Source organism: Miscanthus floridulus, chromosome 16, assembly GCF_019320115.1.
Source record: "Miscanthus floridulus cultivar M001 chromosome 16, ASM1932011v1, whole genome shotgun sequence".
Taxonomy (NCBI): Eukaryota; Viridiplantae; Streptophyta; class Magnoliopsida; order Poales; family Poaceae; genus Miscanthus; species Miscanthus floridulus.
The window spans coordinates 40,015,786-40,078,896 of NC_089595.1; the positions used below are offsets into that span (position 1 = coordinate 40,015,786).

The following is a 63,111-nucleotide window of genomic DNA, read 5'->3' on the forward strand; positions in this document are numbered from 1 at the left end:
ATTCAAGATAGAACTCGTTCCGGGTATGGCTCCTATTTCTCGAAGGCCCTATAGAATGCCGCCTAATAAGTTGGCTGAGCTGAAGAGTCAGTTGAATGAGCTATTAAAGAAAGGTTTGATTCGGCCTAGTTCATCTCCTTGGGGTTGTCCAGCCATCTTTGTGAAGAAGAAGGACGAATCATTGCACATGTGCGTGGATTATCGCCCCCTTAATGCTGTTACTATCAAGAACAAATACCCTCTTCCTCGCATTGATATTCTATTTGATCAGCTCTCCAAAGCTAAGGTATTCTCTAAGATCGATTTGAGGTCTGGCTACCATCAGATCAAAATTCGTCCTAAAGATATACCAAAGATACCTTTCTCTACTCGTTATGGCTTGTTCGAATACCTCGTCATGTCCTTTGGGTTGACCAATGCTCCGGCACACTTTATGTACCTGATGAATTCTGTATTCATGCCAGAATTGGACAAGTTTGTCGTCGTGTTCATTGATGATATCCTTGTATATTCTCAGAATGAAGAAGAGCATGCTGAACATCTGAGACTTGTTCTAACTCAGTTTTGTGACAACCAGCTTTATGCTAAGTTCAGTAAGTGCGAATTCTGGTTGAACAAGATACCTTTTCTAGGTCATGTGTTATCTGGTGATGGAATTTCGGTTGACCCTACTATGGTGCAAGAAGTCCTTGAGTGGAAGGCACCTACTACGGTCACAGAAGTCCGAAGTTTCCTGGGTTTGGCTGGCTATTATCGTCGCTTTATCCCGGATTTCTCAAAAATCGCCAAGCCCATGACTCGACTGCTTCAAAAAGATGAGAAGTTTGTGTGGACTCCGAAGTGTGAAGAGGCTTTCCACACTTTGCGGACCTTACTAACCTCTGCTCCTGTATTGGCACAACCTGACATCGAGAAGCCTTTTGATGTCTACTGTGACGCATGTGGCACCGGTTTGGGGTGTGTTCTTATGCAGGAGGGCCGAGTAATTGCTTATGCTTCGCGCCAACTTCGAAAGCATGAAGTCAACTATCCTACCCATGACTTAGAGCTAGCCGCAGTTGTTCATGCCCTGAAGATTTGGAGACATTACTTGCTGGGTAATGTGTGCAACATCTATACTGACCATAAAAGCCTCAAGTACATCTTTACTCAACCCGAGTTGAACATGCGTCAACGGCGATGGTTAGAATTAATCAAAGACTACAACCTTCAAGTGCACTACCATCCTGGTAAGGCAAATGTGGTTGCTGATGCCTTAAGCAGAAAGGCCCATTGCAATTCCTTAGTTAGTGAAGACTTTCATCTAGCACACCTCCTTCATCCTGTAGTACTCCACAATATCACTGTGGATTGCTCTCTTAGAAGTCGAATTATCGAACTCCAGAAGACTGATGTGGGTGTGTTTCACATCAAGCGGAAGATGAAAGAGAAAGAGACCAAGCACTTTAGGGTCGATGACAAAGGAATTCTCTGGTTTAATGATAGGCTTGTGGTACCCAAAGACAAAGAACTTAGAAATCAAATTATGGCTGAAGCCCATTCTTCTAAATTGTCCATCCATCCTGGTAGCAGTAAAATGTATCAAGATCTCAAGCTGTATTATTGGTGGACCAAGATGAAGAAAGAAATCGTAGCTTACGTGGCAAGGTGTGATAACTGCTGCAGAGTCAAGGCTATTCACATAAGGCCCGGATTATTGCAGCCACTCTCTATTCCTGGCTGGAAGTGGGAAGAAATTAGCATGGATTTTATTGTTGGATTACCCACTACCAAAAAGGGTTGTGATTCCATCTGGGTTATCGTAGATCGTCTAACTAAATCCGCTCACTTTATTCTGGTCAAGTCTACCTATCACCCTCACAATTATGCTGAGATTTATTTTCAACAAGTGGTACGTCTCCATGGTGTACCCAAATTTATTGTTTCAGATAGAGGACCGCAATTCACGGCTCGCTTTTGGGAGTGCTTACATCAGAATCTTGGCACTCATCTAATCCGTAGTTCTGCCTATCATCCACAAACATCAGGACAGACAGAGCGTGTTAATCAAATTCTTGAGGACATGCTTAGAGCTTGTCTTATCTCTTGCAAAGGCTCTTGGGAGGACTGGTTACCTCTCGCTGAATTCTCTTATAACAACAGTTATCAAGAGAGTATCAAAATGGCTCCTTTTGAAGCTCTTTATGGCCGCAAGTGTAGAACTCCTTTGAACTGGGTGGAACCCGGGGAAAGAAGATTCTATGGTATTGATTTTGTAAAAGAAGCCGAAGAGCAAGTCCGAACTATACAGAAGAATATGACTGCCGCTCAGGCTAGACAAAAGAGCTACGCTGATAAGAGAAGAAAACCTATTGAGTTTGAAGTAGGTGATCATGTTTATCTGAAGGTATCCCCTATGAAAGGAGTAAAGCATTTTGGAATTAAAAGGAAGCTTGAGCCTCGATATGTTGGACCTTACCGCATTATCGAGAAAAGTGGAAGAGTAGCCTATAAACTCGATCTACCCCGTGAGATGGGAGCTATATTCCCGGTTTTCCATGTGTCCCAGCTGAAGAAGTGTCTCCATATTCCCGAGGAAAGAATAGCAATAAGAAAAGTCAACATGAAATCTAATCTTTCTTATGAGGAGAAGCCCATGCAAGTTCTGGATACTCAAGAAAGAGTGACTCGTACACGAGTGGTTAAGTTATACAAGGTAGTTTGGAGTAATCATAGTGAACGGGATGCGACATGGGAGCGGGAAGATTATTTAAAAGAAAATCATCCAACTTTCTATACTAAATGGTACGCTTTCCAAATCTCGGGACGAGATTTTTCTAAGGGGGGAAGGCTGTAACACCCTAGGTGTTTGGCTTCCACTAATTGCATTTCATTTCATAAACATGTGCATCATCTATCTCATCATGCCTTTGTTACTGAAACATGCATATGCAACATTTTCCAATTGTGTATGTTTCATACTTGAGTGTTGTGAATAGTAATGGTGTAACATGTGAATGCAACCTGAGTTTCTTATACCATGAAACATGGCAACATGGTAGAAATGTGACACGTATAAAATAACCACGAGGTCATGAAACATGTGAAACATGGAATTGAAACATATGAATGAATTGCTTATTTTAATTTCTTTATCACATGTGATCTTTAGAAGTGGTATAACAATTTGGTAAAGTGGTTGATCATGGTCTATTACACCTTAACTATACTTAGGTTACTTGTTGGGACATTGTTCATGTAGATCAAAATGACCAAAATGCCCTCAAGTGGAGGTTTGACTTGAATTGACCCTTGGAGTGTCACTGTTTGACTGATTCAAAAGTCCAACTTAGAGACTTTGCATGGCTGTGCACTCTTTACAAAAGTTGTAGCTAATTTATCAAGGAACAAAAGTTGTTTTATGGCCAACTCATGAAAATGTGTGGAACATGGTCAAACATGGCCCACAAGTCAGATTTCCATACTGAATTCACACTTAGAATTTTTCTAAGTCTTTTTGGCGATTTTCAGTTTCTAGTATCCCTGTTTGGAGGCTTGTATCTCCCAATCCTAACCAAATTAGTCCAAGCTCCAATTAACAAAGTTGTTGTACTCACTTGGATCTTTAATTTTGTTAACTACACCATGAACCAGATCGCCACCATTTGGGAGTTATAGATCATCAAAAGTATGCTGTCAGTCGGTCGTTGGATCACTGAATTGATGTCTCAGGCGAGCTACAGTGATCTCCATTTCAGAAAACACCCGACGCGTGGGGGACGCGCGTCGCCGGTCGCCTGACCACGCAGGCCATGCGCCGTGGCTAGCCTGACGCCGCTGCCGGTGTCCTCCACTTGAAGCCGCGCACCGGCCTGACCTGCTCGCCCTCCCATTTTCATTTCTCCGCTCGCCACAGCAAGCGCAGCCGCAAGTAGCCGCTCCGCCATTGCCGCTCCTACTTCACCATCGCCGAGCTCGAGCGCTGCTAGGAAAACATGCGCTACGTCTTCACCGTAGCTCCGCGGTGTTCCTCGCGACCTTCTCCACCACTTAGCCGGGCCATTGGCGCTTGGGTAAGGTCGCTGTGACCATTCTGACACCACTGTGCCATGGCCGCGCGGGTGACCTCACTGTGGCCAGCATGGCATTGTTCCCCTCCTCCTTTCTTAGCTCGCGTTTAGTCTTCTCCATCACGTGTAGATGCTTGAGTGTAAAGGCTACCACCAATGCCGGTCCATCCGCGCCGGGACACGGCCGAGCGCCGCCGTGCGCCATGGCCGAGTCGCCGAGCTCCGTGGCTGGAGCACTTAAGGACCGCTAGATCTTCGGATTTGTAGGTCAATCGACGCGTGGGAACTTGGGGAGCACGCCGGTGCTGTCCAATTCGCCGGAGGAGTCACCGTCGGCGAGTTCCACCGTCGCCGAGGCCGCCTCCCCTGTTTCTCTCCCTAACGCGTGGGTCCCGGCTATCAGCCACCGAGGCTCAGGCGTGAGCCTGGCTGGGCTGCGCCGCGTCTTGGGCCACGCCAGTGCGCTTCACGGGGCGCCGTGTCCTCAGGCCGGCCCAACAAGAGTGAAATGATTTCTTGTTTTGTTTTGTTTATTTTGTTTTTCACAGAATTGTGTGCATGATTCAAAAATGTGTAACTCAAGATTGGTAGATCCAAATGCTATGGTTCTAATTTTGTTGAGTTCCTAGTATTGTCTAGTATTTAATAAAAATATTATATGAGCACATGTTTTAGAAATTCTGGATGAATTAAATAGGACTTTGAAATGTGTTTTTGGATACATGCAAACTTGTTTGAATTTTATCTTGAGTTTTGTGGTCTAAAAATGATGAAATTTTGTGGGTAATCTATTATTGCTTAGTAGAATCTCTGGTTAAAATTTCAGAGCTAGTGTATGCATAGTTTTTGAGTTATAGAATTTCCTATTATCAATGGATGGATCTTGTGTGAATTTTTATAATTTTTCTATAGATCCAGTATAGGTAAAATTTGGTGAGAAAGGTTCTTATGATAGAATGATGCTAGGAAAAATGTGAAATCTGTTGCTTGACACATTTCATTAGGGTTTCCTAATTATGCTAAAAATAGGCATGCCACCTGTTATTTTGGGTACAGCAAGTTCTGCTTGCCCAATGGCTTTGAAATTTTCATGGTAGTCTATGTGAAGCATGAGATAGCTACTGTAATTTTTGTAGATTTTTATGAACAATTTTACTATATATTGCTTTAATCACCTAATTAACTAAATAAATGTGAAACGGATAGTAAATAATTTATTTAGAAGTTGGCACTATACTTTCTAGTGTTTTTCTAGTATGCAAAACATGTTGGTTAACTTGGCTTGGTCAAATTATGCTTTTGCATCATCATTAAATAATTAAGTTAGTAACCCTGTCATTTCTGGACAGATTCTAGGTATACTGGAATTCGATTTGATTAACGTAAGAATCATGCCTTAATGTTTACAAATGATTTGTAGAGAATTTCATAAGCTTTCTAGAATGTCCTCATGCAAGTCATTTGGATTTGTATAACTCTTGTCGTGATTGAATTAAGGGGACTACTTGTATGCATATGAAACTTTAAATGTTAAATTATGTATACCTTTACTATTTCTAAGTTTGTGGTAATGTTCCTAGGTATTAGGCCTTTAACTGAAGATGAGCATCTTTATCTTAGGTTATGCAAGTTAGGTAAGTTGATCTTGTTCTTTAAGTTAAGTTAGATACATGCTTAAAGTGATTTGAATAGGGCTAGTCTTACCCGGTAAATGAGTGTCCAGTAATGCGTTCGTAAACACTTACTGTGATCCATTCATCATGAGCATCATGTCATTCCTTATGCATCCATGATATTTATCTCGTGCATCGGCATGCAATAGGTGTACCGGAGGGAGTAACACTGCTGGAATTCGAGGAACCGAGCGAGCAGCAGCAGCCGACACCGGAGATTCAGGAGGAGCAGCCTTCAGGAGAAGTGCCAGACGAGGTCGCCGTTGAGTGCCCGGATCACCGTCCTTGCAACTTTGTGAAAGGCAAGCCCCGGAGCATATTAAGCCTCCTAATTTCCGAAATGCAGTTACAGTATTATTATTACATATATATTGTTGCATTAAGTTTAGGTGTTGGATGCAAACACTTGCTGCATTGGTTATCCAATCCTTGTCCAGATATTGTTACCCTGAATCCTATGTAGCTCAGGCTCATGTAGTGCTTAGCCCTGCTTTAACACGGTAGAAGTTAGGTGATTTCCTGTCACCTGCGAGATATAGGAAGATACATATGGCACGATTGGCTATATTTGCTATCGTGGAAAAGAACCAGTCTTAAATTGAAATGAAGACCGGACGGAGGCTTGCCGGTTTGCAGTGACTCCGTCTGTGTTGATTAAGGACTGAATCTTGGAGCCTTTCCTGTTCATGTTGAACGCATGCCTCTCTCTTAGTTGGCCGGGTCTGGAGACCGACCATGAAGCCGAGTAGCTCACCTCAGGCCGGGAGTCGATAAGTATAAAGTGCGCCTCGGAAGGAAGCCGTAGGCGTGAGTCCAAGGGCAGGTGATTTAAAGGTCCTGATCATCCTGGCAGAAGGGTAATCCCTGAGAGTGCTGGCGCTGATCGAACCCGCGAATTTGGTTCCTGAGATGTTCCAAAGGTGACCCACGGCTACCCTTGCTAAGTATGCCAGGGTGAGAGTTAGGAATACCCCCTCAGCTGAGTTGTAATTCGATTCGAGTCGCCGTCTCTCCCGGTTAGTGAGAACTTGACGGGCTTATCTCCAATGTAGATACACTTAATAACATAATGGTTTGGAAATGATGATATGATGATGACAGCCTTATTATACCTGCTATGGTTAATATTGTTTGCTCCTAATAAGTGAGTGCTCTAGTACAGGTGCTAATCTAGTGGACAGGTAAATGATGATAAGCTTGATGCTAAGTTTAAATTGGTTACTATGATCATAAGCTCTTTTATGCAACTGTGTCAAGCTAGCCCACCTGAAAAGCCTTGCATGACCCTTAATGTCTTTTATTTCTGGTTTTGATGGGTAAGTCTAGCTGAGTACCTTCTCGTACTCAGGGTTTATCTCCCACCTGTTGCAGATGACCAGTTCTACTTTGGTTGCTGCAAGTACTGCCTTCTCCCTGCTGGGGATGAAGACTAGACCGTTGGGCGTGGTCTCTACTAGTTCTCGCACCTGATAATGCTTTTGTGGGACATGACCCAGACTTGGCAATGTAATTGAAAACTATGATGTTTTGTACCAAACTATGTTGCTTCCGCACACTCAAACTTGGTTTGTAATATTCTATTTAAACTCTGATGGATGTATCCGAATGCTTATTATGAAATGTTGTAACGGATGATGTGTTGTGTTGAATCACTACGATCTTGGTTTGTATGTCGAGAGTTGGTTGAAATCCTTCGTGATTTCCGGACTACCGGGATTATGGGAGCTTAAGTACAGGAATTTGATCGCTTCGGTGATTGTTTTTGTACTTACGTTCTTATGATTTGGTCGGTTTTGTTATAGGGGACCCCTCTAAAAAACATCTCTCATCAACATACAGCAATACAATCTGGCTCCGACCACGCCTGCATCATCTTCGACCACGCCGACAACCCATCATCCGCTTCCCCGCTACAAAGGGAAGCAGATCGACAACACCGACCTGCTCGACTCCATCGATCGGGTCGGCACCAAACTCGCTGAAACCCTAGGTCTAGTAAGTACAATTCAAAGTCAACCTAATGAGCAGGTAACTGCTCCCCACAATAGATCTACCCGACCAGCTCAGGCCAGTCGTCCTGCACAACTTGGTACAGATCACGTGGTCATATCTACTCCTGAAGGGCGCTCCGCTCGTCGCCGGCTAGCCTCCGTGACAGGTCTCTAGCTCTCTGAGTATGAAGCCTCGATGGAGAACTACCAGGCCCAACCCTACGGCCTATGAAACACTGCCTCCAACTACGCATATAACATACAACGCTGCTTGGATCTGTGTTTTGTACATCAGCCTCGACTGAGGCCAAGCAACTTTGTCAACATGATCCGGATTGAGGATTATCAAGAAGGATCCGTCCACAAGGTCCAAGAGGGTGACTCCAGCTCCTCGTTTGGCATCGTATCTAATGCCTCTGTCCACACCGAGCTCTAGCATCACGACAATGAAGGCGTCAAATACGATCTGGATATCCCAGACCATGCCTCGGGGTTCCCGCAATTCCCGTCTTTCCCGCCAAGGCGAGGGGGTTTGATCAATGTTGTCAGCAATGACGAACCACCGGCAGTTGGCGAAACAGAATAAGAAATTATTGCACGCGAGGCACGCAATATTGACCGGTTTAATCACCGGCAAATCGAAGCTGAAGAAGAAGAGGAGGCACGACGCATAAGGGTCCAGCCACGCGACCTCAACAATGCTTTCGACAGGGTGGGGGACAAACAGGTCTTCAGGACTCCAAGCGCCAACATAGCCGTCGCTATGGCGACAATGCAACAGCTACCCAACACCCTCGAAACCCAGGTAGTTCGCGATGATATACAAGCTTATCTAACGGCTGCTATGGCTCAGACCGCGGAGATGGTGAATCAAACCCGGGCTCCATCCGTTTCAGTCGAATCAAGCCACAGCCACCAATACTCAAGTTGCTCACAGCCACTCAACCAACGTGGCTCGCGCAACAACGACCCATTAGACAACCGTCAAGGCAGAAACGGTGGTCCTGATGGTGGTCGGGACGACAACCGCCGTCGGGAGGACAACCGCCGCGATGTTCGGGATGACAACCTCCGAGATAATCGCGATAATCATTATGGCCACAGGGTTAATCAGGATGGCAACCAGGATCACCGTGATGGTAATAACGATCTAAGCCGCTACCTCAAGGAACGAGATCTATGCGATCGCATCAACCAGAGAGCCAACGATCGAGCATCCCGCAAAAGTTATCGCCGTATGGAATATGACACTGCCCACGGCCCGCCGGGTTTTGAAGCAGTTTACTCTGCACCTTCGCCAAGTCATATGGCCCAAAAACTTCAAGCTCGAGAAACTTCAGAAGTACGACGGCAAGGAAAACCCCGAATTATGGGTCATGCTCTATGAAACTGCGTGCAGATCAGCCATGGCCAACAAGCACGTCATGTCTAACTACTTCCCAGTCGCTGTTGGCCATGCAGGTCACCAATGGCTGGTTAGCTTGCCGGTGAACTACTTCGATTCTTGGCAAGAGCTCAAGCAAGCCTTCATCGACAACTTCATTGCTACTTGCGAACAACCCGACAACAAATATGATCTGCAACGGATTCGAGATCTAAAAGATGAGCCACTGCGCGAGTATGTCCGGCGTTTCTCAGGGATGCGCATCAAGGTCCCATCAATCTCTGACAACGAGGCAATCGAGGCTTTCATCACTGGCCTCCGCTTCCACGACGCCCTAAGGGACAAGCTCCTGCATAAGAGGCCTGAATCGGTCACGGCGCTCCTAGCCACCGCTAAGAAATATGTGGACGCCGATGACGCTAAAAAGATAATTATCAAAGAAGCAGCAAGGGTTCCACGCTCCGACCACCCCCCACACCGCGATGACTACCGCAGCAACCGTGGTCGGAACGACAATTTTGACCGCCGCAACCAGCGCAATGACTCCCGTGACCACCACAACCAACGTAATCAGCGGCGTAACTGCCATGACGATTACAGGGGCAAGTGTGCTCGGGAAGACAACGGCGAGGTCAATACCGTTAAAAAAGGGGGCGGACGTCGTAACTACGAAGATGACTACGCCAAAGCATTGAAAGGGCCCTGCCAGCTCCATCCCAAGTCAAACCATACTATGGAGAATTGCCGCATTCTCAAGTCTATCTACACGCGTCAACAGGCTCCGGACACATCCGACAAGCCTAACGACGCAGGGGAATAGCGCAACGAGGACAACGACGATGAAGACGCAGATCCCCGTCACAAGTACGTCAAGCCAACCGATCGCATGCACACCATCATCGGAGGCAAAGTGTCCATCGAGACCAAACGAGAACGCAAGCTGCTCGCCCGCGCTTGCTTGAATGTGGCCAACACCGATAACCTCCTCGCCGATCCATGGCTCCCTCCATGGTCTCACCGCGAGATCTCCTTTAGTAGAAAGGACCAATGGGCCGCAATACCTAAGCCAAGACATTTTCCCCTAGTCCTCGATCCTTGCATCAACAAGGTTCAGTTCGATAGAGTGCTGATCGACGGCGGCAGCTCCATCGATATACTATTCAAGAATAGTCTACCCGCCCTGAAGATAACCCAGGCGAATCTCAAGCCATACGAGGCACAGTTCTGGGGTGTTCTCCCTGGATAGAGCTCTACACCTACCATGCTATTCTTGGTCGACCGTCACTCACCAAGTTCATGGCCATACCTCATTATAGGTATCTAGTGCTCAAGATGCCTACTGAGAAAGGAGTTCTAACCCTTAGGGGCAACATATACGCAGCTTATACTTGTGAGGACGACAGCTTCAAAATAGCAGAGGCTCACAACCTCTCTATTCACATGGCCGAGACCATGCTCGACGCCAAGAAGACCTCCCCCGACCACCTGGAGATCCCAGAGCTCGAGGCTCCACGCAAGAACATCAAGTCCAAGGAGCACAATGTGATCCAGCTAGTCGACGACGATCCCAGCAAAACGGCCCTTATCGGGGCTAATCTAGATCCCAAATAGGAAGACGCGCTCGTCAGGTTCTTGAGGAGCAACGTGGATGTGTTCGCATGGAAACCTGCTGACATGCCCGGTGTACCTCGGAACTTGATCGAGCACTCCTTGAATGTCAACGGCAAGGCCAAACCTATCAAGCAGAAGCTACGACGGTTCGCTCGTGACAAAAAGGAGGCGATTAGGGTAGAAGTTACATGGCTTTTGGCAGCCGGATTTATCAAAGAAGTGTATCACCCGGAGTGGTTAGCCAACCCGGTTCTTGTACGCAAAAAGAATAATGAATGGAGAATGTGCGTTGATTACACTGATCTCAACAAACACTGCCCTAAGGACCCCTTCGGTTTACCTCGCATAGATGAGGTCGTAGATTCAACCACCGGTTGCGAGCTGCTTTCCTTTCTTGATTGCTACTCTGGTTATCACCAGATCGCTCTCAAAAAGGACAACCAGATCAAGACATCTTTTATTACGTCTTTCGGTGCCTACTGCTACATGGCCATGTCGTTTGGGCTCAAGAACGCCGAGGCTACCTACCAACACGCTATACAGGCCTGCCTCAAAGAAGAGATAAAAGACGACCTCATCGAGGCTTATGTTGATGATATAGTTGTCAAAACCAAGGAAGCACATACCCTTGTTGACAACCTAGAATGCACCTTTGCAGCCCTTAACACATTCCAGTGGAAATTAAACCCAAAAAAGTGCATCTTCGGTGTTCCTTCTGGCATACTACTTGGCAAGGTCATCAGTCACGACGGCATATGCCCTAACCCAGAGAAAGTCAAAGTTGTCTTGGACATGAAGCCGCCCAAAAAGGTAAAGGATGTTCAGAAGCTTACCGGATGCATGGCCGCCCTCAGCCGTTTCATATCAAGATTAGGCGAAAAAGGATTACCATTCTTTAAACTGCTCAAAGCATCTGAAAAGTTTGAGTGGTCGGAGGAAGCAGACGTTGCCTTCACACAGCTAAAACAATACCTTACATCACCTCTGGTCCTCACTGCTCCCAGAGAAGACAAAACACTCCTACTTTACATTGCGGCTACTAATCGAGTGGTCTCCACGGCCATGGTGGTCGAGCACGACGAGCCCAGCCATGTCTATAAGGTACAGCGGCTAATCTATTTCATCAGTGAGGTACTCAATGAGTCCAAGACTAGGTACCCACAGATTCAGAAGTTGATCTACGCTATACTGATAACATCTCGAAAGTTGAAACATTACTTCGACGGATATCGCATGGTGGTCATGACTGAGTACCATCTGCGAGACATCATTAGCAACAAGGATGCAAACGGGCACATCGTTAAATGGGCAATGGAGCTATGCCCCTTCTCCTTGGAATTTGCAAGCAGTACTACAATCAAGTCTCAGGCACTCGTCGATTTCATCGTCGAGTGGACAGACTTAAGCACGCCTGCCTCTCTAGGGTCCGACGAGTATTAGATGATGTACTTTGACGGTTCTCTCAACATTGACGGTGCGGGGGCAGGAGTCCTTTTCGTGTCACCATCCAAGGAGCAGCTCCGGTACATCCTCAGGATTTATTTTCCAGCATCTAATAATGCCGCCGAGTACGAAGCATGCCTACATGGTCTGCGCATTGCGGTTGAGCTCGGCGTTAAACGTCTCTATGTCTACGGAGACTCTGCTCTAGTCATCAACCAACTCAACAAGGACTAGGACACGACCAACGAAAAGATGGATGCATACTGCAAATCGATCAGAAAGCTGGAAGGCAGGTTCTATGGCATCGAGTACATACACATGGTCTGGGACAAGAATCAAGCAGCGGATGTGCTGTCAAAGTTAGGATCATCCCGAGCCAAAATCCCACATGGCGTATTCGTCCAAGACCTGCTCATGCCTTCCATCGAAGAGGAAGATTCCACGGCAGACAAGCCTCCAGACCAGCAATTGGTGGCTACGGTTCCGGCGTCGAGCACCACCGAAACGCCTCCGACCACTCATGAGCCCGACTAGAGAATACCTTTCATCAAGTACCTAACAGATGGCAACGATTACACTGATCGGATAGAAAATGAGCGCCTGATGCGTCACAGTAAGCAATACCTGCTCGTCGATGGCAAGTTATGGCGCAAGAATGCAAAGGAAGAAATCTTGATGAAGTGTATAACCTAGGAGGATGGCGAACATCTCCTAGACCAAATCCACTCTGGCTCCTGCAGCAACCACGCGGCCTCAAGAACGCTGGTCGGTAAGGCTTTCCGAGCAGGATTCTATTGGCCGTCAGTAGTAGCCGACGCAGAGAAGCTAGTCCGCCACTGTGAGGGTTGTTAGTTCTTCGCCAAGAGAATCCACGTACCAGCACATGAGATCCAGACAATACCAGCCTCTTGGCCCTTCGCATGCTGGGGACTGGATATGATCGGGCCCTTCAAACCGGCTCCTGGGAAATTTACATGCGTCTTTGTGCTGATCGACAAATTTTCTAAGTGGATAGAATACATGCCTTTGGTACAGGCATCTTTAGAAAAGGCTGTCACGTTCCTTCGCCAGGTCATCCACCATTTCGGCATACCCAACAGCATCATCACTGATCTGGGTACTTAGTTCACCGGGAACGCTTTTTGGGACTTCTACGATGAAAGGAGCATAGTAGTAAAATACATCTCGGTGGCGCACCCTAGAGCTAATGGACAAGTCGAGCGGGCAAATGGCATGATCTTGGACGCATTGAAGAAGAGGATGTATAGAGAAAATGACAAAGCTCCTGGAAGATGGCTCAAAGAGTTACCAGCCGTGGTCTGGGGCCTCAGAACTCAGCCTAGTCGTAACACCGGTGTCTCACCATACTTTAAGGTTTACGGCGCCGAGGCAGTCCTCCCAGCAGATATAGCTTTCAGATCAGCACGGGTAGAGAATTTCGACGAAGGCAAGGTCAATGAAGTACGGGAGCTAGAAGTGAATAGCGTAGAAGAGAAGCGGCTCGATTCTTGGTATACGTACGGCCAAATACCTTGCTGTTTTGTGCAGGTACTACAACAAGAACGTTAAAGAGCGGTTCTTCATGGTTAGGGACCTAGTCCTGAAATGGAAGATGAACCAGGCTGGTGTCCATAAACTCACAACCCCATGGGAGGGGCCCTTCATGATCAAGGAAGTCACACGACCAACATCTTATAGGTTAGCTCACCTGGATGGTACAGACGTACCAAACTCATGGCACATCAACAAGCTTAGACGTTTCTATGCTTAACCACTGAGATATGTACTCCTTTTGTACTTTCGATTTACTTCAATAAAGCTATTATGATTTCTCCGACCACTCTAATATGTAACTTTGAATTTTATGGTTATTCTAACTTAGCCAGTAAAAGCCGACCACCATTCCTTCTACGGTTTTCGGAGCAGGCCCTGTCTCCGGTTCCTCCCAACGCGTGCATGGGATCCGCTCTCTACATTACGGGTGATCGGCAGGTCCCCCTTGGTTTGACTTGTCCACGTCTACGTGTGCACAGGTCACGCACCTCACACTCCGACCACATGGCAAACTAGGGCCGCACAAACTTTTTGGGATGACGTGTCGAGCAAAATGGTACAACTAAACAGAACGTTAACATGTTCTCACTTAGTTACACCAACATGAGTTTCAAGCTTAAATATGTTTTATACAAAGCAAACAAGCTTATGATGATATACAGTTATGTTATTACAAGCTTGTCTGAAGAGGCCCAAGTTTACAATAACACAACTATGTCCTTCTTCTACAGCTCTAAGCCTATTCCATTGGCTGGTTGGGGCGCGCGGCACCTACTGCTCACTGCTTCCGATATCCTACTCGAGTCTCGGGGACTCTTGTGCTGGTCGACCTGAAGAGGATGGCCCCGCCGATGCCTGGCTAGTCGAGACCGCAGGCTTCATCGGTTGGCTTGCAACTGATGGCGTTTCCAGCTGACTTGTCAATGGCGTACCCTATACAGGTGTTGTCCCACCTCCACACAGGTTAATGTCGCCAATTATCTTTGATGATAGGTCCAGCTAGGCCATCCGAAGCTCCTCAGCCTTGTCTGGGTCTACCTCCTTCGGGTACCCAGCCTCCAGGTGCTTGAGATCGATCAGGGGGTAGTGGGCACGCACCATGCTTAGCACATGTGCACCCGTGTACTCACCTGCCTCCTTCACGAACTCTTGGAACCATCCCCATGCCTTTCGGCATCTCTCGACCAGTCCGAGTTGTGGCGTACTTGGCACTTCCTCTATGAGCGCCGGGTCGATAAGGTCGAGGACGGGCAAAATGCCAGTTGCCACTTCCTGGCACTGGTTCTTCCATGTGTCCCGATCCTCGGTGGTCTCTAGGCATCGCGCCTTCCATCCGTCACGATCTTTAATCACATCTTCTAGATGTTTCTTGGCATTGACTTTTAAAACTGCAAACCATACAAGACATCAGAATGTAATGGCATGACAAGATAAGGCGGGCAACAGAATGAGCAAGGTGGTCTGGAACACTTACTTTTTAGTTCCTCCTTCATCTTAGTGGTGCGGTCCCGGAGTTGAGACTGGTCGCGCGCCAGTTTCTCGTTGTCCTCCTTCAGGCGACCACACTCTGCGGTCACACGGCTATTCTCCTCTTGGAGGTGGGTTACTTCAGCTTCCAAGCCTGCACTACAGCTGTCACTACCAACAATGCAACAACACGTGTCATGCACTTGCTATGATAAAATGACAACTTACTTGTTTTTTCCTGCTCTTTGTTACTGAGCTGGATGACCAGGTTCTGGTTTTTTGCATCTTGTTCCGTCCTCTCCTGGTCGGCGGCTTCAAGTTGGCAGCGCAAGCGTTCCACCTCGGCCACCAGTTCTCTATTGTTTGCCGTGATTCCCTCAATCTGGTCGAAGCACCTCTTTCGGTACTTTGCGGTCTTCATCAAGTCCTGCATATAAACAAGCTAAGTCAGACAGTTCGACTAAATAGCAGGATCAAGTGGTCAAGCCAAACATACCTGGACTTCTGTCACTAGACGTTTTGCCGCTTGTTCAACTTTTAGGGTCTCTTCGACCTCTGGGATTTCCTCATGCATAACCCACTCATCGTTCCGCCAGCGCGACACATATACATGTTGTCGTTTGTCTTGGGGATGGCCCAGGACCTCTTCTACTTCGTCCTCTTCGGCCGCTTGTCCACGTGCTACTTCGACCGTGCTTGCTCCACGTGCTCGGCGGGTTCCACCGGGTCTTTTTCCACGACCAGTACCGGCGTCGGGGATTGGTGCTTGGCCCCTTTGTCGCTTGTCCTCTATGTTGTAGTAGTCGGTGATGCGATCCCTCCTGGCACAGAGGAGCCACCCTCCTCCGTCGACTCCAGTTGTCTCCTCCTCTTTCGAGGGACGAGTCGGAAGATGTCTGCATCCTCTGTTTCATCATCTGACAGTGGGAAGATGGCCTGATGACGTTTGTTGGCCACCGGCCGCTTGCCAGCAGCCCTGGTCGTTGCCTCCTCCCCAACCCCGAGTACAGCCTAGTTGATGTCTTCAGCCCTGGTGCTGGTCTGGGCGGTTGGGCTGGCAACTTGTGGCCAATCCATACCAAGGGGTGGAGACACGAACACTGCTGCCCTATCATGACCATTACTCTGGGAGACATAAGGCAACAACACAATCAATTTTTGTTACAACATAACTCTACAGGTGCAAGGAAGCATAATTTACCTTTGGGGGAGGTCGGGCCAGCTTGAAGGTGTGCTCGATGTCGTTTAACCTGACATAATTGGGATTCGCTAAGTTGAATAGCTCCCCAATCCTGGCCTTGACTTCGATCTTGTCAAGCGCCTCTTTTCTGGTCCTCATTGGATCTGTGCTCCCCTAGTATTCGTAGCCAGGATGTACCCTCCTCTGGTAGGGCTGGATCCTTCGGCTGATGAAGTTTCTGACCACGCTTAGACCATCTAGCTTCCCCCATGGGATCATCCCGAGCAGTTCTGCAATCTATTCTAAGTGCTCGGGCTTCTCCGACCAGCTGTTCTTCTTCTCCAGAATGAACCCCACGTCGCATAGGGTGATCGTGTTCGGCTCTTCGCGGATGTAGAACCACTTCTTATACCAGTCGTCTAGTGATGTGTTCCAAGGGAAGTGCAGGTACTAGGCCTTCATCCTGTCATGCAGATTGAGGTATACGCCTCCGGCTATCTTCGAGCCGCCACTCCCTTTCTTCCACAGATAGAACAGATGGCGAAAGAGGTCGAAATGGGGCTAGAAGCCACCATAGGCTTCGCAAAGATGGATGAAGGTGGAGACAAGAAGAATCGAGTTGGGATGTGGATTGCAAATCCCAATCTCGTAATACAAACAGAGCCCCTAAAGGAAAGGGTGCACTGGAACCCCAAAACCTCGCTTGAAGAAATCCTCGAAAACCACAATCTCACCTGGTTGTGGATCGGGAAAGCTTTCTCCTTCCGGCGCGCGCCATCCCGCGAGTGCCTTGTTGTGGAGCACTCCCATGGTGACGAGGTCTTCGATGGTTTGCTCGTTGCTCCTTGACTTCCACCACTCCTTCGCCATGACTCCGGTTTTCTTCTGGGTGTCTCTCTTCGCCATTAATCCGTCCTTGCTAAAGGGGTGGATGCGGTGGAGGGGGGATTGGTGATGATTTCAGAGGTATAGGGTTCGGCAAGAGGAAGAAGAAGGCTGCGGCGGCGAATGATAATGGGGATCGGTAAAAAGTAACTTACCAGTTCTATATTATAAATAACCAAGAGCTCCGTCGATTCATCCGCCTGAGATTCTTGGGAGACGTGCACACGCGCCGCAGACGGTTGTTTTCACAACCCCGAGATCTATGCCAATAAATGCGCCCCTTCGTTACCAGTGTATGCGCCTCTTCGTTGCTAGTGTGAGAGGGCCCACACTGACGCACCTCTTTACAGGTGCCAAGTGACTATTTGCTAGAAAGGGCAAGAAGATAGTATGACGTGCTATACCTATCTACTTTTTTTACCAGACATGTACGATTGGACTTGACAGAATACGAAAATAAATAAATACACCAAATAATAGTACAAGCGGCGTTTGTTTTTTTGCTGCATGTCTTGTGCTCAAGGATGGTCCAGACCACTGCCGTGCTCGGGGACTGCTCTGACCACTACCGTGCTCGGGGACTGCCCAGACCAATGCTGTGCTCGGGGACTGCTCCGACAACTACCGTGCTCGGGGACTGCTACGACCACTACCGTGCTCGGGGACTGTCCCGACCACTGCTCGGAGATCGTTCTCCTCGGCTACATGTGATTTGTACTCACATACAGCTGAGAAACATTTATTTAGACCTTGATACAAGGCTCATACTTCGCCTTCCAGCAAGTCCGGGGACTACATCGGTACGATGCACCTGCCGGTGCATCTCGTATCGCCTGTACGATGATTGGATTCTCAACTTAACTGGGAATTCTTTTTAGACCCTGGCACCACGTGCCTATGTCACCTACTACTAGGCTCGGGGACTAAGTGGGCACACTTCACCTTGTGGTGAATGTGTTTATTTAATTGACCCTTATGCTTTGACCGATTAAACGAATTAATATCATACTCGGTAACTGTACCGACCACTGCTCGGAGATCATTCTCCTCGGCTACATGTGATTTGTACTCACATACAGTTGAGAGACATTTATTTAGACCTTGCTACAAGGCTCATACTTCACCTTCCAGCAAGCCCGGGGACTACATCGGTACGATGCACCTGCTGGTGCATTTCGTATCGCTTGTACGACGATTGGGTTCTCAACTTAACTGGGAATTCTTTTTAGACCCTGGCACCACGTGCCTACATCACCTACTACCAGGCTCGGGGACTAAGTGGGCACACTTCACCTTGCGATGCATGTGTTTGTTTGTTTTTCGACCCCTATGCCTCTGATGATCAAGGATGCTACGCTTGAAGATTCACTTACATTTCTTTTCAGAAATACAAGTGAGCACACTTCACAGGATGGAAATCTTTTTCTTTTTTCTTAAGAGCACCATACATTCTTTGGACAACCTACTTCTCCGGCGACAATGGTGGTCAGAGATGTCAAGGACTCAAGCTTTACTTGTCGGAGAAGGTTAAAATGGCATGTCGCAGCATAATACATGGTGCTCGAGGACTAGCTGTGGGGGTATTAACCCCTATACCCTTACGGCTAGGCTTGGGCCAGCCCAGATCAGAGGGTCCAGTCCATCAAAAGACGATGCGTGGCCCGGCCAACCTATTTGGAGTCCCACGCAAGGAGTTAAGGCAGGTTTGGCGATCAAGCAAGATCCTGGTCGGTTAGAATAGGAATCCTTATCCGGCCACCTATGGCAATTGTAACTGGCTAGGATTAGTTTCCAGATCTGTAACCCTGCCCTCGGACTATATAAGGCGGGTAGGGGACCCCTCTAAAAAACATCTCTCATTGACATACAGCAATACAATCAGACGGAGGACGTAGGTATTATGCCTTCTTGGCGGCTGAACCTGGATAAAACTTCGTGTCTGTCTTGCATCACCATCTTGTTTGTAGCTTGCGCATCTATCTGCCGACAATCTACTACCTTGGGCATACCCCTAGGTAGACTGCCGACCATATTTCGTCGATAAGGGGCTATCAGGAAATGCCTCCATTTGGGGCGAACGTACCCCTACCTATCATTCAAGAGGGTGATGAACCTGCTTACGTATGGCTTAATCACAATGAGGCCCTCATTGTTGCACCTAAAGATAGTTAGATTATTGTTAACTATGTAATCATTATGCACATAACCATGAAGGATGTTTGATCCTAATGAAACTCTCATCTCCTCTCTCCTCCTCGTTAATACTCTGCCAACTCAGCAAATATGCTGACATATCATTTCTAAACTTTACTCTCTGAATTTAAACACCAGCTAAATGTAAATATAAATATATATGTCTAGACTTCCAATAGAAGGACATTGGGGTGGCCATTCTCTTCTAAGCTACTACTAGTAGTGATGGATCCACAGCTCCTCGGCGCCACTGGTCCCCAACCAGTTTGTAGTCCCTGCTCGCAATACTCAAAGGAGCCTAGCCCGGCGCCGAGGAGCTATGGATCCCTCACTACTAGTAGTAGCTCGGAAGAGAATGGCCACCCCAATGTCCTTCTATCAGAAGTCTAGACATATATATTATAAAATTGAAACAAAAAATTTAAAATTTAGGCCGCCTAGGACTCAAACACGGGTCTCGGGGATTAAGTTGTGGAGTCTTAACCATTGAGGCAGTCAGAGGAATTTGAAAGGAAGGGAAAAGTTATACTACTTAACCCCTAACTAGTACAGCCACATCACTGCTAGTTTGAGGAATGGCAGTGTTGTCGTAACCATCACCACCGGTTATCAACAAACTGATAGTGTTGTCTTGCTCAACACTGCCGGCTTGAGCCATGAACTGACAGTGTTGGCTTGCTCAACACTGCCGGCTTGAGCCATGAACCGACAGTGTTGGCTTGCCCAACATTGCCGGCTTGAGCCATGAACCGATAGTGTAGGCTTGCTCAACACTGTTGGCTTAAGCCAAGAACCGACACTCTTGATGCAACCATCACTATCGGTTGGGACTACAAACCGGCAGTGTTGTTCAACTAGACACAATTGGGTGGAGCCAGGAACCGACACTATTGCCTATAGATCAGTGTCAGTTTTTAAGAACTGACAGGGATGTCAACCCCCCATCACTGTCGGTATGCCATTGTCGGTTCAAAATCCGGCAGTGAAGGGGATTTTTGAACCGACAGTGATGTCCAGATCTAGGGTAGTGAGGGTAGGAGACTTCAGCGGAAAGTGGCTCTCGTGAACACGCCTCCTGCCTATTTAAGTTGCGCTACAGTGCCCGGCTCACTACACCAGAACAACTCTTCCTGCATTCATCTTGGTGAGCGAGCAAGAGGCCTAGACTTACCGGCGGGTCAAGAAGAGTTTGTGCATGTATGTATGCTTCATTGTTTTTTAGTACTATCTGTGAATTATTCCTTGCTTCTTGATATGATTGTTGGTGCTTCCCGGATCTAACCTCAGTTAAGGAGCAAGAGAACCATGGTAGACCAGCAGCAGCCATAGCTGAAGGAGATGAACATTGTCCATACAGGTGGCCTCAACCTGCCTCTAGGGTTCTGCTTCCATCATGACTTTGAGATTGTCAATGACTACCTCATGAACAAGGTGCGCAATAGGGACTTCATTTGCGCCCTTGGGGAGGTCGACCAAAATAAGACTGAGTGTGGGGTGTACGACCCCGGATACCCACGGCAGACCACATTGGTTGCGCCCCTAGGGGTGGCCCAGCCCACAAGAAGAAGCCTTGCAGGGCACGACTCTACTTGGCGCCTTCCGCAAGACATCGAGAAGATATCCTGAAGATACTACGAGATCTATTAGGATATGTATGATCCCAAGATTCCTATAATCAGTTATTACTTTCTGGTTATCTCTCAGATCTAACCGACTTGTAACCCTGCCTCCCAGACTATATAAGGTGGGCAGGGACCCCCTCTAAAATCATGGCATATCATACAATAGCTAATACAAACCAACAGACCACAGGAGTAGGGTATTATGTCATACTAACGGCCTAAACCTGTCTAACTCATGTGTCTCTATTGCCTTCTTGTTCTTGATCTCATGCTCCTCTGCCAATCAATCTACCTTCGTGGGATACCCCTCGGAGGACTGCCGACAATATTCTGTCGACAGTTGGCGCGCTAGGTAGGGGTGTGCGTGCTATTTCCTTATCGAACAAGATGGCTTTTTCCACAGGCTCTTCGTCCCTTCCACAGCCCAGCCAGATCTTCACGGTCGGATCCATCTCGTGGGTCATCAACGTTGACGGAGTCGGAGAGCTCCTCGAGCTGGGGCAGGTCGGTTCTACATCGGCCACCCACGTACTTGCAACTGCAGATCCGATCTTAGAGCCGATTCTGAGGTCACCTTCGGCGATGACTCGCCATCCGCTTCCTCGCTACCAGAGGAGGCAGATTGTAACAGAACCGACCAATTATACAAGATTAAGTAAGAAAATCTTCTGCCAAAGCAGATAATTTAGTGAACTTAAGCCCGTATAACCCGGTAGTCCGTGAAACCACGAAGGATTTCAAACCAATCGACATACAAACCAAGATCGCACAAGTTTAGCAAGTACCGTCACACGTTACGTAAAGTTTACAACGACAGTGGATACATTAGAGTTTAGAACATAAAGTTATTACAAACCAAGTTCAAATACATTATAGGTGGTTACTAGAAGAAATTGGCTATGGAAAGAATGATATCCTGGAATTAACCATATGTGATGGAAAACTGGAGACCGGGCAGAAAAGTTGGAGGCAACCAGACAGGGTTCTGGGGTGCTATTAGTTTTTGTCTATGTCGATTAAGGACCGATCGTTGCTCGTCCCTCTTGTCATGTTGAACGCATGCCTCACATTTAGCTGGCCGAATAAAGTACCTTTCGACCGCGAAGCTAGTGGCACATTTCGGGCCGGGATCTACACGAGTGCGTGTATTGGTGCTGATGGGGGTATGACAGGGGCGCGAAGAGTGAGCCCAAGGGCAGGTGTGGCCTGATTCCTGGCAGTCGGGCGGTCCCTGGGTACTGCAGCTCCAGATTGTCCCGCGGCTACCTGAAAAGTGTCATTGGTGATCTATAGCTCAATTGATCGGTGGGTGTGGTTTGTGTGAGGAATAAATCACCAGCTGGTTAGGAATCGATTCGAATCGCCATCGCTCCTAGATAGTGAGCACTTGACTTGAGCTACGACATCGTAGTAATTATTATGGAACAATGATGATTATCTAGATGGTATGGACATGCCAAAGCTAAATTGGTAACTAGATGTTAATGGTTAATCATGTGATTGCTATAGTATAGGTGCTTACCTAGATGAATAGGTTATACTAAAGAGGTTGCAAAGTATTTAAAATGATGTTTTCAGGATAGCTTATGCTTTTCGCAAACAAGTCAGCTAGTCCACTAAAGAAAGCCTTGCATAATCCTTGGTGTCGCTTTATTTTGGTTTAAGACGGGTAAGTCTAGCTGAGTACCTTCTCGTACTCAGGGCGTTGTTCCCATTGTTGTTGCAGATGGTCAAATGTACTACGGCTATTGCATTAACTGCCTGTACCCGGCGATGGGTGACAACTAGGACCAAGGGCAATTGGTCACTCCGTATCTCTCATCTAATGCTTTTGTTGGAGATGACTACCTACTGGCACTGTATCTGAACTAAAAGTGTGTGTGTGGCTTTAAAACTATTTACTTCTGCTATTTGATCGGGTATCACCGATCGCTACCGGTCTAAGCAAGGCTAAGCAGTTATTCGATCCTGACCTAACAGGAAAAAGGTAATAAGGTAGGCAACGATAGTAATAAATGCATCAACGGTTTCAATCAACTCCTACAACTTAATGCAACAATATATAACTCATATATATATATAAAGAATTGTTTTTATAAAGTAGGAGACTTATAATGCTCCGAGGCTTGCCTCGTTCGAACGAACTAGGTTGGTGATCCACGCACTCCGGCAAGTCCTCTCCTTGCTCTTCTTCCTCAGGCACCTCCTGTGCCTGGACTTCTTGTGGATCGGTCCCGGTCTGCTCTTCCTGAACTGCTACTAGCAACTCCTCCTGTGATCCTATATGATGCAGATGTATAAGTGCTAATGTAGAGGTGCATCGGAGAGATGACATGTAATGATTATGATGCATGAAATGTAGATGAACATGTATAGGTCGTAGCAAAGCTCTTCTACAAGGTAGTCAACATCATCCAAGAACATGTACTATTATCTACTAAGACAACCACTGTACTAACATGCCAAATCACCACAGCAAATTAAGATGCTTCAAAGATACACCAAAGCGAACATTATTAACTAACTCGCATTAAAGAGGATTATTTTATTTCACTTTAAACTAGGGCTACAACAGCACATATATTTTTGTTGCTTATACAAATCTAAGAAAATTACAGTAGCATAGTACTACTCTAAGTAGACTACCATAAAATTTTCATGGCATTTGGATAAGCAAAATAGCCTACACAAAAATGACAAGGCATAGGTGCTTAAAAAGGCATAAATCGAAAACCTTAGTTAAAAGTGTCAAGCAATAGATTTCACATTTTTCCTAGTATCATTCTAGCATAAGAATAGCACTCACCAAATTTTACCTTTACTGGATCTATAGAAAAATTATGAAAATTCACACAAGTATTAATCAATGATAAAAGGAAAATCTATAACTCAAAAACTACACATGCACTAGCTCTAAAATTTTAACCAGAGCTTCTACTAAGCAAAAATAGATTACCCACAAAATTTCATAATTTTTGGATCACAGAAACTAAAGATAAAATTCCAACAAGTTTGCATGCATCTAAAAACACATTTCAAAGTCCTATTTAATTCATCCAAAATTTCTAAAACCTGTGCTCATATAATATTTTTATTAAATACTAGACATTACCAAGAACTCAACAAAATTGGAACCATAACATTTGGATCGACCAAACTTGAGTTACACATTTTTGAATCATGCACACAAATCTGTGAAAAACAAAATAAACAAAACAAAAAGGAAAACCTAACCAGCTACTGGGCCAGCCAGAACAGATCCGGCGGCCCACGACTTGCGTGCGTACACAGCCCAGAAACGGCGCAGCCCAGGTCTGGTTCCCTCTCAGCAGCGGCGACTGACAATAGGGACCCGCGCGTCAGCGACCATAAAACAGAGCACGGTGAGGAATGGCGCGGAAATGACGCCATCTCGCCGGCGGCGATTTCTCCGGTGGAACCAAGGGCAACGGTGTGTCCACCTCGACCACCCGCATCCATAGAACTCCTAAAACTAGACTCTATCGGCCTCTAGGTGTGTTGGCCATGGCGACGGCGGCTCGGCCATGACGCACGACGGAGCGCGACCGTGCTCCGGCTCGGCCGAACCGGCATTGTCGGAGAAAAACTGCACTCGAGCAACTACACATGATGGCGAAGACGTCGTAGAAGAAAAGGGACATGGAGGAGTGCTGGTCAGCAAGTTCCATGGCGAGCTCGCACTCCGGCGAGGTACCGGTCATGGTGGAGGTTGCAGGATCAGCCAATGGGTCCTCACCTGGGCTCGATTGACGCAGAAAGCTGGCGCAGCAGGTGTGGCTAAGCAAGGTGGAGCCATGCGCTAACTGGAGGTGGCGATTTCGCGGCGGCGAGCGAGCTGGGCGATGGTGGCTTGCTCGGCGGCAATGGCGGAGGCGCACGCTCGGCTTTGAGTGGACTGACGAGGCGAGGGGACGCGGGCGAAACAAATAAGCGAGCTAACGGGCGCATGGCGTCTTCGTGGCGGCGATGGCCTGACCGGTGGGGGCAGCGCCGACGTACGGCTTCCACTTGGCACGCTCGGCCAGACGGCGGTCGGCCATGACGGCCTAAACCCGAAACACTGTAGCGCGATTCAGTCGAGTCCTCAACATCTGACAGCAAGTTTTCAAAGACCAAAAACTCGTAAATGGTGATGATCTAGCTCTAGGTTAAGTTGACAAAGTTGGAGAATGAAGTGAGAGCTACAACATTTCCAATTGGCACTCGAACTGATTCGGTCAGGTTAGGGAGATACATGGCTCCAAACACTGGTAAAAGAACTGAAAATCAACATCGAAACTTAGAAAATTCTAAGTGTTGAATCCAACTCCAAATTCTAACTTGTGGGACCATTTAGAGCATGTTGTGCACATTTTCATGAGTTGGTCATAAAACAACTTTTGTTCCTTATAAAATTTGCTACATCTTTGTTTTAGGTTGCTCAGACATGCAAACATTCTAAGCTATACTTTTTAAATAGTCAAACCAAAAAGTCCTAGGGTCAAAACAAGTCAAACCATGACTTGGAAACTTAATTAGGCAAAATGATCAACATGAACATTGTTCCTAATGACCTTCTAAGTATAGCTAAGTTGTTTAACAATATATTTAGCCATACCACACATTGGTCACACAAGAATCAAGCACTGAATGTACTGAAACGATGAAAAACAATTGAAATGTTGCTTTTGTTTCATAGTCATGTTTCACATGTTTCATGATCTTGTTGCATTACAATAACTACCTAGGTTCTACTAAAGTGAGTTGCACATGTTGCACTTGGGTGTTGCACACTTTTTAATTCACAAAAACAACACTCATGAAATATACAGTACGTTGCAATGTTTCGATAACATGTTTCATGTGATATATGCTCATGAATGGATGAATGATGCTCATGTTCATGAAATGTAAGTGCAATTAGGCAAGCCTAACACCAGGGGTGTTACAGCCCTCCCCCCTTATAAGAATCTCATCCCGAGATTTAGAGTTACGAACCATTTGTTATAAAAATCCTTATAAGCGTTTTGAAGATACTCTCCTGTTTCCCACGTCGCATCACCATCGTCGTGATGACTCCACTATATCTTAAATGTTCTTACCACTTTATTTCAAGTGACTCTGTCCTTGGTGTCCAAAACTTGAAATGGTTGCTCATGGTATTCCAAGTCTGATTTGAGCTGAATACTCTGAGGTTCTATTCTCTCTTCCGGAATATGCAAGCACTTCTTAAATTGTGATACATGGAAGACTGGGAAGATCGAACCCATCGCTTCTGGTAACTATAACTTATAAGCCATGGGACCCTTCTTCTCTAGGATCTTGTACGGTCCTACAAACCTAGGAGCAAGTTTTCTCTTTACTCCAAACCTTTGCACTTTCTTCATTGGAGTGACCTTCAGATAAACGTAGTCCCCCACTTGAAATTCTAGCGGTCTCCTTCTCTTATCGGCATAGCTCTTCTGGCGTGACTGTGCCGCTTTCATGTTTTGTTGGATAATATGGACCTTTTTCTCAGCCTCGTCAACAAAATCGACTCCGTAAAACCTTCTTTCTCCCGGCTCGACCCAATTCAATGGTGTCCTACATTTCCTGCCATACAATGCTTCAAATGGAGCCATCTTTATACTCTCTTGGTAGCTGTTGTTGTAAGCAAACTCTGCCAAAGGTAACCATGATTCCCATGAACCCTTAGACGACAACACACAAGCTCTAAGCATATCTTCAAGAACCGCATTAACTCACTCTGTCTGCCCATCTGTCTGTGGGTGGTAAGTTGTACTCCGAATCAAGCTAGTACCCAAACATTTATGAAGATGCTCCCAAAAATGAGCGGTAAACTATGACTCATGGTCAGACACGATAGTCTTTGGTATACCATGTAATCGGACAATCTCTGCAATATACTTCTCAGCATACTGAGGTGGTCGAAGTGTTGTTTTGACTGGTAAAAAGTGAGATGATTTGGTAAGGCGATCTACAATTACCCAAATCGAATCATTCCCCTTTGGTGTGGTGGGGAAACCGGTGATAAAATCCATACTTATATCATCCCATTTCCAATCTGGTATTGACAAAGGTTGCAACATTCCTGCGGGTCTCATGTGAAGAGCTTTCACTCTACAACATGTGTCACAACGAGCAACATATGCTGCAATCTCCTTCTTCATCTTAGTCCACCAATAACGAGGTCTCAATTCTTGGTACATTTTGTTGCTTTCAGGGTGGATAGACAACTTAGAGTGATGAGCTTCATCCATCAATTTGTTTTTGAGCTCTCGATCTTTTGGTACAACCAAACGGTCCTTAAACCATAACACTCCTTGTTCATCCACTCTAAAGTGCTTAGTTGGTTCTTTCTTTATTTTCTCCTTGATATGGAATATTCCCCTATCTGTTTTCTGACCCTCAATGATCTTGCTCTCCAAGGTACAGCTGACCTAGATATTATGCAATACAGCAGGATGCAACAAATTGAACCCATCCTCAAACAATGGTTGCACAGCAAGAGAATGTGACTTCCTACTTAAGGCATCTGCTACTACATTTGCCTTTCCCGGATGATAGTGTACATTCAGATTATAATCCTTTATCAGCTCCAACCATCTTCTCTGTCGCATATTCAACTCAGATTGAGTAAATATGTACTTGAGACTCTTATGATCTATAAAGATATTGCACACATTTCCAAGCAGGTAGTGTCTCCAAATCTTTAGAGCATGCACAACAGCCGCAAGCTCTAAATCGTGCGTAGGATAGTTAACCTCATGCTTCTTCAACTGACGTGAGGCATAAGCAATGACTCTCCCACCTTGCATCAGGACACATCCTAAACCATTCTTTGATGCATCGCAAAACACATCAAACGGCTTCTCTATGTCTAGTTGTGCCAGAACAAGAGCAGTGGTTAGCAATTTTCACAAGGTGTAGAAAGCAGCCTCACACTCCTCTGTCCAAGCGAACTTATGGTCCTTTTGTAGCAAACTTGTCATCGGCTTGGCAATCTTTGAGAAGTCCGGGATAAAACGGTGATAGTATCTGGCTAATCCGAGAAAACTTTGAACCTCATGAACTGTGCTTGGTGCCTTCTAGTCCATAACCTCTTGTACTTTGCTCGGATCTACTGAGATTCCATTCTCGGATAACACGTGACCGAGAAAAGGAACTGTCTTTAGCCAGAACTCACATTTACTAAACTTAGCAAACAACTGGTGATCTCTGAGTCTAGTCAAGACAATTCTTAGGTGCTCGGCATGATCCTATTCGTTCTCAGAGTATATCAGAATGTCATCAATGAACACAATCACGAACTGATCCAATTCTGGCATAAAGACTGAATTCATCAGATACATAAAGTATGTAGGAGCATTTGTCAAACCAAAGGACATGATAAGATACTCGTACAAACCATATCTGGTGGAGAACGCGGTTTTAGGTATATCTTATGGTCTAATCTTGATTTGATGGTACCCTGGTCTCAAATCTATCTTGGAGAACACCTTGGCTTTTGACAATTGATCAAACAAGATATCGATCTGAGGCAGAGGATACTTGTTTTTAATTGTTACCGCATTTAATGGCCGGTAGTCCACGCACATCCGTAAGGAGTTATCCTTCTTCTTCTTCACAAACAGTGCGGGACATCCCCATTCTGATGAACTAGGGCGAATCAAACCCTTAGTCAACAGATCTTGGAGTTGTTTCTTCAACTCGGCTAATTCATTTGGAGGCATCCGATAAGGCCTTCTTGAGATCGGTGGTGTTCTAGGGATAAACTCAATGGCAAATTCAACATCTCTATCCGGTGGAAGACCAGGTAACTCATCTGGAAACATGTCCGAAAACTCGCACACTACTAGAATCTTGGCTAGAAGAGTAGTTTGGACTGCACAAGTTGTACTGGCCAGATCTATTTTTGGGGTAACGTTACTTGAAATATACCTTCTCCAATAGGTTCCTTTAGAGAAATACTTCTTCCCCCAACATCAATTACTACACCCATCTTATTCATCCAGTTCATTCCCAGGATTATGTCCAGAACTAGCCCTGGCATAACTATCAAGTTAAGCTTATACTGCCTGTTCGCTATACACAGGGTTATCCCCTGGATTATCTAATTAGTTAATAGATCAGCCCCAGCTGAACTGATCCGATAAGCACATTCCAATTCAACTATCTTTTGCTCATACTTTCTTGCAAATGCTTGACTTATGAATGAATGAGATGATCCAGAATCAAACAAAATGACTGCAGGATGATTGTTGATAGAAAACATACCGGCTATCATGGGCTCTCCTTCTGGGATGTCACCAATGGTGGTGTGGTGCACACGAGCTTGGTACTGATTCTGCGGCTTCTTAGGATATGAGCAAAACTTCGCAAAGTGCCCAGATTGATTGCAGTTGTAACACGGTCCTCTTACTTGAGTAGCAGCTCCAGAAGAACCGCCTTGTCCAGTCTTGGCTTGTGGCACCGCCATCTTGAATGGCTTCTGATTCCTCTGAGGTTGCTGGGCATTCTGATTCCTCCGTTGGGGTGGCCTGAACCTCGCACCAGGGGCAGGTGAACAATATGCAGAACGGTTTGCCATCGGGGCCCTTGGCTGGGATGGACCCAACTCAAAAGCTCTCTTGCGAGTCTTGGAAGTAGCATACACATTGTTGTTCTTCTCTTGCTTTAAGCAGTCACTAACAAAGTCATTGAAACCCGTTCTTGTGTTAGTACCCACGTACTTCATCATCTTGGGATTCAGACCTCTCTTGAAACTAGCAATCTTTTTGGCATCGGTATTCACCATGTTAGAGGCATAGCGACTCAGATTATTGAATGCATGTAGATACTGGGTCATAGTCTTGGTGCCTTGGGTCAGTGCGAGAAATTCTCCAAACTTTATTTCTGTCAGACCAGGTGGAATGTAAACTCCATGAAAAGCCTCCGTGAATTCCCTCCAAGTAATGTGGGCATTAGGTGGAAAAGTGGTGCGGTGATGCTTCCACCACATTCCTGCAGGGCCTTGCAGCTGATGAGCTGCATACTCAGTTTTCAATACTTCGGTCATCCTGAGAACACGAAACTTATCTTCCATGGTGTTTATCCACTCTTCTGCATCCAACGGCTCTGCAGCTTCTTTGAAAATTGGTGGTCTGGTGTCCATAAAGTCCTTGAAACTGCTATGCTAATTCACTTCATGCCCACCTGGGTTTAACCCACGGCGGGTGTTGTCAGCAATATGGCGCAATGCAGCTTCCATGTTCTGCTGCATGCCCTCCATGTTGCGTTGACTTCCAAGGAACTGTGCGAAGAACTGTTCCGTGGTGTACGGTGGAGGAGGAGGTGGTGGTGGGTCACGGTTCTCATTTCCAGCAGCACAACCACCTGCTTCAGCAGCGTCAAACATGGTGCGGCGAGTGTTTGGCATCTGCATATTTCAGCAACAGTAATCATTAGGCGATGTTGTAGAAATTGTAGGTGAATGGAAAGAAATTATGCCGTACTAAATTCACTGGAGAGAATAAATTCGTACAATAAAACAGGGGCACAATAATTCATTCCAATTAACACAACATCACTAATGAGATTACTTAAGCACACACATCGCGTCCATTACAACCAGGTTGCCAGCATACATACACTAGACTTTTATGCGTTCAGATATCGTAGTACTAGCCAAGTTCCAATCACATGCCCAGTCTCATAAGTTCAAAACAAGATACATTAGGTTACAAGTGACAAAAGAAAAGTCATCGCGATAGGACCTACACACTAGCACAAGGCCACTAGACTACTCCTCGGGGCCGTCATTGGGGTCGGAGACGTCACCATCGCCCCTAGGTGAAACTACAGGCTCGTCCTCATCGTCGATGTCCATGCCAGCGGTGTCTAGAGGAGCATATGGGCCAACCCCATTATAGAGCGCGTGAAACTCCTCATGCAGGTTGACGTTGTACTCCTCTAGCTCATCGACCCTCTGTCGCAGAAGGTTCCTTGCGTTCCAGGCTTCATTCCTTTCCTGAACCAACTGTCCAATCATGCGGTCTGCATTGTTGTTGGCCTGAGTCAACGTATGCACCCGCTGTATAGCTCTATTACCTCTCTCTGCTGCCTGGTCCCGTTGTAAGCTCATATCAGCCAACTGCTCCTGCAAACTAGCTATAGCACGTGCCTGCTCCTTCTTCTGCTTTCATGCCTTGAGCTTATCATCACCACGCAAACCAGTCAAAGTCCAGTAGGTACACTCAAGACCTTGATATGCTCTGATAGCGGCAAACATAGCACTCATAGCATGGTTATCGCTAGCCTGTCCCTCAGCTAGACCTCTGACCAAAGCACTTCCCTGAGGCTGAACCCAAATAGCATCACAAGGATCATCCCTAGGAAAGGTGCCAGCTAAAGCTACTGCAAGCTCGCTGGGAAATCTGCTCATCATGTCCCTGATGACACGGAAAGCTGCTCCCTCTGCACCCTCAATAGGAGTGCAACCCTCAAACTCCAAGTGCCAACCATCCCACTATGGAGCATCACCAAGAGCAGGAACGATGATCTCTACCACTGCGAGTCCATCCTCTACTAACTGGCTCTCATTCCAAGAGTACACCGGCTCTTGACCCTCTGGGTACCCCACATCATGGTGCGGTGCTCCCTCAAGGCCAACCGACGTCGAGGTGCTCTTCCTCCAGTGGACTTACAGGCGGTTTGCTTCGTGCGAGCCATCTGTAGCAAATTGTTGTTTTAACACCCACGTGAGAACAAAGTTAAGTTGTCATTTTTATCCAAATGAGATAATCAACTTATAAGGGAAGGAACAATGCCATGAATGATATGTAACAACATGATGCATGCACGTTTCGTACGTTCTCGCAAACTAAGGAAAATAAAAATGGCTAGCGGCATAGACGGTGGCATACAACGATCTCTCATAAACGTAGCTAATACGTACTACACGATAGCGCTGTTATGTACCTACAAAAGATCCACTTCAGCCCAACCCTGACATTATGAAAATTATGCATGAAAGCAGTAAAGTAATCTACTCGCTCTACACGCATCCCCAGATACGCGTACAACGGTAGCAACTACCCGAACCATCGTACTATCGACGGCATCGTCACCATCGGACGGAATTCCCCACACATTGGATACCTTCATACAAACACGCGTATGGCATGTAAATAATCCGGCATCATATAAACACTTCCCTAGGTCGGCAGTGTGTCCGACCATGCTCTCACAACTCTCACTTACCGAGGCGTAGAGGCAATGGATCCATGCATTACCATTCAAGTGAATGGCACTCATACAATAGCACGCCGTATGAGCGACGAAATAGAAAGATGATGCAAAGACCCCCAAGTCAGTACTTAAATAAGCCACCTAAAGTCCTTAACTGGGCATACAGGATATGACCACTGGCACACTCTTAAGTTTTAAATTAAAGGTTGAAACACCTATACACTATAAGTTCGTAATTAGTTTTGTAACACAAAACCCTTTTGTTTTAAATACACGCATGAATAGTAACCTGCTAAACCTTGCTCTGATGCCAGCTGTAACAGAACCGACCAATTATACGAGATTAAGTAAGAAAATCTTCCGCCGAAGCAGATAATTTAGCGAACTTAAGCCCGTATAACCCGGTAGTCCGTGAAACCACGAAGGATTTCAAACCAATCGACATACAAACCAAGATCGCACAAGTTTAGCAAGTACCGTCACACGTTACGTAAACTTTACAACGACAGTGGATACATCAGAGTTTAGAACATAAAGTTATTACAAACCAAGTTCAACTGAAATAGCGGAAGTAAATAGTTTTAAAGACACACACACACTTTTAGTTCAGATACAGTGCCAGTAGGTAGTCATCTCCAACAAAAGCATTAGATGAGAGATACGGAGTGACCAATTGCCCTTGGTCCTAGTTGTCACCCATCGCTGGGTACAGGCAGTTAATGCAATAGCCGTAGTACATTTGACCATCTGCAACAACAATGGGAACAACGCCCTGAGTACGAGAAGGTACTCAGCTAGACTTACCCGTCTTAAACCAAAATAAAGCGACACCAAGGATTATGCAAGGCTTTCTTTAGTGGACTAGCTGACTTGTTTGCGAAAAGCATAAGCTATCCTGAAAACATCATTTTAAATACTTTGCATCCTCTTTAGTATAACCTATTCATCTAGGTAAGCACCTGTACTATAGCAATCACATGATTAACCATTAACATCCAGTTACCAATTTAGCTTTGGCATGTCCATACCATCCAGATAACCATCATTGTTCCATAATAATTACTATGATGCCGTAGCTCGAGTCAAGTGCTCACTATCCAGGAGCGATGGCAATTCGAATCGATTCCTAACCAGCTGGTGATTTATTCCTCACACAAACCACACCCACCGATCAAGTGAGCTACAGATCACCAATGACACTTTTCAGGTAGCCGCGGAACAATATGGAGCCGCAGTACCCAGGGACCGCCCGACTGCCAGGAATCAGGCCACACCTGCCCTTGGGCTCACTCTTCGCGCCCCTGTCATACCCCCATCAGCACCAATACGCGCACTCATGTAGATCCCGGCCCGAAATGTGCCACTAGCTTCGCGGTCGAAAGGTACTTTATTCGGCCAGCTAAATGTGAGGCATGCGTTCAACATGACAAGAGGGACAAGCAACGATCGGTCCTTAATCGACACAGACAGAAACTAACAGCACCCCAGAACCCTGTCTGGTTGCCTCCAACTTTTCCGCCCGGTCTCCAGTTTTCCATCACATATGGTTAATTCTAGGATATCATTCTTTCCATAGCCAATTTCTTCCAGTAACCACCTATAATGTAGGTGATCGGGTATCACCGATCGCTACCGGTCTAAGCAAGGCTAAGCAGTTATTCGATCCTGACCTAACAGGAAAAAGGTAATAAGGTAGGCAACGATAGTAATAAATGCATCAACGGTTTCAATCAACTCCTACAACTTAATGCAACAATATATAACTCATATATATATATAAAGAATTGCTTTTATAAAGTAGGAGACTTATAATGCTCCGAGGCTTGCCTCGTTCGAACGAACTAGGTTGGTGATCCACGCACTCCGGTAAGTCCTCTCCTTGCTCTTCTTCCTCGGGCACCTCCTGTGCCTGGACTTCTTGTGGATCGGTCCCGGTCTACTCTTCCTGAACTGCTACTAGCAACTCCTCCTGCGATCCTATATGATGTAGATGTATAAGTGCTAATGTAGAGGTGCATCGGAGAGATGACATGTAATGATTATGATGCATGAAATGTAGATGAACATGTATAGGTCGTAGCAAAGCTCTTCTACAAGGTAGTCAACATCATCCAAGAACATGTACTATTATCTACTACGACAACCACTGTACTAACATGCCAAATCACCACAACAAATTAAGATGCTTCAAAGATACACCAAAGCGAACATTATTAACTAACTCGCATTAAAGAGGATTATTTTATTTCACTTTAAACTAGGGCTACAACAGCACATATATTTTTGTTGCTTATACAAATCTAAGAAAATTACAGTAGCATAGTACTACTCTAAGTAGACTACCATAAAATTTTCATGGCATTTGGATAAGCAAAATAGCCTACACAAAAATGACAAGGCATAGGTGCTTAAAAAGGCATAAATCGAAAACCTTAGTTAAAAGTGTCAAGCAACAGATTTCACATTTTTCCTAGTATCATTCTAGCATAAGAATAGCACTCACCAAATTTTACCTTTACTGGATCTATAGAAAAATTATGAAAATTCACACAAGTATTAATCAATGATAAAAGGAAAATCTATAACTCAAAAACTACACATGCACTAGCTCTAAAATTTTAACCAGAGCTTCTACTAAGCAATAATAGATTACCCACAAAATTTCATAATTTTTGGATCACAGAAACTAAAGATAAAATTCCAACAAGTTTGCATGCATCTAAAAATACATTTCAAAGTCCTATTTAATTCATCCAAAATTTCTAAAACCTATGCTCATATAATATTTTTATTAAATACTAGACATTACCAAGAACACAACAAAATTGGAACCATAACATTTGGATCAACCAAACTTGAGTTACACATTTTTGAATCATGCACACAAATCTGTGAAAAACAAAATAAACAAAACAAAAAGGAAAACCTAACCAGCTACTGGGCCAGCCCGAACAGATCTGGCGGCCCACGACTTGCGCGCGTACACAGCCCAGAAATGGCGCAGCCCAGGTCTGGTTCCCTCTCAGTAGCGGCGACTAACAATAGGGACCCGCGCGTCAGTGACCGTAAAACAGAGCATGGCGAGGAATGGCGCGGAAATGATGCCATCTCGCCGGCGGCGATTTCTCCGGCGGAACCAAGGGCAACGGCGTGTCCACCTCGACCACCCGCATCCATAGAACTCCTAAAACTAGACTCTATCAGCCTCTAGGTGTGTTGGCCATGGCGACGGCGGCTCGGCCATGACGCACGACGGAGCGCGACCGTGCTCCGGCTCGGCCAGACCGGCATTGTCGGAGAAAAACTGCACCCGAGCAACTACACATGATGGCGAAGACGTCGTAGAAGAAAAGGGACACGAAGGAGCGCTGGTCAGCAAGTTCCACGGTGAGCTTGCACTCCGGCGAGGCGCCGGTCATGGCGGAGGTTGCAGGATCAGCCAATGGGTCCTCACCTGGGCTCGATTGACGTAGAAAGCTAGCGCAGCAGGTGTGGCTAAGCAAGGCGGAGCCACGCGCTAACTGGAGGCGGCGATTTCACGGCGGCGAGCGAGCTGGGCCATGGTGGCTTGCTCGGCGGCAATGGTGGAGGCGCGCGCTCGGCTCTGAGTGGACTGACGAGGTGAGGGGACGTGGGCAAAACAAATAAGCGAGCTAATGGGCGTGCGGCGTCTTCGTGGCGGCGATGGCCTGACCGATGGGGGCAGCGCCGACGTACGGCTTCCACTTGGCATGCTCGGCCAGACGGCAGTCGGCCACGACAGCCTGAACCCGAAACACTGTAGCACGATTCAGTCGAGTCCTCAATGTCTGACAGCAAGTTTTCAACGACCAAAAACTCGTAAACGGTGACGATCTAGCTCTAGGTTAAGTTGACAAAGTTGGAGACTAAAGTGAGAGCTACAACATTTCCAATTGGCACTCGAACTGATTCGGTCAGGCTAGGGAGATACAAGGCTCCAAACACTGGTAAAAGAACTGAAAATCAACATCCAGACTTAGAAAATTCTAAGTGTTGAATCCAACTCCAAATTCTGACTTGTGGGACCATTTAGAGCATGTTGTGCACATTTTCATGAGTTGGTCATAAAACAACTTTTGTTCCTTATAAAATTTGCTACATCTTTGTTTTAGGTTGCTCAGACATGCAAATATTCTAAGCTGTACTTTTTAAACAGTCAAACCAAAAAGTCCTAGGGTCAAAACAAGTCAAACCATGACTTGGAAACTTAATTAGGCAAAATGATCAACATGAACATTGTTCCTAATGACCTTCTAAGTATAGCTAAGTTGTTTAACAATATATTTAGCCATACCACACATTGGTCACACAAGAATCAAGCAATGAATGTACTGAAATGATGAAAAATAATTGAAATGTTGCTTTTGTTTCATAGTCATGTTTCACATGTTTCATGATCTTGTTGCATTACAATAACTAGCTAGGTTCTACTAAAGTGAGTTGCACATGTTGCACTTGTGTGTTGCACACTTTTTAATTCACAAAAACAACACTCATGAAATATACAGTACGTTGCAATGTTTCGATAACATGTTTCATGTGATATATGCTCATGAATGGATGAATGATGCTCATGTTCATGAAATGTAAGTGCAATTAGGCAAGCCTAACACCAGGGGTGTTACACAGATCAACAATGACGATCTGATCGAATCCATTGATCGGGTCAGACTGAAGCTCGCCGATTGTCTCTCCATCGCCAAATTGGCATTAGACACTCTAGTTCAGTGCCGACCACCCTCCAATCCAGATCTATCGGAGGCTGCTCGAGAAACTGTAGGGGTTACGGCCCTACCCTTTGGATTCACCAATGTTGCCGCCGCTTACCAACAAGCCCTGAGGGGCAAACTCACTGATTAGGTGGACTACGCCCGTCTACTCGCCGACTAGGTCACCATCCAGCTTCCGCCAGCCGTCAACACGCTACACTTAGGCCCGAGCCCTAGGGTGCCCCTCTAGACAATCCTAGAAGAAACTCCGGACTCTGAGTCTTAGGGCTCTATGGAGACCCTTGCCAAAACCTTCTCCGATCAATTTCTCCTTCCACCCTTCTGGGGTGGTGCGATCTTCAACGTCAACATCGACAGCCCACCTCAAAATGGCAAAACCGAGGAGGAGCGCGTTGCTCGGGAGAACCGGAACATCAACCACGTGCAGCGGCGAGAAAACGAGGTAGCCATCGCAAGGGCCGAGGCTGCTCGAAATAATTGGCTCGATTCTCAAGGAAGACCTCTCCCGCTCCACCGCGACCTCGACGAAGGCTTTCTCCACGTCGACGGCCATGACGTCTTCAAGACTCCAAGCGCCAATTTGGCAGTAGCCACCAACGAGCTCGCTCGTTTCCCTCAAACACCCGAGCTCGCCAAGATCGCCACCATGCTTAAAGCGGCTCACTGCCAGGTCAATGAAATTCACGAGGATCAGAGACCTTCGTGCTCTACGAGCACGATTCACTGATCAGCTGCGCTGAGATCTAATCGCCGCCCTAGTCAAAGCCGCTTCACCGACCAGTCGCTACCTCTCCAGGGGGGACCTAGGGGGCATCGTGCCGAACACCATTGCTAGCATGACCAGGAGGTTGAATAGGATGCTAGAGTGCATCTCAGCAACCTTCGGGATGCACGATGGCATATCGAGCAACGTCGCTTCGATCGCCATGAAGACGAAGTGCATCACCGCTAGGATTACAAAAAGGAATACGACAACCCGGACTCAGCCCTCGAGCCTATCCCTGATCGCAATGCCACAGATGACAGTGTCGACAACCCTGAGGGGCCTCCAGCTTTCACAAGGGCACTCCAAATGCTTCAGTGGCCCCATGGTTTTAAGATCACCAGGGTCGAGCCCTACGAAGGAAGAATGAACCCGACTCAGTGGCTGTAGGCATACGCCACTGCTGTCTGCACTACCAGAGGAGACACTAGCATCATGGTGAATTATCTCCCTGTCATGCTCACGCCACCCTCCATGAGCTAGTTTACCAGCCTTACGCTGGACTCCATCGGGTCATGGGAAGAGCTGAAGAAATTCTTCACCGACAACTATATGGCCACGTGTACTCGACCCGGCATGAAGCATGATCTAAGCCGCATCAACCAGAACCCATCTGAGCTCCTCCGCAGCTACATCCAGCATTTCTCTAAGATGAGGAACTCTATTCCCAACATCATGGAAGCTGAAGTCATCACCACCTTTATCTGAGGACTCCACCATCGCGAGCTTTGCTCCAAATTCAACCGGAAGCCGCCCATCGGTATCGATGAAATGATAACTACCGCCAACCAGTATGCTGACACTGAGGAAGCCAAGGTGCGCTTCAACGAGGATGCAGGCACTCAGCGCCTGCCTCACCGTTACAACAATCGCCTTGACGACCAATGTCACAGTGACCACCGCCACAACAACCGCAACTACCATCGCGATAGCGGTCGTGATCAAACAGGAGGACATAGGCCTAGCCAAAATCGCTGACGTCGGCCAGAACACATCATCGCCGTCGTCAATCAACCTCACGCCAAGCGCAACTACGACAAATAGTACCAAAAGATCCTCGATGGCCCGTGCCCTCTTCACAAGAACACCAAACACAAGATGAAGGACTGCATTGGTCTAGCTAGGGAGTTCTAGGACAAGAGGCTCGATGACGATGCCAATGATGGAGCTAGAGGTCACCGACCACCTGGGAGCAACAACAATGCCTTTCAGAACCACGATAAGGTGGTCACCACCATCTTTGGGGGCCTCGCCTCCACTGAGAGTAGAAGGGAACGGAAGCTCGCCACCCGACGAGTGCTCGTCGTCACTTCAAAGGAAACCACCGCTGACCCCAGCTATCGCCCATGGTCCGAGGTCCCCATCACATTCAGCAAGGCTAACCAGTGGGCAGACATACCCTACATAGGGTGTTTCCCTCTCATCTTCGACACAACCGTCTAGAAGGTGATCTTCGGAAAAGTCCTTGTTGACGGTGGCAGTGCTCTGAACCTACTCTTCGCTGGGGCCCTAAGGGAGTTGGGCCTCGTGATATCAGATCTCACACCCTTAGACTCCTCCTTCTGGGGTGTGGTACCTAGAAGGGCATCCAGACCACTTGGAGAGATCACCCTACCAGTACAGTTCGGCACGGCAAGCAACTACCGCATCAAGCATATCAACTTCTACGTCGCTGACTTCGACACCGCCTACCACGCCATACTTGGTCGGCTAGCTCTGGCCAAGTTCATGGCCGTACTTCACTACGCGTATCTGGTGTTGAAGATGCCTTCACCTGTAGGAGTCCTAGCTCTACAGGCCAACCTCTCCGTTGCCTACGCCTACGAGACAGAGAGGCTCGCTCTCGCCGAAGCCACCGACCTCTCCATCCAGATGGCCAGCATGGTCACCGAAGCCAAGGCAACGCCCGCCGATGACATGGAGATTCTAGAGCTAGAGCTTCCCCACGCCTCCGCCAAGTCTAAGGAAATCAAGGAGGTCAGCCTCGGCCTCGACGATGTCTCCAAGACCATGAAGATAGGGGCTCACCTTAACCCCAAATAGGAAAGCGTGCTCGTCTCCTTCCTATGTGCCAATGCCGATGTGTTTGCTTGGAAACCTACAGGCATGTCGGGGGTACCACGGGAGAAGATCGAGCACTCCTTGAATGTCTCGCCGACCGCCAAACCAATCAAGCAGAAACTCCGCCGATTCGCGCCAGACAAGAAGGAGGCTATTAGGGTAGAAATAAAACGGCTCTTAGCTATCGGGTTTATAAAAGAAGTGTATCATCCAGATTGGTTAGAAAACTCTGTTCTTGTTCAAAAAAGAATAAAGAATGGAGAATGTGCGTTGATTATACTGATCTTAACAAACACTGCCCTAAAGACCCCTTTAGCTCGCCTCGGATAGACGAGGTTGTAGACTCTACCACCAGCTGTGAACTACTCTCCTTCCTTGACTGTTACTCCGGCTATCATCAGATCTCCCTCAAGGATGAAGACCAGATCAAGACATCATTCATTACGCCTTTCGGTGCATACTGCTACAAAGCTATGTCCTTCGGACTCAAGAATGCTAGGGCTACCTATCAAAGGGCCATCCAGATGTGCCTCGACCAACAGATCGGTCGCAACATCAAAGCCTACATCGATGACATGGTCGTCAAGACCAAGATAGCCGACAACCTTATCACCGACCTTGAAGAAACCTTCGCCAACCGGAACAAGTACCGATGGAAGCTAAACCCTTCAAAATGCATCTTTGGAGTTCCATCTGGTATACTGCTGGGCTACATCGTCAGTGCTCGAGGCATCGAGCCTAACCCTAACAAGGTCTCCGCCATCACCAATATGAAATGGCCAACATGCATCAAGGATATACAGAAGCTTACAGGTTGCATGGCTGCTTTAAGCCACTTCATATCATGCCTTGGTGAAAAAGGGCTACCTTTCTTCAAGCTCCTCAAGGCCTCCGAGCGCTTTTCCTGTTCAGAGGAGGTAGACTCAGCTTTTGAGCAGCTCAAGGTGTTCTTAACAAAGCCGCCGATCATGACAGTGCCATGACCAGATGAGACTCTACTAATATACATCGCTGCCACTTCTCGCATCATGAGCATAGCTATTGTCGTCGAACACGAAGAGGCCGGGCACGCTTATAAAGTACAACGTTCGGTTTACTTCATCAGCGAGGTACTTAATGAGCCCAAAACTCGTTATCCTCAGGTACAAAAGCTGTTATATGCCATTCTTATTATGTCGCGCAAATTCTAACACTACTTCAAATACTACAAGATCACCGTGGTCACTGAGTTCCCTCTGGGGGACATTCTCCGCAACAAAGAGGCCAATGGCCACATCATTAAATGGGTTGTTGAGCTCGGCACCTATTCCATTGAATTTAGAAGCAGACCTACTATTAAGTCATAGGCGCTTGCTGACTTCATCGCTAAATGGACCGAGATCCAAGAGCCCATCGCCGTTGCTTGCCCTGAACACTGGGTGATGTACTTCAACGACGCCCTTAACATCAATGGTGCTGGTGCGGGCATTCTGTTTATTACGCCGACCTAGATAAGCTACGTTATGTTCTTCGGATACACTTTCCGGCCTCCAACAACGCCGTGGAATACGAAGCGTGTCTCCATGGTCTTGGTATAGCCGTCGAGCTCGGCGTCAAACTCCTCATGGTGTATGGGGACTCCATGCTGGTTATCAACCAGCTCAACAAGGACTGGTCCTGTTCCAGGGAGAAGATGGATGCTTACTGCGCTGAAATCAGGAAGCTTGAAGGAAAATTCTACGGCATCGAGTATCACCATGTGGTACGTGACCAAAATCCACTCGCCGACCACTTATCCAAGATGGGTTCTTCTCGCACCGCAATCCCGCTGGGGGTCTTCGTTCAAGATCTCTCGGTGCCATCCATCAAAGAAGATAAGGAAGTCAAAGAGGTTCCCCCTGCCGAGCAGTTGGTACTCCTAGTACCTTCGCCGGTCGCCGATTGGAGGGAGCAATTCATCAAGTACCTCACCAGTGCCGAGGTACCTGTAGACAAGACTGAAACTAAACGCCTAGTTTGTCGAAGCAAGCTTTACATGCTGGTGGATGGCAGCTTGATGAGGAAAAGTGCTAAGGAAGGGATACTGTAGAAATGCATCACCTAAGAGGAGGGAGTAAAGCTACTTCTCAAAATTCACTCTGGTTCCTGCGGCAACCACGCGGCCTCGAGAACATTGGTCGACAAGCCTTTCCAAGCTAGTTTTTATTGGCCCACAGCCATCACTGATGCAGAAGACCTCGTCCGACGTTGTGAAGGATGCCAATTCGACGCTAAGCAAATACACGTGTCGGCGCAAGAGCTGCAAACCATCCCAGCTTCCTAGCCCTTCGCATGCTGGGGACTGGACATGATCAGGCCTTTCAAGTCAGCACCAGGTGGTTTCCGGTACGTATACATCGCCATTGACAAGTTTTCCAAGTGGATTGAATATAAACCGCTCGTCTCGGCTACTGCAAAGAAGGCAGTTGAGCTCTTTGAAGATATCATCCATAGATTTGGTCTACCAAACAGCATCATCACTGAACTCAGAACTACATTTACTGGTCATCACTTCTAGGACTTCTGAGAAGACCATTGCATCTCCATCAAATATGTCTCCATTGCCCATCCAAGAGCCAACGGCCAGGTCGAACGGGCGAAAGGTATGATCCTTGATGCCCTCAAAAAGCGACTGTATCAGAAAGAAGAAAAGCACCCGGGTAGATGGCTCAATGAGCTTCCAGCTGTAGTCTGGGGACTATGGACTCAAGCTAGTCGCAGCATCGGCGTGACTCCATACTTTTTGGTCTATGGCTCAGAAGCCATACTACCAGCGGACGTTACTTTCCGAGCACCTAGAGTGGAAAACTATGATGAAGAGCAGGCCAAGGCTATTCGGTCTGAGGACGTCGATAGGGCTGAGGAAGAAAGCCTAATCACCTGCGTCCGTACAGCTAAACATCTGGAAGGCTTGTGGAGGTACTACAACCGAAATGTCAAAGGTCATTCATTTGCTGCTGGCGATCTCGTTCTCCACAGAAAACAAAAAACTAAAGGGTTGCACAAGCTCTCTTCCCCATGGGAAGGGCCTTATGTCGTCAAAGAGATTACTCGACCAGGTTTTTATCGCCTAAGTGACTTAGAAGGAGTCGATGTTCCCAACTCGTGGCACATCGAACACCTTATACGTTTCTATCCTTGAAACACTCTAGATATGTATTCTCCAATTTTATATTCAATAAAGTTTTGGTCTCCATAACTTGTCTCCGTTTTGTTTCTATTGTGGTTTAACATCCACTTGCGGTCGCCGAGCTCCATGCTACTTCATAATGAAGTCCAAGACGTAATCACCATAACTACGTCAAACATGATTTCTCCAAATCGCCAAACATGTTTTCTCCAAAATCGCCGAACACGATTTCTCCAACTCGCCGAACATGTTTTCTCCAAAACCGCCGAACACAAATACTCCAACTCTCCGAACACGTTTTCTCCAAAATCACTGAACATGATTTCTCCAACTTGCCGAACACGTTTTCTCCAAAATCGCCGAACACGATTTCTCCAACTCGCTGAACACGTTTTCTCGAAAATCGCTAAACACGATTTCTCCAAATCGCCGAACACGATTTCTCCAACTCGCCGAACATGTTTTCTCCAAATCGCTGAACACGTTTTCTCCAAATCGCCAAACACTTTTCTCGATTGGAGAGCAACATCCTTTCTTTTTTGTTCTCTTCGGAGATGACCCAGTCTCCGATCTCTCCCTACACGTGCTACGGGCTCCATGCTCTATGTTATGGGTGGTTAGCTACGGTCCCTTGGTCACACCTATTTGTCCTACATGTCTACGGGCTCCGTGCTCGATGTTATGGACTATGGGCCAGCCAAGGCCGAGAGTTCAACATAGAATACATTGCTCGGATGCCACTTATGCTGCCTTTATCTCCAAGTTCATACAACAACTGCTGAGCAGCACACGTTCCGCGTTGTTTTCTTTATGGAGAAGACCCAGTCACCGATCTTTCCCTACATGTGCCACGGGCTCTGCGCTCTGTGTCATGGGTGGTCGGCTACGGTTCCTGGGTCATGTCTGTTACTCCTACATGTGCACGGGCTCTGCGCTTGACGTTATGGATTATGAGCTGGCCAAGGCCATAGGGATTAGTAGCAGACCAATTGTTCGGACATTATTTAGACTACGCATAATCGCGTCAGGATTGAAACTGTGAAGATTTTTTTCGCCGAACTACACGCAAACTGCATATATTGCATATACATGCACCTTATAACATTTATTCGATGAATAATTGTTTCTTGTGCTTTTGCGCGTTCTAATTACACTGTCAAGCTTTTATAGATTATAATCTATGAGCAGATTACTGAGCTTCGCCATTACCATCCGTCTCACCAAACAGGTCTATATCGCTGGCCAGCATCTTCGCTGCATCCTCCACTTCGTCCTCCAGCTGCTGTGTCCCCGCGTCATCCAGTCCTTCGGCGAACCCACCCCCTATCGACTGAACGTCGATGGTCGGGTAATGGGACCAAACAACCAAGAGGACATGAGTAGCGACAGTCGTAATGGCATCGCGGTTAAAGGTCTTGAAGTTCTCCCATGCTGCCATGCACCTCTAGATTATGGTGTCAGGACGTTGTCGCCTGCCGTCATGCTGAGCGGTCGGTTCTAGGTTGACATAGTCAAGCACCGGCTTAATTACGGTGATTACAGCGTCGAAGTTCTCCTTTTGGACCTTGGCCTCCTGCACCAGCACGTCGAACTGTGCTTTGGCTTTATGACGATAGCCTGCAAGCGTTACAATGATCCATTATACAAGGAAGCTACTTCAATAGTAATTTCAACAAGGAGGAATTCACCTTTCGGCTCCTCAACAAGTTTGTTCGCCCGCTCTGCTTCCTTTGCCTTCTCCTAGCGAAGTTGATCGACGGCCTAGCGCATCTGGCCGAGCTCAGCATCTTGCTCTACAAACACAACAGTTGTCAATGAAAATGTGGTTGTTCGGCAATACAAGACTACATTCATTGATGTACCATACCTACTTTCTGTTTGGATACACTGTTGAGTTGTTCGGTTTTCCTCTCTAGCTGCTTGGAAGCACTTTTTAGTTGGTCGAAGATAGCGGCGAGCTGCTCGGACTGGCTTCGCACCTGCTTGGACACAGCCACCAGCTTTTTGGTCAGGACCCCCTTCTGGTATTCTAGGTCCCATGCGTTCGACTCCGCAAGGTCTCGTTCGTGTTGGGCCCTCTGGATATTCTTCTCCGAGAGGTTCCAGACCTCTTTGAGTTTTTCGTTCTCCTCAGCAAGGGGCTCCATTTGCTTTATCAGCTGGCGGCGCTGCTCGGCAACTCGAGATATTTCCTGCAAAATGCTCGATGATAGTATCATTAACCAATTCCAATAGACAACCCGGACCTTTCCAGACGAAGTATTCACCTTGATCTGTTTCATCACACCGGTAAGGGCAGTCTCTAGTCTCTTGAACTCCTTGGTGGTGTCCTCCTCTTCGACAATCACTATTTCATCGCCAAGCTTTCGGAGGATCCGAACTGCTTGGGGTCGAGGTTCATCACGCATGATCTCCTCCACCTTGTCCTCCTCCGTTGCAGCCAGGGACACCACCTGGGGCTCGGTGGTCGAATAGCAGGTCCGACCATGCCCTCCGAAGCATCAGGGATAGTCGTCTACTCCTTCGGCGCTGAAAGCTTTTCCGCTCCTGATTCCACTGTTGCCGAAGGTGCTGTCGCTGACTCACTCACCATTGTAGACAGTCGCTCACCGCCATCAAGCACACCAGGGGCAGCAATTGGCTCCCCCGTGTGCTCGTAAGCACTCGGGGACTCCAGCATGTGGTCTACTGGCATCTCCACCACTCCAGGGCTAGTTTCTAGTTGCTGCTCAGTCTAAGCGGGTGGGGCTGGATCTGTTGTTCGCCTTGCACTATATCAAATCAGTTATTCAGTCACAATAAAAGTAAGGAAGATACAGCAAAGTAACATCAGCACAAGGACACTCACGGTTTGGTCTGACGGTTCAATTTCTTGAACCGGCGGTGCCGGCCTGAGCCTCCGGGCGCAGCCACGGGGTCGACTCCCGTGTTCGGTGGGGGAATTCTCGGCTCTTCCTCGGTCAGCCTCGGTTCCGCCTGCTGCTCCGGGTCTGCTTCCGTTTGTTGCTCGGGGACTTCCGTTGTCTGCCCCGTGGGGACTTCCATCGTCTGCTGTGCAGAAATTCCCTCCGCTTGTTGCTTGAGGACTCTCCTTGTCGGAGCTTCACGGACTTCTTTGCCTACCCTAGTTTGTTCCTCTATGCATGGGTTGCGTGGAGGATTTTTTGTGCTTGGGGGAGGGTTTGCGATAATCTCATCGTCATCAGACCAATCGAACACCGTGATCCTTCGTGTTTGATTAGTCTGATCATTGTCAAGTAAGGTGCCGCCAAGTTTGTGGGGAGCGGTAGCCGCTGTTTTCCTCTTTTTTTGGGCCGACTCATCTACCGTCGGCCTCTTCCCCTGGATTTTTGCCGACACCGGGGGAGGATTCTCCATCCGACCAGTATCCATACCTCCAGACTCTAAGGAGACGACAACGGAGCTTTCTTTAGGTTGAACTGGTCGTCGTGCATCCACTGACGGCGGCCAATCATTTCTTGGCACACCCGAGAAATACACTGCCCTGTCCTGTAAATGGATCTTCACATGAGTAGGATCAGTTTATTGCTCGGCAAATGACAACATATAAAAAAACTTCTCGGAAACACATAGTCGGGATATTCACCTGAGGAGGCAGATTCTTGCAATTGAAGGGTTTTGTGTACCCTGACAACCTGAAGGAGGATAGCGGAGCGAACAACTTGGTAGTCCGCTCTTCGATGACATTCCTGGATAGTATTTCTAGCCTCTCTCGGGTGCCATCGGTCTCTCCTTTGAATTCAAAGCCTGGGCGCGCCCTCTCTTTACAGGGCTGTATGCGGCGCATTATGAAACTTGCCGCCACCAATCCGCCATTGGTCTTCACGCCCTTTATCAAGCCGAGGAGTTCATTCACTTGCTCCATGTCATCGTTGCTCGGCAGCTCTGACCAACTCCTCTGGCTTTTTGGAATGTGGTCGGCGTTACAACGAACTGTTGGGTGGCTTTGTTTCATGCAGAACCATCTGGTGTTCCACCCCTTCAGTGACGTGTTCAGCGGTACGGTAAGGTATTCACTCACCATTCCATCCCGAAGCTAGAGATACACCCCGCCAACCACCTTGGAACCAGCGTCGCCTCTCTTCTTCAGCCAAAATAAGTGATGGAAAAGATTGAAGTGGGGTAGGATTCTGAGGTATGCCTCACAAAAGTGGATGAAGATTGAGATGTGCAAAATGGTATTGGGGTGGAGATTGCACAGAGTAACCCCCTAGAGCTCCAATAGATCCCTCAGAAATGGGTGAACAGGAAACCCTAACCCGCGCCAGAAATAGTCTTCGAATACCACTGCTTCGTCAGTATGAGGCATGGGAAAGGACTCACCGAGGGCTGGCCGCCATCTGGCGGTAGCACGGTCGAGGAGAACCTCGGCTTCCACCAATCGGTTCAGCTCAGCTTCTCCTATTCGTGACGGCACCCACTCCTCGTTGTGTCAGGCCACGGTGTCCATCTTCTTGGGACTCGTCTTCTTCGATTTCGTAGCTCTTCTCTTCAGCGCCATCTCTTAGATCTGGTTAGGGTTTGGTGGCGGAGGCAAATGTGGTTGCGGATTCGACGGCGCGAGAGATGAGGAGGAAGATGAAGTGGAAAAGGTGGGAACGGGTGTGGCAGAACCTCCTAAGAAATCAGGCCCACATGCACCTATCATTGTCTTAACAGACCTCGGATAGCGTACACGAGTTCCCAACAACTCAACAGGTCTGTCGGGTGTCCTCAGGAAACCCAAATCATCCACGATTCTCTTTTCAAACAGGATCCCAATCACAGACATTGCAGATTACAACAGTTTATTCAAATATATACATCAGAGTAAAAGATAGCGGAAGTCTTAAGGTAACATAGGTTACAAACCAGTTGTTTTCAAACTTACAACACCATAAGTGTTATACAACCATAGTAGCGGGATAATATTACATTAACATTATTTATCATACAAACTAGTGCCTTGTCCAAAGGCCATTCATCACTCCTCATCGTCATTGACTTCAAACACAGACATGTAGCAGGGACCAAAACAAGCATGCGCATGCGACTCACCTGCAACAAAGGTTAACAAACCCTGAGTACAAAAGTACTCAACAAGACTAACCCGACGTAAAGGGGTGTAAGACTTTTAGAGATGCGGGGTTTGGGACAAGGTAAGGATGTAGCAAAATTCAAAGTCCTTTGCCAAAAGCTTACTATTCTTATCCTATTTTCAAGTTTTACCCCTAAGTCCTTTTAGTTCATTATCTCAACTAAATGTACATTTCCCATATTCCATTCCTTCTCATTCCATTCTTTTCTCATATTTTAGTAATTCACCAGTCCTGCATTGCTTCTATAATGAATCGAGTCTCCATATCCACAGAGCACTGGCAATTCGAATTGATTTAAGTCCCAGCTGGGGATTCCTTATCACACAACATATGTAGAACTTAATCTTGCATATACCATCCTTGCTACCGGATCCTCCTATACTAAGTTGTCTCCACGCCACCCGAGAGCATAGCACACCTCAAATCCGGCCACATTCCAGCCACGAGGGTACACGCTACTCCTGCCATCTCTCCACTCCCAGTGCGTGGGCATTCATCTTAGTATCGGATTAGCCGAAGTAGGCTTACCGGAGTGTGTGACCAGTACTACAAAGTGTCTCGTTCAGAAGATCCATAATGAGTGGCCTTTAAGTGACATAGTCGGCAACATTACCCAACATTCAAGATAAGTCACCCGACTAGTCTCTAGTTCATTCTACCTTCTTTCTTTCTTTGGCCAGTATGCCATCTTTGATTGCATTGAAACTTTTACTTTGAAAGCCTACCATTAAGCATACTAAGCATTCTACGCCTTTGTAAATGAAAACATCTTCAAGGATGGTAAACAATTATCAAGGTAGGTAATGCATCAAGTAGGTAACATTTGAATTAATCAACTTAATGCAATAAGTAACATAGGTGATAAACTTTTCAAAGTAAGCAAGGTAAGGGTTTAATGCATAAATCGGGGCTTGGCTTCGTTGATGATCTCAGGTTCCGGATCAGTATCACGATTATCGAATCCCGTGACAACTGGGGATTCTTCCAGAACTTGCTCAACTAGAATCGTTTCACTCTCGGATTCTACACAAAATGATAACATATGCTTTAACATGTTGATAACGTAAACATGATGCTTTCACGGTACATGAAATGTAAAAACACCCCGAATATGATTTTCCTTCACGGTACAGTTGCAAGCCAACAAAACCAACTTGTAATCCTACCATCAAGAACCACACATGTAACTTGACCAAATGGATCTTGAAACCCTACTAGTCACAAAACATGACCAAAACAAGATCCAACACTAATCAAACACTTAGGGTTTGCTTTTATTTATTTTTGAATTCATTTGAAAATAAGCCCAAAAATGAACTTGTTCCAAATGACCTCAAAATTTTATGTAAGCTTCCTCATGACAAATTAGTGTACCAAAACAAATTTCATAATTTTTGGAATTATACAGTGGCCTACAAAAATCATGGAAATTGCATTTATCAATTAATGGACTGAATATTTGAACATTACAAATTTATTCAAATTTCAAGTTTCATATTTTTAAACCATACTAGAGCATGTACAGAGGCTACACACAAAATTTCAGAATTTTTGGAGCTATGATTATTTTCCTACAAATTTCCAAAGATTCAGCACTATTCAAAATCAGAAAATAACAAAACCTCACGGTTCTTCTCTTTCTCTCTCACTGACAATCCGACCCCACTCGTCAGTGACACATACAGGTCACGGCAGCGCTGCCATCACTGGCCGGCCCAAAACGCGCCGACGGTGATGCTCCGGCGAGGCAGACCGCATCCAAATGATCTACACACTCCTACGAACCCATCCCAGCCCTCAGATCGGCAGAAGGCGCACCGGAGAAGGCTTCACGCCGGCCATGGTGGCTCGGGCACGACGGCGCACGGCATAACCCCGGCAACAAAGCAGTAGAGTCAAAAGCGAAGTGAACATCACGTTCAGTAGCTCACCACGGTCACGCCGGTACGTTTGGTGAAGACAGAGATGGTCTGGAACAGCCTGGCCACGTCGAGTCGATGGTGGTGGAGCTCCAGCCGGTCTCGGGGAAGAAGACGTTGTGTCGGGCGACTCCGGCCAACCCAAGCGGCGTAGGCAAGCCGCAGAGAAGCGCAAGGCCGAGGTGATCACATTGGCATAGCTGGGCACGACGGACGTGGCTCGACGGTGGCTATGGCGAGCGGCGGAGCTAGCTGGCGGCGGAGCAGAGCAGAGGGGAAAACGGGGACGACGTCGGCGGCTGCTGCTATTTATAGCCGGGAAGGGGTTGCCCGGCGTCGACAGCGCACGAACGGACTCACCACGGCACCGGTTGCGTGTCAACGCATGAGGAAGCGGCGCAATTTGATCGGCGGTGACAACAGCGTGGCGCCGACGGCAAGCAGAGAGGTGGCGCTCGGCCAAATTTCAATTTTGAAGTATTTACAGAATTGCCACTGCGTCTATTTTTCAAATTACTCACAAATTTTCTAAAGAAGTTGAAAATCTCCAAAAATGAAAGTTGCTCAACTTTTCAAACTCTACAACTTTGCTTCAAGGAACATTTTCAAATTCTGCCTCCATTTTGAAATTTGAATTTGGGGTGCATTTAAGCATTTGAATCATTTCAAAATTACTCCAAATTTTATATGTAAACTTGAAAAACTTTGAATACCAAAGTTGATCCTTATAAAATAATCTTCAACTTTGCTTTTTGCCTCAACCCCAAATTCCAAATGGATTTTGAATTAGACAAAAGGGGCAAAAAGGACTTTTGTGATTTGAATTTGAATTCAAATTTGATTTGTTTACCTTTTGCTTTAACTTTGATTTTTGACCAGTAACATGGCCCATTAGGGTTATTTGAGTCAAATGACACATGGTCTCACATGATCACATGAAATTTGACCCTTGTGGTCATGATCTTTATTTAGGGTTTTGAATCACATCACATGAAATAACAACATTATGAAATAAACCTTATTTAGTGAATGCATTCAAAATTTTCTACTTTATGAATGCTTTGCAATGCATATGATGACATGGAAAGTTTTAGTGCTAGGTTAAAACACCAAAGGTGTTACAACAGGGTCTGTGGCGGCACTATTATATAGGATTTTCCCCATCATTCTGCATTCAAGGGTTTTTTGGGAACCGTTCCCGCGATCTACGCCGCTCCGATTTCTCCGATGCGGCATATGGGCCGTTACCTAGGCTTCTGCGCAACCGCAGCCCATGTCGCTCATTTATCGCTACCATCAGTTGCTCCTCGCCAAAATATCGCTAACTTCTCCGCCATTTATTGAGGCTCAGTAACTGACACTGTACAGCCGTTACTCTGGTTTTTTCTCCACGGTTCGATTTCTCCAATGACTCCGCCTGCAGCTTGGGGACTGGCGGCCTGCTCCGTTGGTCTTTGATTGTTTTTCTATTTTTGACCCTGGCACCACATGACTGCATCACCTACTGTCAGGCTTGGGGACTAAGTGGGCATGCTTCACCTCGCGGTGAATGTGCTTTGTCTCTTGTTGGGCCACGCCCGGGGACTAGCTGCCTGCTCGGCTGGTTTTCTACTTTTCTTCTAGTTTCTGACCCTAGCACCACATGACTACATCATCTGCTATCAGGCTCGAGGACTAAGTGGGCACACTTCACCTCACGGTGAGTGTGCGCGATTTTTTCTTGAATACTACATGCCTATAGAGGAAGATTGACTCCTACAACTTTGTTCGGACTCTAAGTGGGCACACTTGGTCCACTGCGGAGAAATTTTTTATTCTAAACTTGAGCTCCTTACACCCTTATGGCAAGCCATACTTGGGTCACACTACTCGGCAGCAGTTCATGCTGCTTAGCGACGGTTTATGCTGCTCGGCGATAGGTCACACTGCTCGGCAACAGGTCATGCTGCTCGGCAACGGTTTACGCTGCTCGGCGATAGGTCATGCTGCTCAGCAACGGTTCACACTGCTTGATGATGGTTCACGCTGCTCGGCAGTTTAGCATGTTGGTTGGACCATGAGCTTGACTGCTCAGCGTTATTCGCACCTGCTTGGACGAGCTCAAGATGGTGTTGCACAATGGGAACAAGGCGCTCGGGGACTAGCTGTGGGGTGTATGACCCTGGATACCCATGGCAGACCACATGGGCTGCACCCCTAGGGGTGGCCCAGGCCATAAGAAGAAGCCTTGCGGGGCATGACTCTACTCGGCACCTTCCGCAAGACATTGGGAAGATATCCTGAAGATACTACGAGATCTGTTAGGATATATATGATCCCAAGATTCCTGTAATCAGTTATTACTTTTCGGTTATCTCTCAGATCTAACCAACTTGTAACCCTGCCTCCCAGACTATATAAGGCGAGCAGGGACCTCCTCTAAAATCACGGCATATCATACAATAGCTAATACAAACCAACAGACCACAGGAGTAGGGTATTATGTCATACTGACGGCCTAAACCTGTCTAACTCGTGTGTCTCTGTTGCCTTCTTGTTCTTGATCTCACACTCCTCTGCCGATCAATCTACCTTCGTGGGATACCCCTCGGAGGACTGTCGATGATATTATATCGACATTGAGCCATGGAACCTCCCGAGTATGTAACAAATAGCCTCGATCTATACTGTACATGTTAGAAAGTTAGGCATTTTCATGATCAATTTAATCTAGAAATGTAACATTAGCAGGTTCGTGATGGCATATATGTGGATGTGTATATCTCTAATGAATGCTACAGCATGCATACATGACATATAGACGGATACAGTAAAAGCACAAAATACAGTAATCACAGAGATTAGAATGTACCCAACAGAGGGTCCCATGCCGAGGGCATCGGAGGCTCCATTCGCACTAGTCGACATAGTGCGTTGCTCAAAGTTGTGGACCGCAGTCGATGCAGGAAGATGTTTGTAGTGTAGTCCCACGAACGGTCACCAGGAAGAAGACGCCTTGCTGTTACGCAAGCAATCACCGGGAAGAAGACGTTCGTGGATGAGCAGTCGTGGATCGCTCCCCAAAAACCTAATCGCCACTCACCTCGTGCAGGGTTCTCAGGCGGATGAGGGTTCTAGAGGCACCTGCTCTCCCGCTACTCCATGCACGCAGAGTTACGGGATGGGAAGCCAAAGGGCTACTGAGATGTGGTTTCTCTCAGGAGCGGTTGTGGAAGACAAAGATCTGGACTGACAGAGGACTACAGATATATGGCTATGATGGGAAGGGAGAAAGGCAGTGGAGAATCCCAGGAGACAGAAAGCAGAAGGGACGGTAACTAGCGCAATCAACTCGCCTCCACCATCAAGGAGAGAAACTCTCATGATTATGTGGATTTAAGTGGCAAAAGACTAGCCACGCCCACCCGCTCGCTCGCCCCCTGCCTGCCTGCCTGCCTCGCCTCGCCATGCCATGGCCATGGCCACGGCCTTGGCCTTGACCCGGCCTAGCCAGCGGTGGTGGCGGTGCGCACGCACGTGTGGCACGCCTATGTCCCTTTCTCAGCTTCTCAATTAAGATGAATAATTTCCAACCATATAAGCTGAGTCAACGTTCAGTCAAAATCCTGTATGGTATTAAACCATAAAACGCTTAATGTTATGTACCATAGAGTTTTATTTGATTTATTAAATATTATATGGGCCAAGCCCATAATATATCCAACAATCCCCACCAAACTCTAGGGTTTGTAACAAAGTAGTCTCAGAACCACATTTCTTTTATATACCAGTGTTTCGATGGAGACTGTTAAGTTGAACATCCATCTAGAGCAATAGTTTCACTCAGTCACAACTGAACAATGGACTAAGCCTTGAATTGACAGTTTTGTGTGAGGTGAATGTCACTAAAGTCCTTAGCTGATACTTGGCTGCAAAAGGCATCCCCTCTATTTGAAGCATATAAATCATACTCCAGTGCCTTTCATGAGTATTTAGAGATCACCCAAATCTCATAGACTGTGATCAGTAGTCTGACTCATATAGGTGTGTTCCTTAAAAGATGTTCTGTGGGACAACATCTTTGCTTTAGCAAGCCACTTGGAACACATTAAGGTAAAAACCAACCTGCCTTACAGAAAGGAAAGATATGCATCAGAAATGAGTCTTACTAAGGATCTTTCCTCATAATTTACAACTAGCTTGTTTCGCCATTCTACTTCACGACATCTCCGATCACATAGAACAGGTTACCACTATAGTAAATTTCATGTGGGTCTCAAACCCATCTCTCTTGATACACTTTCTATCACATTGCGTGACAGACCCTTAGTGAATTGATCTACCAGATTGTTAGACGTGTGAACATAGTCCAACGTTATTACTCTAGAGTTTCTCAATTTTCTGATAGATTTTAGTCGTCCCTTAACATGCCTTGTGGACTTTATGTTATCCTTAGAACTGTTAACCTTCGTAATCACAGTCTGGTTATCGCGGTTCATAGAAATAGCCGGTATAGGTTTTTCAACAACCGGTAAATCCATAAGGAGATCATGAAGCCACTCGGCCTCAGAGCCAGCAGTGTCTAATGCTGTGAGTTTTGCTTCCATTGTAGACTTCATTAGGATAGTCTGCTTGCAAGACTTCTAGGAAACAGCGCCACCTCCAAGCGAAAACACATATCCACTTGTGGCATAAAGCTGATCAGCATCAGAGATCCAGTTTGCATCACAATAGCCTTCCAGCACTTTTGGATGTCTGGTATAATGAATACCATAGCTCATGGTGCCTTTTAGATAGCGCATCACTCTCTCAAGAGCACGCCAGTGATCATCTCCTGGGTTTGACACAAACCGGTTCATCTTGCACACAGCAAATGAGATGTTAGGCCTTGTTGCACTAGCAAGATACATGAGTGAACCAATGATCTAGGAATATCTCAACTGATCCCTTGCTATTCTTCGATTTTTCCTCAATAGCACACTCGGGTCATAAGGTGTAGGAGCAGGTGCACAGTCACTAAACCCAAAGCGACTCAGCACCTTTTCCACATGGTGGGATTGTAACAGAGTTACCCCACCATCACCTTCTCTCAGAAGCTTGATATGAAGAATAACATCAGCCTCTCCCAAATCTTTCATCTCAAAGTTTTTAGATAAAAATTCCTTCACCTCCTCGATCACTTTGAGGCTAGATCCAAAGATCAGTATGTCATCAACATATAAGCACAAAATGACTCTTTCACCCCTACCATACCAATAGTACACACATTTGTTAGCTTCATTCACAACAAAGCTAGCAGATGCTAAAGTTCTATTGAACTTCTCATGCCACTGCTTAGGAGCTTGTTTTAGGCCATATAATGACTTTAATAATTTACACACCTTGTCTTCTTGACCATTTGCTACAAACCCATCCGGCTGATCCATATAGATCTCCTCCTCTAACTCTCCGTTTAGGAAAGCTGTCTTAATGTCCATTTGATGAACAATAAGACCATAAGAGGCTGCCAGGGAAAGCAAAACTCGAATTGTGGTCAATCGGGCAACCGGTGAATAAGTATCAAAGAAATCCTCACCTTCCTTTTGAGTATAACCCTTGGCCATAAGCCTTGCCTTATACCTCTCGATAGTACCATCAGGCCTAAGCTTTTTCTTGAACACCCATTTGCACCCTATAGGTTTGCACCCATAAGGTCGATCAACAATTTCCCAAGTTCCATTAGACATAACAGAATCCATCTCACTCCGTACTGCTTCCTTCCATAAGTCAGCATCAAGAGAGGAATATGCCTCTTCAATGGTCGTTGGTGTGTCTTCCACAAGGTACACAATATAGTCATCACCAAAAGACTTTGCAGTCCTCTATGTCTTACTTTTTCTTGTGACTATAGTGTCATCCTTCTCAGGATTTTGCATATAGGGTTCCTTAGTTTGTTCTATCGGAGTAAAATTTTCATGCTCACGGGGAATTATAAATTCATGACCAGTCGTGCTAGGTGCATTTTTCATGGCAAACTCATTCTCAAAAAATGTAGCATCTCTAGATTCCATGATTGTATCAACAGCCATCTCAGGAACACTAGAATTTATAATTAAAAATCTATAACCCACATTGTGAATAGCATAACCAAGAAAACACAATCAACAGTCTTTGGTCCAAACTTTTGCTTTTTGTTTATTGGCACATTCACCTTTGCCAAACAACCCCAAGTTCACATGTAAGAGAGATTTAATCTCTTATTCTCCCATTCCTCGAATGGTGTAATTTCTTTGTTCTTTGTGGGCACTCTATTCAGAACATGACACGTTGTCAATATAGCCTCACCCCACCATTCCTTAGATAGTCCCACAGTCTCTAACATGGCATTAACCAAATCAGTTAGAGAGCGGTTCTTTCTCTCTGCAATCCCATTGTACTGTGGTGAGTATGGTGGCGTCCTTTCATGAATAAATCCATGCACCGCACAAAACTCAGAAAATTCATTTGAGAAATATTCTCCCCCGCGATCGGACCGCAAACGCTTGATTTTCTTCTCAAGTTGATTTTCTACCTCAGCTTTATAGACTTTAAAATAATGCAATGATTCATCTTTAGTTTTCAATAAATACATGTAGCAAAATCTAGTACAATCATATATAAATGTCATGAAGTATCATATACCGCCTTTAGTCAATTCGCCATTCATTTCGTATAAATCAGAACGAACGAGTTCTAATGGTGCCAAGTTCCTCACCTCAACAGCCTTCTGAGGCCTGCGCGGTTGCTTCGATTGCACACACACCTGGCACTTAGAATCTTTGACTAAGTTAAATTTCGGGATTAAATTCAGATTTACAAGCCGCGTGAGACAGCCAAAATTAATGTGACAAAATCGTGAATGTCATATATTCGACTCATCCAAAACATTAACATTGTTCACTACTTTATTACACACATCATCAAGCAAAGATAAGCGGAACAAGCCTCCACAATCATAACCTTTTCCAACAAATGTTCCATGTCTCGACACAACACACTTATTGGACTCAAGCACAATTTTAAAGCCATCGCGACACATTTGAGAACCACTAACAAGATTCTTCTTGATGGAGGGGACATGCTGCACGTTATTTAATAGCACCGTCTTTCCTAAAGTAAACTTCAGAACGACCGTACCAGCACCAAGAACACATGCATGCGAACCATTTCCCATCAGCAAGGCTCTAGTCCTATCGGCCTGATAGGAAGTAAACAAAGAAACATCAGCACACACATGAATATTAGCACCATTGTCCATCCACCACTCAGGTGAAAGACAAATTGAAAGAACAAAAGGTAAAGAATTACCATACCTAGATGTTCCTCCTCCAGTCTCGCTAATCACTATGTTTGCTTATTTCTTTTCTCGCTTATATTTGTGGTCTAGGCACGCACTTGCCCAATGCTCATCACTCCCGCAAACAAAGCAACCTCCATCTTTCTTGTTATTTTTCTTCTTAAACTAAGCAGTCTGCTTAGGCTTTGCATTGTTATTCTCTTGCATGTTCTTTTTATTATGAGATGCAAATGAGTTTTTCTTCTGCACCATATTGGCAGCGGAAGACTCAACTCCTTTTCCACGGTTGTCCTTTGCTCTCGCCCTCTCCTCAACATCAAGAGATCCAATAAGTTTAGCCACACTAAACTCTTGTCTCTTGTATTTTAGAGAAGTAGCAAAATCCTTCCAAGAAGGTGGTAGCTTAGCGATTATACCGCTGGCCACAAACTTGTCGGACAACAAACATGGGAAATGTTCTAGTTCCTTTGCTAGTGCCTGTATCTCATGAGCATGTTCGACTATAGAACGGTTTCCAACCATTTTATAGTCATACAGCTGCTCCATAAGGTACAGCTCACTACCAGCATCAGATACTCCAAACTTTACCTCAAGAGCATCCCATAACTCTTTGCCTGATGTGCAAGATATGTAGTTTTTCTCATACTTAGGATGAAGTGCACTAATCACGGCACCTTGAAACAGGTTATCGGCAGCCAAGAACTTTTGCTCCTCTTTAGGAGTAAACTATTCAAGCTTCCCCTGTGCGGCATGATAGCAGTTCATCACAGTCAACCACAATACCATCTTGGCATGCCATATCATGAAATTCTTGCCATCAAAATTATTTGGCTTCAAAGCAGTAGCAAAACCACTGACAGAAAATTGCCTACGATTAGGTTTTTGGATGGTTAGAAAGTTAGGCATTTTTATGATCAATTTAATCCAGAAATGTAACATCAGCAGATTCGTGACAGCATATATGTGCATGTGTATATCTCTAATGAATGCTACAGCATGCATACATGACATACAGATGGATACAGTAAAAGCACAAAATACAGTAATCGCAGATATTAGAATGTACCCAGCGGAGGGTCCCATGCCGAGGGCATCTGAGGCTCCATTCGCACTAGTCGACATGGTGCGTTGCTCAAAGTCGTGGACCGTAGTCGATGCAGGAAGATGTTTACAGTGCAATCCCACGAACGGTCACCAGGAAGAAGACGCCTTGCTGTTCCACAAGCAATCACCGAGAAGAAGACGTATGTGGACGAGCAGTCGTGGATCGCTCCCCAAAAACATAATCACCGCTCACCCCGTGCAGGGTTCTCAGGCGGACGAGGGTTCTAGAGGCACCTGCTCTCCCGCTACTCTGTACGCGTAGAGTTACGGGACGGGGAAGCCAGAGGGCTGCTGAGATATGGTTTCTCTCGAGAGCGGTTGTGGAAGACGGAGATCTGGACTGACGGAGGACTATGGATATATGGCTGCGACGGAAAGGGAGAAAGGCAGCGGAGAATCCCAAGAGACAAAAAGTGGAAGGGACGGTAACTAGAGCAATCAACCCACCTCCACCATCAAGGAGAGAAACTCTCGTGATTATGTGGATTTAAGTGGCAAAAGACTGGCCACGCCCACCTGCTCGCTCGCCGCCTGCCTGCCTGCCTCGGCTCGGCCGGCGGCGGCGGCGGCGTGCGCGCATCTGGCATGCCTATGTTATTTTCTCAGCTTCTCAATTAAGATGAATAATTTCCAACCATATAAGCTGAGTCAACGTTCAGTCAAAATCTCGTATGGTATTAAACCATACAACGCTTAATGTTATGTACCATAGAGTTTTATTTGATTTATTAAATATTATACGGGCCAAGCCCATAATATATCCAACAGTACATACATATACGCCTTGGTCTTGTTTGATCCGTGCAGTGGATGCATGTTGCTATGCTAGCGATCGAGATGTGGTCTAATATATGGCGCTTAATTCGATCGCATGCTGCAGGGGAGGCAAAAATGACCGAGAAAGAGTGGTACTTCTCACAGAAGGACTACAAGTACCCGACGGGGCTAAGGGCGAATAGGGTCACAGACGCTAGTTATTGGAAGGCGATCGGCAAGGACAAGGAGGTATACAAGCCCACCAAAGGGGAAGGGATGGTGCTGCTCATCGACATGAAGAAGACGCTTGTCTTCTACGAAGGCATGGCTCCCAAGGGCAACAAAACAAACTGGGTGATGCACGAGTATAGGCTCGAAGGCAACGGCAGGCTCCCTGGCCCCACATCTGCATCTAGCTCAGCCACTAACACCACCATGGCTTTGGAAGCTTCAACTTCTGCTTCCAAGGTGCGTGGTAGTGGTAACAATACTGGCATGATGTATGTTAATATGCTACTTGCTTTATTTGCTTACCCAAATCTGATTTTGCTTCTAGTTTACAAATGAAATTCGCGTAGGATGAGTGGGTGGTCTGTCATGTGTTCCACAAGACCACTAGGATCAGGAAGACGACTATACTGGCATACCAAGTGGCCATGGCCGGTGCTAAGATTGATCAGAATTAGAACAACATCCTAGCCATGCCCATCCCTATGCCACTGCAGCTACCACAACCCATGCTCATGCCAATGCAATTTCCCATTCTACCAGACTTCGCCATGGACCTAGTGCCCCCCTTCTACCCCAACCCCAACGCTGGAGTGGGGATGCCACTGGTGCTACCGCCTATGGCAGGTATCAGTGGTGCTGATGGGCTTTAGATCAATGGTGCCTTGTTCGGCAATCTGATGGTTGTGCCACCGCCGATGAACTTCTACCACCAGATGGGCATAGGGGTAGCCGCTGGTAAGATGAGCATGGGGGAACTAGCAGGCCAGATGCACATGGGGGCACCAGTAGACCAGATGGGCATTGGAGTTGTTGGCTAGATGGACATAGGAGCGGCTGGCGCTGGCGGCTTCTATGTTGCTGCGCCGGAGAGTAGGCGATCCTCGATGGTGTCGTAGAAGGATGAGCAGGCTAATGCCGCAGAGATCTTGTCGATGATATCTGTGACCGGCCTAGGGTCCACGACCACCACCATAGGGATGGATGGCATAAGGAAGTACAAGTACTGAAGAGTAAACATGGAGGGTGGAGGCGAAGACATGAATTCGCATAAATATGCATGTTATATCTATATCTGCATTGCATTTTGTGAAATAACGCATGGTTTATATATTTCTGTAATAACTAGTCGATAAGCTATGTGTGTAAGCATGTACTAGTATATGCACCATATCATTGTTGCAGGTGTGGTATATGTGTATCGTTTGGTCTTAGTAATCTGGGGCATGATGGTTATGCATACATGGATATTTGACATCTGCTTGGTTGCGCTGATGGCTATATTGTAAGAAGCATTGTCATACGCCGAATGAGGGCCCTAGGCCCACATGACCTAGGCGCCAACAGCAGCAGCAGTGCTAGGAGGGCCGCCGTCGATGGCAGCAACAGCAGCACCACCTAGGGGAGGTGCGCACAAGCAAGGGCAGATCCTCACCGCTCCACTATCCATATCCGGAGGATCTCCAATAGGAATAGGATTAGCTAAGATAGGAAGGAGTCCATATCTATAAGGACTTCCCTCATTAGATTACTTAAGATGCAAGTCTACCCAGGACTATAAGTAGTTGGGCTATGTAATCATTGTAATTAAGAAAGGATTACCTCAAGGCTTATCTCCTCTTCCCCTCTCCCTCCTTCCTGCGCCGACCCTCTCCCTCTCTCCTACCCTAATGATGTTGCCCTCTCCCTACTACGCCGCCCACAGCTCCCTCTGCAACCCTAGCTGCCACCACCTAGGGCCCCTCCCTGCTGGGCTCTTACACTAGTATCCGGAGACCAGACGATCCATGGACTCCACAACCACCACCATGCAGCAGCTGCTCGACAACCTCACTGCCGATCTCCGCAAGAACTTCGGAGAGATGCATCGCCAACTCATCAACATCGACAAATGTCTACATGTGATCGAGCGTGCACGCATCCACAGCGACGCTGCCATCACCAGCGTCCAAGCTAGATTGGACCGCGAAGCTACCATCAATGATCTAATCGCGGAAACCAAGCGAGTCATGATCGTTGCCGGCAAATCCTATCTCAAGCGCAAGTTGGACGAACCCCAGTCTTCCAACGCCACGGAGATCATCCTCGTAGACTCTAACACCTTGCTATCAGATGCACCTCCATCACCACAGCCTCCAATGGCACCGCTCTTCCCACCACTAGAAGGGCCTCCGATCATCTAGTCAGTCACAGTCCAGGACAACCACTAGCGGGAGCTCCTATCGAGAACACCATCAACTATGACTCCACCAATGACTCCATTGCCACCACCAAATGTCTAGCATGCGTCAGTAACCAATCAACAGGAGATGGCATTGGCAGCGTAGTTATCCAATCGACTCCTAGTCAGCTCGGTGGCTACCCCAAAGGCAAAGGCACCACCACAGCAGCAGCCGACCACTAGGCCATAGGTATGAAGGGTCGATCCACCAGTACTGCCAACTACACCACAACGATGATATGCCCCTGTCAAGACCCAGCTCACGACACCTACATACAACAGCTTGATAGATCCGAGGCCATGGCTTTAGCGCATGCAGCAATGCTCCAACCTATACCATCTGTTGAAAGCACAACAAACCTGGTACGCGGCCTTTCATCTGATAGGCGAAGCACAACAATGGTACATGCGCGCAATGAAGGATACACCCATGACAGAGTGGGCGTACTTCACCGAGAGCATCATCCACAACTTCGGCCCTGACCATGACACCACCAGCGACCTCGCACCACCTCATCATACTAGCTACGTGAACGACTACATCAACAACTTCATCGCCTATGCTCTGCGCATCGGCATCTCCAGCGAACAACATCAAGTCAGCCTCTTCATCAATGGCCTTCAGCATGCACTCCGAGAGGTGGTTGTGCGGCACCATCCACGCTCCATGGAGATGGCCATCAACCTCGCCCGCTGGAGACCCCGACACCTACACCCACCAAGATGGGGCAATCCTCCTCTATCGGCGACAACCCCTCTGACACCACGCCAAGGGGTCACACTGACAGCTCCACCACCAAATCACCCAACGCATCTCCACTCCAACTTTCTGCTACGGCCGCGACATCGATTCCACTAGCTAGCGCCAGAGTGGCTGCCCGCATCAAGCCAGACCCGGAGATTCTCGCTCAACTTCGCCTCGCCACTTAAGATGAGCGTGAACTTCATATCATCTTAGCCACCATCAAACTCTAGGTGGCAGCTCTAGCCCGATCCCTTCGACACGGCATCGTTTGCTACAACGAACGATACTACATCCTGGTAACTTCACCTCTGTTACAGGACCTGCTCGAGTCATTCGAAACTTCAGCTCCGCACCTCCTAGCCATCGGTCTCCACACAGCAGCATCTTCCCCGACAACGCAAGCTTTCCCCTCGAGCATTCTACTTCTTGAGGCATGGCCACAACGCATGCTTCTGTCGGCAACGATCGTCTTCTTCGACAACAACGGCCAACAGTTCCTCTCCATCATGGACACCTACATCGGCAGGCAGCACGCCGACGCCCCTTCGCTGATCTCTCTGGCAAACTACGACACCGGCAATATCCTCTTCGGCACGCTACAACACTTCACCATGACACCACCGACCATCGTTCCCACATCATTGTGTCGGCGCATAAGGGGACAAGTTGATGTCGGTCAGGTGCACTCGCTTCCACGACCTCCACATGAGATGCAAACACTACACTTCCCAGGAACGCTCT

At 46.8% G+C, this 63,111-nt stretch overlaps 1 pseudogene; it reads left to right on the forward strand.

Moving 5' to 3' along the window:
* The first annotated feature begins 20,735 nt into the window (after positions 1-20,735).
* Positions 20,736-60,414, forward strand: LOC136510078 (NAC domain-containing protein 20-like; annotated as a pseudogene).
* The last annotated feature ends 2,697 nt before the right edge of the window (positions 60,415-63,111 follow it).